This window comes from Oryctolagus cuniculus, chromosome 1 (assembly GCF_051225735.1).
Source record: "Oryctolagus cuniculus isolate XC-2025 breed Fujian yellow rabbit chromosome 1, ASM5122573v1, whole genome shotgun sequence".
NCBI classification, from domain to species: Eukaryota; Metazoa; Chordata; class Mammalia; order Lagomorpha; family Leporidae; genus Oryctolagus; species Oryctolagus cuniculus.
The window spans coordinates 116,391,634-116,463,722 of NC_142867.1; the positions used below are offsets into that span (position 1 = coordinate 116,391,634).

General features: G+C 40.2%; 2 protein-coding genes and 1 long non-coding RNA gene across 3 annotated transcripts; all 3 read left to right on the forward strand.

The window, feature by feature from the left end:
• The first annotated feature begins 7,046 nt into the window (after window positions 1-7,046).
• On the forward strand, window positions 7,047-8,658 carry OR4D5 (olfactory receptor family 4 subfamily D member 5). Its single transcript, XM_089304107.1, is given in 2 exon segments — window positions 7,047-7,613; window positions 7,616-8,658. Coding segments are annotated over 2 exon segments (966 nt in total). The 5' UTR covers window positions 7,047-7,177; the 3' UTR covers window positions 8,146-8,658.
• Window positions 8,659-34,620: 25,962 nt separating this feature from the next.
• LOC149128569 (uncharacterized) lies at window positions 34,621-41,134 on the forward strand. The gene is made up of 5 exons (XR_016213236.1): window positions 34,621-35,034; window positions 36,165-36,206; window positions 36,820-36,904; window positions 39,641-39,718; window positions 41,067-41,134. It is a non-coding gene; the product is annotated as an uncharacterized LOC149128569 (long non-coding RNA).
• Window positions 41,135-52,185: 11,051 nt separating this feature from the next.
• Window positions 52,186-58,566, forward strand: LOC100357199 (uncharacterized). Its single transcript, XM_051818820.3, has 5 exons — window positions 52,186-52,329; window positions 53,514-53,648; window positions 54,255-54,347; window positions 54,991-55,077; window positions 57,995-58,566. The coding sequence occupies exons 1-5, from the start codon at window positions 52,254-52,256 to the stop codon at window positions 58,249-58,251; spliced, it is 648 nt and encodes a 215-aa protein (XP_051674780.3). The 5' UTR covers window positions 52,186-52,253; the 3' UTR covers window positions 58,252-58,566.
• Window positions 58,567-72,089: the final 13,523 nt, after the last annotated feature.

Sequence of the window (72,089 nt, forward strand, 5' to 3'; positions counted from 1 at the left end):
AGTGCCTGAGTCCCTGACATCCACATGGGAGACCTGCATTGGGTTCCAGATTCTGACTTTCTGGGATTCTGTTTAGAAGTTCACATCTATATTCTGGTATTTTATTCAGAACTTCACAACTATATTCGTGTTGAGATTAATTAATATTTTTTTCTAATTGGGTATGTATTTGTCTCATTATAGTGGTAAAAATATATTAGCCTTATTGAAAAGAATAGGGGTGGTCACCACATTTTTACAAAAGCATGTATTTAAGAGGCAAGGAGGGGGAGTGAAGAGATACAGGGACACACACACACACACACCCATACACCCACCCACACACACACACATGTAACAGAGAGTCCTCATGGGTTGGTTCACTCCCCAAATAGGCACAGTGGGTAGCACTAGGCTGAACAGAAGTTGGGATCTGGGAATTCAATCCATGCTCCCACATAGGTGACAGGAATCTAACAATTGAGCCATCTTAGCCATCTCTCAGATCTGCATTAGCAGGAAGCTGGAGTCAAGGCCTGGAGCCAGGGATTGGAACTGGGCACTCCAGTGTGGGATGTGGGCATCTTAATTGTAGGCCAAATGCCTGCCCCATAGCTGCCATCATTATCTCTGTTAATTAGTGGTTAGTGAATTTTATTCTTCCTATAAGTAAATATTGAGTTACTGAAATATTGTGTGCTAGATATCTGTTAGGTTCTGGTAATACAGCAGTTCAGGACTCAAGTGTATCTTGATGGATTAGTGTATTTTCCCCATCGAGTATTTTACTGTTTAAGGGGCACTCTTTTACAAACTCTTGAATTTATATTGTTATTATTTGCACTGTCATGTTTTCCACATTCAAAACAGTAGCTGGCTTGTTTATATTTTCCTAAAACATCCATGTAACTAGATCTTAAAATTTATTTGTGTGTATTTCACACAATTTTCTAAAAAAAAAAAACAAACTCTTGTGATTTGTTCTTTTGATAGCTCCCAGTGCTGTGCCTCTGTATTTGCATTTCTTTTTCTATCTTGCTTAAGTTTGCCATATATTTGTATATAGGTTGTTAATTTAGGCAAAGAATGAGCTTTTTCTTATGTCCATTTTTTATTTTGGGATTGTGGGAGATGGGAGAGAGGTATGCTATTCTTGACTCTATATTTTTCCTTCATAGTGCCTTTTTTAAAAAAAGATTTATTTTATTTATTTGAAAGACAGAGTTACAGAGAGAGTTAGAGTCACAGAGAGAGGTCTTCCATCTGCTGGTTCACTCCCCAGTTGGCAACAATGGCCAGAGCTGCGCTGATACGAAGCCAGGAGGCAGGAGCTTCTTCCAGGTCTCCCATGTGGGTGCAAGGGCCTAAGGACTTGGGCCATCTATTACTACTTTCTCAGGCCAGCCGAGAGCTGGATAGGAAGAGGAGCATTGAACTGATGCCATTATGGGATGCTGGTGCTTCAGGCCAAGGTTTTAACCTGCTGCTCCATAGTACCTTCATAGTACCTTTAAAAAAAAGATTCTTTTATGTATTTAAAAGACAGATTTTCAGAGAGAGAGAGAGAGAGAGAGAGAGAGAGAGAGAGAGAGAGATTGATTTTCCATCTGCTGTTCACTCCCCAAATGGCTGCAGTGGCTGGACCAGGCTGAAGTCAGAAGTCAGGAGCTTCATCTGGGTCTCCAACTTGGGTGCAGGGGCCCAGATACTTGGACAGTCTTCTGCTTCTTTCACAGGCACATTAGCAAGGAGCAGGATTGGACGTAGAACATCAAGGCCTCATATGGGATGCCAGCATGGCAGGTGGTGGCTTAACCTATTGTGCCACAGTGCCAGCCCCTTCATAGTGTCTTTTGTTGGATTCTAATTTATCTATTTTCCTTCTTTTTATCTTCAAATACATGAAATTATAATTTTATTCTTACTAATTTGCCTAATGCCTGTAAAGTTTGATATATAGAATGCTCAACTGTATTTTCTAAATATATTTTAAGTTTAAATGTGACTTTTCCTTTTTTAAAAAAATATTGAGAGAAAGAAAGAGAGAGGGAGAGGGAGAGAGAGAGAGAAATATGAACCATTGGTTCACTACCTAAATGGTTGCAAAAGCCGGGTCTGGACCAGGCTGAAGCCAGGATCCTGAAACTCCATCCATGTCTCCTATATGAGTGACAGGGACCCAAGTAGTTGGGTCATCATTTGCTGCCTTCCCAGACACATTAGCGAAAAGCTTAATTGGAAGAGGAGCAAGTAGGATTTGACTGGTGTTCTTTTTTTCTTTTTAAGATTTTATTTGAAAATCAGAGTTATACAGAGAGAGGAGAGGCAGAAAGAGAGGTCTTCCATCTGCTGGTTCACTCCCCAGTTGGCAACAATGGCTGGAGCTGTGCTGATCCAAAGCCAGGAGCCAGGAGTTTCTTCCAGGTCTCCCACGTGGGTGCAGGGGCCCAAAGACTTGGACCATCTTCTACTGGTATCCCAGGCCAAAGCAGAGAGCTGGATTGGAAGTGGAGAAGGCAGGACTCGAACTGGTGCCCATACGGAGTGCTGGCTACAATGCCGGGCTCCCAAACCACTTTTGTGTGTGTGTGTGTGTGTGTGTGTATACTTCTGCATATGGGAAAATGTAATGTTTTTTCTTTTCTCTCCTATCCTAGATGTAAATTATATTAGTGATAAAACTCTTTTTTCTTTTCTAATAAATGCAATAGTTGTGTGTTTGTGGTGATGCTAGTGTTAATAAAGCTACTACAGTGTAGCCAATTGTATAAAAGCATAACATATAATTATGTACTGTACATAATGCTTGGCAATGGTAATAAGTGGCGTGTTACTGGTTTATGTATTTACTTTAGGTTTTATAATTATTTCAACCTCTACTCCTTGTATTTCTAAAAAAGCCTACTTTTTTTTTTAACTTTTATTTAATGAATATAAATTTCCAAGTACGGCTTATGGATTACAATGGCTTCCCCCCATAACGTCCCTCCCACCCGCAACCCTCCCCTTTCCCACTCCCTCTCCCCTTCCATTCACATCAAGATTCATTTTCGATTATCTTAATATACAGAAGATCAGTTTAGCATACATTAAGGATTTCAACAGTTTGCTCCCACACAGAAACATAAAGTGAAAAATAATAGATGATTTTTTAAATAATGATGAAATCAGATCAAACCTATTGTCATGTTTAATCCCAGTGAGAGTCAGGTTGGGAATTGATAATTTCTTCTTCTTCTTTTTTTTTTTTTTTTAACAGAAGATCAGTTTAGTATACATTAAGTAAAGCTTTCAACAGTTTGCACCCCCATAAGAACACAAAGTGAAATATACTGTTTGAGTACTCGTTATAGCATTAAGTCTCAATGTACAGCACATTAAGGACAGAGATCCTACATGAGGAGTAAGTGCACAGTGACTCCTGTTGTTGACTTTACAAATTGACACTCCTGTTTATGGCATCAGTAATCTCCCTATGCACCAGTCATGAGTTTCCAAGGCTATGGAAGCCCCTTGAGTTCTCCGACTCTTATCTTGTTTAGACAAGGTCATAGTCAAAGTGGAGGTTCTCTCCTCCCTTCAGAGAAAGGTACCTCCTTCTTTGAAGACCTGTTCTTTCCACTGGGATCTCACTCACAGAGATCTTTCATTTAGGGTCCCCCCCCCTTCCCCACTAGAGTGTCTTGGCTTTCCATGCCTGAAATACTCTCATGGGCTTTTCAGCCAGATCCACATGCCTTTAGGGCTGATTCTGAGGCCAGAGTGCTGTTTAGGACATCTGCCATTCTATGAGTCTGCTGAGTATCTGCTTCCCATGTTGGATCACTCTCCCCTTTATTTATTCTATCAGTTAGTATTAGCAGGTACTAGACTTGTTTATGTGCTCCCTTTGACTCTTAATCCTTTCATTATGATCAATTGTGAACTGAAATTGATCACTTGGACTAGTGAGATGGCATTGGTACATGCCACCTTGATGGGATTAAATTGGAGTCCCCTGGTATGTTTCTAACTCTACCATTTGGGGCAAGTCAGCTTGAGCATGTCCCAAATTGTACATCTCATCCCTCTCTTATTCCCACTCTTTTGTTTAACAGGGATCACATTTCAGTTAAATTTCAACACTTAAGAATAACTGTGTATTAATTACAGAATTAAACCAGTCATATTAAGTAGAACAGACAAAAAAAACTACTAAGAGGGATAATGTATTAAGTTGTTCATTAACAGTCAGGGCTATGCTGATCAAGTCACCATTTCTCCTACTTTTGAATACTATGCTGTGTCATACCTTGTGTTTTTGTGCCCACTGATGCAATTAGGAGGCCACATGGACTGACTGACCTCTACCATGTAGGTTTGAGTGTGTACGCTTTATGGTGTTCACTCCATGATGAAATTGCCTAATGACAAAGCTCAGAATGAAGTCTTGGCTTTACATGCTGGGAGATTTTACACTTTTTATTAGATTTCTTTCCAGGTTTTCAGCTGGAGGTTTGCTTGATTGGTCAAAGAAAAATCATTGCTTCTCAGTTTTCTTAACTTTTTCCTATCTTAAAGATAGGAGCATTGGCCTCTGGCTCTTCACATGTTGCCGCTGAAGCTGGATATACCAAATTATTTGCATATTTTTGAAATGTTTCATAAAAATCAAAACAAAATAGTGACAGGTACTGCGGCAGAAGCAGATTAAGAAATCGCTTGGCACACCAGCATCCTGTGTCAGAGTGATGGTTTGAGTCCTGACTCCTGTGCTTTCCATCCAACTTCCTGCTAAAGCTCCCGGGAAGGCAGTGTGTGGTTTAAGTCCTTGTGTCCACTCCACCCACAAAGGGAAGGAGTTCCTGGTTCCTGGCTTCAGCTTAGCTCAGCACTGGCCTGGCCCAGCCCTGGTTGTTTTATGCATTTAGGGTGTGAACCAGTGGATAGAAGATATTCTCTCTTTCTCTGTCTGCCTTTTAAATAAGTAAAGCTTTAAGAAAATAAAATTAAAATAAAATTAATACATAGAGCATGGGTTGAGTGTGACAATTTTTTAAAGATTTATTTATTTGAAAGGCAGAATTATAGCAAGAGAGGGAGGGAGGGAGGGAGGGAGAGAGAGAGAGAGAGAGAATCTTATATCCACTGGTCCACACCCTGGATGGCTGCAACAGCCACTGCTGTGCCAGGTAGAAACTGGGAGCCAGCAGCACCTTTTGAATGTCCCACATGGGTGCAGGGGCCCAAGGACTTAGACCATTTTCCACTACTTTCCCAGGCTCATTAGCGGGGAGCTGGGTCAGAAGTGGAGCAACTGTGATAAGAACCTTCACCTGGGGCCAGTGCTGTGGCACAGTGGGTTAAAGCCCTGGCCTGGGGTGCAGGCATCCCATATGAGCACTGGTTCTGGTCCCGGCTGCTCCTCTTCTGATCCAGCTCTCTGTTATGGCCTGGAAAGGCAGTGGAGGATGGGCCAAATCCTTGGGCCCCTGCACCCACGTGGGAGACCTGGAAGAAGCTTCTGGCTCCTGGCTTCGGATTGGTGCAGCTCTGGCCATTGTGGGCATCTGAGGAGTGAACCAGCAGATGGAAGACTCTCTCTGTCTCTACGTTTCTCTGTAACTCTGACTTTCAAATAAATGAAATAAATCTTAAAAAAAAGAAACAAAAAATAAAAACAAAAAACAATAAAAACAAAAACAAAAGAACCTGCATCCATATGGGTTGTTGGCATCTCAGGCCTTGGCTTGACCCACTTCCCCACAATGCTGCATAACCCCACCCTGCCCCGTCCCCACCCCTCACCTTGCAGCTTGACAGGTTTTGAGAACTTTGAATTGTTTGGTGTCTTCCAGATCATGAGGTTTGTGTGAGAGAAGCTTTGTGCTGTGCAGAATGATGAAACTAAAGACATGGGCAGGAAGTCCGGAGGGGAAGGCCCTCTGCAGAGTGTTACACACCTGGAGTTGCCCTAAGTCATTTATGCTCTTGTTCTCTTTAAATCCTTGGTGGTGAACATAGTACCCAGTAAGGGAGAAGGTACTTAGCAAATGCTTAATGAGTGAATAGAGACAAGAAAGGAACATATTATTAAAACATCTATTTAAAATTAAATTCAAGTGATAGTTAACATTTCTGTTAAGGAATGTGAAGGGATTTGTTCCGGAGTTCATTTTGTCAGATTTCCTAACATCTTTATAAAATACTGAAATGCATTTTAAAAACCTTTCTTTTCAGTATTTTGAAATGTTGAGGTTATTCTGCATTTAGATGATGAGTTTTTAAATTTCAATTGATCTTTATAGTCTCCTTTGTTGTTCTTCACCTGACTGAGCAGGTAGTCTGGGTATTGTTCCTGAAACTAACAAAGATACTCAAACTCTTCAGAGGTGGGTAAGTATTGTAGTTACCCTTCCCTCTATTTCTCCACAGACTGGTTTCTTTGAGTTTCCCAGAGCCACAAGACAGGAAGCTTTTTCTTTCATGTTTTCTTACTTAATTTAGTGGAAAGAGTTATTTTTTAATATCCTTGAAAAGGGTAAACCGTGTTTTCTATTTTTCTCTCTTTCCCATAATATCAACTTCCTTCACTTGAGCTTAGCCAAAAGGCTGAGAAGCATCCTTCTAGGACTGATAATATACATCCTAGGTAGAGCTCTCTCAGAAGGCCATGGTATTTATCCATGGATATTATGGGTATCTTTCAGATGTTTTTTATTTGGGGATATAAATGAGAACTATGTCAGGGGATCCCTCTGCATGCCTGGCATGTGGAGATCCATCAGGTTTTCTAAATCAAGGCCACATATACTATAAGACATTAAACTATAGAAGACTCTGAGGGTATTTTGGTTAATCTATCATAGATGAGAGAAGTGAGGCATAGAGAACTTCAGAGGGTTCTTAACAATGATACAACTAGTTAATGACGGAATTCATGTTCCTTTTCAGTCTAGAGATTTTTCCTTTATACCTTACTTCTCAGTTTTTGAGGGTTGATCACTGTTTATTTTTAAAAATCAAAAATAGCACCAGCACAGTCCTGAGCTTTATGCCCTTAAGTTTCATTACATCAACATATGATGTTCAGCTGCTTGGTGTCCTGTAGAACCGCTTATAACCCCCTGCTTGTGGTAACTGAAGTAGTGGAGAATGGGGGAGATTGTGTCAGGGCACTTTGCAGATCCTCGATGAATGTGTGTTTTTTCCTTACCAGATGCATTTCACTGGTCACAGCCAGCAGGTGAATCCAGCAAATCATTCGCAGGTCACAGCATTTGTCCTCCTGGGGCTCTCTCAGGTATGGGAGCTGCGGTGCTTCTTCTTCATTGTCTTCTGTGCTGTATATCTTGTGACTGTAACTGGAAATCTTCTTATTGTGGCCATCGTGACCTCTGACCCACGTCTGCACACAACCATGTATTTTCTCTTAGGTAATCTTTCTTTCCTGGACTTTTGCTACTCTTCCACCATGGTGCCCAGGATGCTGGTTGACTTGCTCTCGGGCAGCCCCAGCATTTCCTTTGATGCCTGCCTGACTCAGCTCTTTTTCTTCCACTTCATTGGTGGTATCAAGATCTTCCTGCTGACCGTCATGGCATATGACCGCTATGTTGCCATTTCCCTACCACTGCGCTACACATTCATTATGAATCAGTCTGTGGGCTCCTCATGGCAGCCTCCTGGGTGGGAGGCTTCATCCACTCCATTGTACAGGTTGTATTGACTATTCAGCTGCCATTCTGTGGGCCCGACAAGCTGGACAACTTTTATTGTGATGTGCCTCAGTTAATCAAATTGGCCTGCACAGATACTTTCATCTTAGAGCTTCTAATGGTGTCTAACAATGGCTTGGTGACCCTGATGTGTTTCCTGGTGTTGCTGGGATCCTACACAGCACTGCTGGTCATGCTCCGAAGCCACTCACGGGAGGATCGTAGCAAGGCGCTGTCAACCTGCGCCTCTCACATTGCCGTGGTCACCTTAATCTTTGTGCCCTGCATATACATCTATGCAAGGCCTTTTCGGACATTCTCCATGGACAAAGCAATCTCTGTGCTGTATACAATGGTTACCCCCATGCTGAATCCTGCCATCTACACCCTGAGAAACAAGGAAGTGATCATGGCCATGAAGAAGCTGTGGAGGAGGCAGAAGGACTTTCTCGGTCCCCTAGAGCATTGACCCCAAGCTGGAATGTGGGACGAGTGTCCAGAACTGCTCCCAAGTGCCTGCTGGAGAAAAAGTTTTGAGTGCGGCATAAAAGTAGTCTTTGGCTCACAGAGCACCTTCCCAGGTGAGTATTCTGTTGGCCAAGCTGAGAAAGTTCCAACTGCAGAATGCATAAAGGTGGTAAACTTAGGGTTTCTTTTCTGATATCACTTCTTGGACACAAAATACATTTGAAGAGCTCAACACATTTTTTAAATTTCCCAGAAAGAGGAGGGATCCAAATGTTACAATAAGTGTAGGATGCTGATTGAATGTTTGTCAGTGAAGAAAAACAAAATTACGTTGTGCTAATAACTTATTTTTGTCAGTTTCTTAATGATTACCACTGTTGCTATCGTTAGTGTCAGCACCACCTTCATTGCCATGATTATATAAGTAGCATTTGGTAAGAGTTTACTATGTTCCAGGCATTGTACCAATTATTTTATATTTACTATTTATTTTAATTGTATCATTATTTTTATAAGGCATATATCACCCTCATTTTGGAATGAGTCATTTGTAAGTTTCATACATTAAATTACCTACTAATGCAACCCAGGTGTATACAAGTTTGGAACTCAAGTTACAGATGATATAAAAACTTGCTCTTGCTTCTAGGGTTTAACGTGTCTTTGTGAGTTTATGTCAGTTTAGAGTGACGTCATGGATAGGGTTGGCATGCTCAGTTGGGCCAGACCGAGTGCTGAGTCAGGAAGTCTGCTTACTGGAGTAAGAGGGATGGAGTAGAAGATTCATGGAGAACTGAACAAAGAATGAGGAATTAGGAAAGGTGGGATAGAGAGTCCAGGGGGAGTGTTCTTGAGGGAACGGATGCTTGGAAGATTTGTATGTGGGATTTTTTTTTAAACTACATACTTGCTTAGAAACTCTAAAGATTTCATTATTATTATTATTTTAGAGATAGAATTAGACAGTGAGAGAGAGAGACAAAAAGGTCTTCCTTCCGTTGGTTCACCCCCCAAATGGCTGCTGTGGCTGGAGCTACGCCGATCCGAAGCCAGGAGCCAGGTGCCTCTTCCCTTGTCTTCCATGCTGATGTAGGCACCCAAGCACTTGGGCCATCCTCCACTGCCCTCCCGTGCCACAGCAGAGAGATGAACTGGAAGAGGAGCGGCCAGGACTAGAACCTGGTGCCCATATGGGATGCTGGTGCCACAGGCGGAGGATTAATCTAGTGAGCCACGGTGCTGGCTCCCAGAAAACTCTATTTTTTAAATTCAGCTATCTTTTATTCTGTTCAGAGCGAGTTTACCGCTTTGAAGGCCGCAACTGCCAGGGCTGGGCCAGGCCGAGGTTAGGAGCTAGGAACTTTATTTGTGTTTCCTCGTGGGTGGCAGGGACTCAAATACTTGGGCCATCCTCTACTGCATTCCCAGGCACATCAACAGAGAGATGAAGCAGCCCTCCTATATGGAATGCCAACAGAGCAGTATGTTTTGGTTTATACATCAAAAACAGCTTATATATGAATCAATAAATATGAAGTTTAATACCTAGTGATACTTTATATATATGCATATGTGTGTGTGACTGCGTGTTGAACACGTAAAACAAAATATAGCTGTGTGTGAACTAAAAAATAAATATGAAGTTTAATATATAATGATACTAGAGTTTGTGTTGTGGCATAGTGGGTAAAGCCATCCTATATGGACACTGGTTTGAGACCTGGCTGCTCCACTTCCAGTCCAGCTCCCTGCTAATGCAGCTAGGAAAGCATCAGAAAACTGCCCAAGTCCTTGGGCCCCTGCACCCATGTAGGAGACCTGGAAGAAGCTCCTGGCTCCTGGCTTCCAGTTGGCCCAGCTCCAGCCATTGTGGCCATTTGGGGAGTGAACCAGCAGATGGAAGACCACTCTTTGTGTCTATCCCTCTCTTACTCTCTCTGTAAGTCTACCTTTCAAATAAATAAATAATCCTCTAAAAAAATCTGATGATACTATACATATATGCATTTATGTATATAGATATAGATACATACAGTATTGAACATGTAGAAACCAAAAACATAACTGTGTGGGGTACAGAAAAAACAAGAATACCTAATCCAATCTCAATCATTGAGAAGAATTTTAATGTGCCTTTCTTGGAAATTTATAAGCTAAGCAGACAAAAGAGATACATGCATACCTGTAATTACAAAATTGTTTTTATCACTCATTATATGTTTTGTTTTTACCTCTGTGGGAGTAATAAATTAATTTTTAGAAATTAATAAATATTGAATATTTTAAAATGGAGACCAACTGTAGATAGTTTATAGAGAATTAGAAATGATAAATATAACAATCCAGGAATTCCCACAATTGAAAGATCTGACTTCTAATATTTTAAGTGTGCTAGCTTGTTAACAAAATATAATTGTTCCTCACACATTTTTTCTGTGAAAATATCCCCTTAATCAAGATGAATTTTGCAATAAATCTAATTTTTTGCATAATCTTGGTTTAAGACTCTTTTTTTAATGATTTATTTATTTGAAAGTCAGAGTTACAGAGAGAAAGAAAGAGAGGCAGAAGAGAAGTCTTCCATCTGCTGGTTCACTCCCCAATTTGCTGTAATGGCTGGAGCTGCGCCAATCCGAAGTCAGGAGCCAGGAGCCAGGGGCTTCCTCCAGGTCTTCCCACGTAGGTGCAGGTGCCCAAGGACTTGGGTCATCTTCTACTGCTTTCCCAGGCAATAGCAGAGAGCTGGATTGGAAGTGGAGCATTTGGGACTCGAACCAGTGCCCATAGGGATGCTGTCACTGCAGGCAGTAGCTTTACCCACTGTGCCACAGTGCCGGCCCCTGGTTTAAGAAGTCTTACAAGGATTTCCCCAGGTGTTGTGAATGTGGAGTTCAATACAAATATACAATTTAAAAATAAGATTTAGGTTTCTCATGAAGTGACCAGATAGTATGAATTGTTTAAATTTTTCATAACAGTCTACTGATCAAGTAGGCTGACATTACATGAAAATATTATTGAAGATTATGAAAAATATAAAATTGTGTTAAGCTAATTTGAAATTAATTTTGAAAAACCTTTTATAATGGTAGTGACTATGTTCAGAGGTATGTCTGCTTAAACATAACTTATATAGTGTTATTTGACTTTAGGACCCCAGAATAATACTGAATTAGATTAATTTATGGATTATTTCTATGTAAGATACAATACTAAAATTTTGGTGAGCCGTTTTTGCTTATTGTTTTCATATTATGAGATTCCATTTCTTTTAATTGTATTGCTGGACACGTTCATTTGGCACTTTAAGAAGGTACAAAAATGGTACATGGTTATTTTGGTAATGGTATTATGGTAACAGTATGTGGTCATTTTAAAGTGTGCCAATTCCTTACCTCTCAGTTTTGTTTGTGAGAGGGAAGTTAGATATTTGGTTAGATATGAATGTTAAAGCTCTCCTGAGAGCAGTGATTTCAGAAAGACTAAAGGTGAGTGCAAAGAATTGGGATGTGTTTTTTCACTGGAAAAAGGGAATAGTTTTTTCTTAAAGCCAAGAGTATGATTATCCAGAAAAATTTTTTTTAATCAAGATATAAGTGGATGTGCTATTTGTGTAACTGAGACCCTACCTGGGATATCATATTTGGAAACTACTCTTACTAAATCAGACATCAGAAGCCCACCATGAAGAGACAGTGTTGTATATCTTGTATGGAATGGATGTATTGAAAGCCTTCCTAGGAAACTGGACTGACTATGCTCCATGGCTTACAGTCTCTGCCTCACAGGTGGTAAGGAATATCACCTCCTTGAGGCCAAGCACTTTGACAGATATTGAGGAACTCGGGGATGGAGGAATTCATTCACATCTGTGGGTGCACAGAAAAATCTAGAGGAAAGAAACTTTTGTGCTTGGTTTCCTAGACTCAGATTAGAAGAGAAAATTTAGCAGCATTCCAAAATGTTCTACAGATAGATCAGTAGAAATACTATGGGGAGGGTGAAAATGGTTATAATCCTTTTGGGGACACATTTGGCAACTCCTAGGAAAGTTCCTATGGTCTGATCTTCAGGCTCAGTAATTCCACTTATATGAGTTTACCATGAAGACAACCTCCAACATGGGAAAATACGTATGTACAAATACATTCACTGAAGTGCTATTTCTTTTTTTTTTTTTTTTTTTTTGACAGAGTGGACAGTGAGAGAGAGAAAGGTCTTCCTTTTTGCCCTTGGTTCACCCTCCAATGGCCTCCGCAGCCAGCGCGCTGCAGCCGGCGCATCGCGCTGATCCGATGGCAGGAGCCAGGTACTTATCCTGGTCTCCCATGGGGTGCAGGGCCGAAGGACTTGGGCCATCCTCCACTGCACTCCCTGGCCACAGCAGAGAGCTGGCCTGGAAGAGGGGCAACCGGGACAGAATCCGGCGCCCCGACCGGGACTAGAACCCGGTGTGCTGGCGCCGCAAGGTGGAGGATTAGCCTAGTGAGCTGTGGCGCCGGCCCTGAAGTGCTATTTCTAACTGCACGATTTAAAACAATATAAATAAGGCAGTCCCCTCAAGACAAATATCATATGTTTTCCCTGATTTGTGGTAAGTAACACACAGAAGACAGAAAATGTAATATATATGAATGAAATTGACGATTTGAGACTTGGTTATTATTTATAGCCCTCATCTATATTCTTGAGGAACAGTGGTTTTTCTACTAACTACTTATTGGATTCTTTATTTATTGGAGGGTTAAGCCTGTGATTATAAAGTAAATTGAAAGCATGGCATTGTAAAAATTAAAAGAAAAATAAGAAAGAAAAGTAGAGGAAAAGTGGGATTAAGGTAGGAGGGAGGGTAGGGTGGGAAGTAACATTATACTCTTAAAACTGTATATATGAAATACATGAAATTTTCTCCCTTTATACAAATTTATTAAACAATTCCCAAATAGGGGAAATGTTAACCATGATGCATTCACACACAGGATTCCTCCTCAGTTTTATATCATAACCTGGAAATCTCTATATACCCTGAGTTCTTTCCAGCATGTATTCATAAGGGAAACCAAGAATGTAAAAGAGATTCCATAGCATAGTACCTTACATGTGAATGAGGATGAAAAATTAGAAAATACACATGTTGGCAAAATTCTCACAAAAGAAAACCAAAGAGGATAACATATAAACCAGTGGTATTGGTTACCTATAGGCAGTGGACGTGGAAGAGTGGAATGAATGAGAGAATGAGACAAGAGTAGAAGGAATGAGAGAGAAGAACTGCCTCTCTCAGTAGATTTCCGTGTAGGATTTTGGATGGTTCTGATTTTTAGAACCATGTTGATATGTCACAAGGTTAAAGAACACTCCCCAACTCACTTATAAAATGAACTATGCCAGGTGGAAGTGCAAGATGGAATACAAACAGAACACCCTGATTTATGAATTAGATGAGGAAGTGAAGAACTCACCTGAGTAACTTTGGGAGATGGCATTTGTTCCTGTACACTCTAAATATAAAAGCAGATTTATTGTACTACACATTTATTGTACTCTAGGGAGTAAACGTGCTTTTCATAGAAAATTATGGGTTAGAAATTTGAAAACTACTCTGAGCTTATGATAGGATTAAGCAAAAAGTAAAAACAATGATAGATTTCCTACTTTTAGAGAAATTAAAGAAAATGGCAGGTTAGAATAAACTCCATGGAATGGAGAAATATGAATGTGTTTTTTAAAATATTTATTCTATTTATAAGCAGAATTAGAGAGAGAGAGAGCCCTTCTATTCTCTGGTTCACTCCCCAAATGATTACGATGGCCAGGGCTGGGCTGGGCCGAAGTCAGGAGCCAGGACCTTCTTCTAGGTCTCACCCATGCCTGCAGGGGCCCAAGCATTTGGGCCATTCTTCGCTGCTTCCCTAGGCACATTAGCAGGGAGTTGGGTCAGAAGTGGAGCAGCAGGGACTCAAATTGGCGCCCATCCAGGATGCCAGTGCTGCAGACTGCATCTTAAAACCTGCTGCACTGCAGTGCTGGCCCTGAATCGTGGTTTTTAGAAGCTTTGGAAAAGTGGTCCTTTTGTTACATATGTATGTGTATATATATATATATATATATATGTATGTATGTATATGTTTGTATGTATGTATGTAATCATGCAGATGTGTGCTTGTGTATGTGATAGATACAGGAAGGGGTGCAATGTATGCATACATTTGCATTCCTCTGCAATTCCTGGCTGGGGCCACAAGTGGCAGCTTAACCTGCTGTACCTCAATGCCAGTCCCCTGCTATGTATTTTTTTTTTTTTTGACAGGCAGAGTGGACAGTGAGAGAGAGAGAGACAGAGAGAAAGGGCTTCCTTTTCCGTTGGTTCACCCACCAATGGCCACTGTGGCCAGTGCGCTGCAGCCAGTGCACCGCGCTGATCTGAAGCCAGGAGCCAGGTGCTTCTCCTGGTCTCCCACGCGGGTGCAGGGCCCAAGCACTTGGGCCATCCTCCACTGCACTCCCTGGCCACAGCAGAGAGCTGGCCTGGAAGAGGGGCAACCGGGACAGAATCCGGCGCCCCAACCGGGACTAGAACCCGGTGTGTCGGCACTGCAGGTGGAGGATTAGCCTATTGAGCCACGGCGCTGGCCCCCTGCTATGTATTTTAAACTATATGTTAAAACTTAATTGGCATTTGGGGGCGGAGCCAAGATGGCGGAATAGTGAGGGCGCGCACCGATAGTCCGGGAAAATTTAGTTTAATAAAAGGGGAGTTACGGTAGCCGCAGAAAATAGAACCAAACAAAAATTGCAGGGGAAACCCTTCTGAATGGAGCAGGCGTGAATCGGACGACCTACTGGGAGAACAAGGTCGCCCACCGCACGGAAGCAAAGTCACGGGACCCAGCCGCAGAAGCCCCAGGGTCTGCGCGACAGTGCTCCAAGGAGAGTGCACGCCACACAGAAAACAGTGGGGAGACTTGAGACGCTCAGGGCTCCGAGTCCACACATCGGCGCTGGAAGGGGAGGTGAGCTCAATAACCCGAGACATTGGTGGGGAAACGGGGGTCAGAATCTAGAGGGGGGCCGGAAAGTGCAGCAAACTCACTACCGGAAAGAAGGAAAAAAAAAAGCTTCGGGGGTTTCTCTTCCCCCTAACCTTGCAAAGGTTACAAGCCTGCAAGACTTGAAGAATTCCCAAGAGACAAAGAGCAGGCCTCCTCTTTGGATTTACATATCAGTGGGGGAGAGTTAAGGAACTGAGTCACTACAATTCAGTAGCCTAGGCAACCCAGTGGGAGTCCAGAGGAGCCAAAGACTGGAAGCTAAATACCATCAATTCTGCACAGCCCTGCCCTGCAGTGTTACTTACCCCCTGAATAAATAAAATAAGTAAATAAATAAAAAGAGAGAGATTTACCACGCATAACCTGAGGGTGTCACCTTTGCACACCCTTAACCTGGAAGAACCAGGCAGAGCTCTCAGGCCCCACCCATCTCAAGCCTCCAAGGCTCCTCCAACAGCAGGCAGTCCACTTAACACGGACACAGTATAAAAAAAAAAAAAAAAAAAAAGAAAAAAAAAAGCGCACAGTGACGCAAGAAGAATTAACTATGCCGAGTAACAAACACAGAAATAGAGGGAGCAAGATCAACGACGACACTATGATGCCTCCAAATAAGCAAAACACCCCAAGCCAAGAGTATGAAGATGATGAGATAGAAGAAATGCAAGATACGGATTTCAAAAAATTTATGATAAGAACATTTAGAAGTTTTCAAAAGCAAATCCTTGAACTACAGAAATCCTTAATGGACAAGATTGAAAATCTTTCTCGTGAAAATGAAATTTTAAGGAAGAGTCAAAATGAAACTCAGAAACTAGTAGAACAGGAAAGTGTAATAGTCAAGAGAAATCAAAATGAAATGAAGAGCTCAATAGATCAAATGACAAACACATTAGAAAGCCTTAAAAACAGAATGGGTGAAGCAGAAGAGAGAATATCGGACTTAGAAGATAGAGCACAGGAAAACATACAGTCAAACCAAAGAAAAGAAGAGGAAATTAGAAACCTGAAAAATATTGTTGGGAATCTACAGGATACTATTAAAAAAACCAACATTCGAGTTCTAGGAGTTCCTGAAGGCATGGAGAGAGAGAAAGGATTGGAAGGCCTTTTTAGTGAGATACTAGCAGAGAACTTTCCAGGTTTGGAGAAGGACAGAGATATCCTAGTACAGGAAGCTCATAGAACCCCCAATAAACATGACCAAAAGAGATCCTCACCACGACACGTGGTAATTAAACTTACCACAGTGAAACATAAAGAAAAGATCCTAAAATGTGCAAGAGAGAAACGTCAGATTACTCTCAGAGGATCTCCAATCAGACTCACAGCTGACTTCTCATCAGAAACCCTACAAGCTAGGAGGGAATGGCGAGACATAGCACAGGTGCTAAGAGAGAAAAATTGCCAGCCCAGAATATTATATCCTGCCAAGCTCTCATTTGTGAATGAAGGTGAAATAAAGACCTTTCATAGCAAACAGAAATTGAAAGACTTTGTGGCCACTCGTCCGGCCCTGCAAAAGATACTTAAAGATGTGCTACACTCAGAAACACAGAAACACGGCCATCAATATGAAAGAAGGGAAAGGAAGAACACCTACCAGTAAAAGAGCATGGGAAGCTCAAAGCATATACTAGAAAATATTTCCGGGAAAATGGCAGGGCAAAGTCACTACGTATCAATTGTCACATTGAACATTAATGGTCTGAATTCTTCAGTTAAAAGACACCGTTTAGCTGACTGGCTCACAGAACACAACCCAACTATTTGTTGCCTACAAGAAACACATCTCTCTAACAAAGAGGCATGCAGACTGAAAGTGAAAGGTTGGAAAAAGATATTCCATGCCAACAGAAACCAAAAAAAAGCAGGTGTAGCCATATTAATATCAGACAAAATAAACTTTAATACAAAAACTGTTAAGAGAGACAAAGAGGGACACTATATAATGATTAAGGGTTCAATTCAACAGGAAGATGTAACTATTATAAATGTATATGCACCTAATTACAGGGCACCGGTCTATTTAAAAGATATGTTAAGGGACTTAAAGGGAGATTTAGATTCCAATACAATAGTACTGGGGGACTTCAATACTCCACTCTCAGAAATAGACAGATCATCCGGACAGAAGATCAACAAGGAAACAGCAGATTTAATTGACACTATTGCCCAAATGGATCTAACAGATATCTACAGAACTTTCAACCCTACATCTACAGACTTCACATTCTTCTCAGCAGCGCATGGAACCTTCTCTAGGATTGATCACATACTAGGACATAAAGCAAATCTCAGCAAATTTAAAAGAATTAGAATCATACCATGCAGCTTCTCAGACCACAGCGGGATGAAGCTGGAAATTAGCAACTCAGGAAACCCCAGAAAGTATGCAAACACATGGAGACTGAACAACATGCTCCTGAATGAACACTGTGTCATTCAAGAAATCAAAAGAGAAATCAAAAACTTTCTGGAAGTAAATGAAGACAACAACACAACATATCAAAACTTATGGGATACAGCAAAAGCAGTATTGAGAGGCAAATTTATAGCAATAGGTGCCTATATCAAGAAATTGGAAAGGTACCAAATAAATGAGCTTTCAGCGCACCTCAAGGACCTAGAAAAACTGCAGCAAACCAAACCCAAATCTAGTAGGAGAAGAGAAATAATTAAAACCAGAGAAGAAATTAACAGGATTGAATCCAAAAAAACATTACAAAAAATCAGCCAAGCGAGAAGCTGGTTTTTTGAAAAAATAAACAAAATTGACACCCCATTGGCCCAACTAACTAAAAAAAGAAGAGAAAAGACCCAAATCAATAAAATCAGAGATGAAAAAGGAAACGTAACAACAGACACCACAGAAATAAAAAGAATCATCAGAAATTACTACAAGGACCTGTATGCCAGCAAACAGGAAAACCTATCAGAAATGGATAGATTCCTGGACACATGCAATCTACCAAAATTGAACCAGGAAGACATCGAAAACCTAAATAGACCCATAACTGAAACAGAAATTGAAACAGTAATAAAGGCCCTCCCAACAAAGAAAAGCCCAGGACCAGATGGATTCACTGCTGAATTCTACCAGACATTTAAAGAAGAACTAATCCCATTTCTTCTCAAACTATTCAGAACAATCGAAGAAGAGGGAATCCTCCCAAATTCTTTCTATGAAGCCAGCATCACCTTAATCCCTAAGCCAGAGAAAGATGCAGCACTGAAAGAAAATTACAGACCAATATCCCTGATGAACATAGATGCAAAAATCCTCAATAAAATTCTGGCCAACAGAATACAACAACACATCAGGAAAATCATCCACCCAGACCAAGTGGGATTCATCCCTGGTATGCAGGGATGGTTCAACATTCGCAAATCAATCAATGTGATTCACCACATTAACAGACTGCAGAAGAAAAACCATATGATTATCTCAATTGATGCAGAGAAAGCATTTGATAAAATTCAACACCCTTTCATGATGAAAACTCTAAGCAAATTGGGTATAGAAGGAACATTCCTCAATATAATCAAAGCAATTTATAAAAAACCCACAGCCAGCATCCTATTGAATGGGGAAAAGTTGGAAGCATTTCCACTGAAATCTGGCACCAGGCAGGGATGCCCACTCTCACCACTGCTATTTAACATAGTTCTGGAAGTTTTAGCCAGAGCCATCAGACAAGAAAAAGAAATCAAAGGAATACAAATCAAGAAGGAAGAAGTCAAACTATCCCTCTTTGCAGACGATATGATTCTGTACTTAGAGGATCCAAAGAACTCTACTAAGAGACTATTGGAACTCATAGAGGAGTTTGGCAAAGTGGCAGGATATAAAATCAATGCACAAAAATCAACAGCCTTTGTATACACAAGTAATGCCATGACTGAGAAAGAACTGCTAAGATCAATCCCATTCACAATAGCTACAAAAACATTCAAATACCTTGGAATAAACTTAACCAAGGACGTTAAAGATCTCTACGATGAAAATTACAAAACCTTAAAGAAAGAAATAGAAGAGGATACCAAAAAATGGAAAAATCTTCCATGCTCATGGATTGGAAGAATCAACATCATCAAAATGTCCATTCTCCCAAAAGCAATTTATAGATTCAATGCAATCCCAATCAAGATACCAAAGACATTCTTCGCAGATCTAGAAAAAATGATGCTGAAATTCATATGGAGGCACAAGAGACCTCGAATAGCTAAAGCAATCTTGTACAACAAAAACAAAGCCGGAGGCATCACAATACCAGACTTCAGGACATACTACAGGGCAGTTGTAATCAAAACAGCATGGTACTGGTACAGAAACAGATGGATAGACCAATGGAACAGAATTGAAACACCAGAAATCAACCCAAACATCTACAGCCAACTTATATTTGATCAAGGATCTAAAACTAATTCCTGGAGCAAGGACAGTCTATTCAATAAATGGTGCTGGGAAAACTGGATTTCCACGTGCAGAAGCATGAAGCAAGACCCCTACCTTACACCTTACACAAAAATCCACTCAACGTGGATTAAAGACCTAAATCTACGTCCTGACACCATGAAGTTATTAGAGAACATTGGAGAAACCCTTCAAGATATTGGCACAGGCAAAGAATTTCTGGAAAAGACCCGGGAGGCACAGACAGTCAAAGCCAAAATCAACTATTGGGATTGCATCAAATTGAGAAGTTTCTGTACTGCAAAAGAAACAGTCAGGAGAGTGAAGAGACAACCGACAGAATGGGAAAAAATATTTGCAAACTATGCAACAGATAAAGGGTTAATAACCAGAATCTACAAAGAGATCAAGAAACTCCACAAAAACAAAACCAACAACCCACTTAAGAGATGGGCCAAGGACTTCAATAGACATTTTTCAAAAGAGGAAATCCAAATGGCCAACAGGCACATGAAAAAATGTTCAAGGTCACTAGCAATCAGGGAAATGCAAATCAAAAGCACAATGAGGTTTCACCTCACCCCGGTTAGAATGGCTCACATACAGAAATCTACCAACAACAGATGCTGGCGAGGATGTGGGGAAAAAGGGACACTAACCCACTGTTGGTGGGAATGCAAACTGGTTAAGCCACTATGGAAATCAGTCTGGAGATTCCTCAGAAACCTGAATATAACCCTACCGTTCGACCCAGCCATCCCACTCCTTGGAATTTACCCAAAGGAGTTTAAATTGATAAAGAAAAAAGCGGTCTGCACCCTAATGTTTATTGCAGCACAATTCACAATAGCCAAGACCTGGAACCAACCTAAATGCCCTTCAATGGTAGACTGGATAAAGAAATTATGGGATATGTATTCTTTAGAATACTATACCGCAGTAAGAAACAACGAAATCCAGTCATTTGCAACAAAATGGAGGAATCTGGAACACATCATGCTGAGTGAAGTAAGCCAGTCCCAAAGGGACAAATACCATATGTTCTCCCTGATCGGTGACAACTGACTGAACACCAAAAAGGAAACCTCCTGAAGTGAAATGGACACTATGAGAAATGGTGACTTGATCAGCATAGCCCTGACTGCTAATGGACAACTTAATACATTATCCCTCATAGTATTTTTTTTTTGTCTGTTCTACTTAATATGACTGGTTTAATTCTGTAATTATCACACAGTTATTCTTAAGTGTTGAAAATTAACTGAAATGTGATCCCTGTTAAACATAAAAGTGGGAATAAGAGAGGGAAGAGATGTATAATTTGGGGCATGCTCGGGCTGACTTGCCCCAATTGGTAGAGTTGGAAACATACTAGGGGACTCCAATTCAATCCCATCAAGGTGGCATGTACCAATGCCATCTCACTATTCCAAGTGATCAATTTCAGTTCACAATTGATCATAATGAAAGGACTAAGAGTCAAAGGGAGCACATAAACAAGTCTAGTATCTGCTAACACTAACCGATAGAATAAATAAAGGGGAGAGTGATCCAACATGGGAAGTGAGATACTCAGCAGACTCATAGAATGGCAGATGTCCTAAATAGCACTCTGGCCTCAGAATCAGCCCTAAAGGCACTCGGATCTGGCTGAAAAGCCCATGAGAGTATTTCAGGCATGGAAAGCCAAGACACTCTGGCAAAAAGATCTCTGTGAGTGAGATCCCAGTGGAAAGAACAGGTCTTCAAAGAGGGAGGTGCCTTTCTCTGAAGGGAGGAGAGAACCTCCACTTTGACTATGACCTTGTCTAAACAAGATAAGAGTCGGAGAACTCAAGGGGCTTCCATAGCCTTGGAAACTCATGACTGGTGCATAGGGAGATTACTGATACCATAAACAGGAGTGTCAATTTGTAAAGTCAACAACAGGAGTCACTGTGCACTTACTCCTCATGTAGGATCTCTGTCCTTAATGTGCTGTACACTGAGGCTTAATGCTATAACGAGTACTCAAACAGTATATTTCACTTTGTGTTTCTATGGGGGTGCAAACTGTTGAAATCTTTACTTAATGTACACTAAACTGATCTTCTGTTAAAAAAAAAAAAAAAAAAGAAAAGAAACTATCAATTCCCAACTTGACTCTCACTGGGATTAAACATGACAATAGGTCTGATCTGATTTCATCATCATTTAAAAAAAAATCATCTATTATTTTTCACTTTATGTTTCTGTGTGGGAACAAACTGTTGAAATCCTTACTTAAGGTATACTAAGCTGATCTTCTGTATACTAAGATAATCGAAAATGAATCTTGATGTGAATGGAAGGGGAGAGGGAGTGGGAAAGGGGAGGGTGGTGGGTGGGAGGGACGGTATGGGGGGGAAAGCCATTGTAACCCATGAGACGTACTTTGGAAATTTATATTCATTAAATAAAAGATAAAAAAAAAACTTAATTGGCATTCATAATGTGTCAGTTTTTTGATAGTTTTCTGATTTTTTTTGTGTTAATAGTAAATTTTAAAATTACTGTACATGGAAGATCAGATTAGCTAGCTAATGTTCCATTGTAACTCCTACGTTTTCCACCAGATGTCACTAATGCTGTAATGTTCAAATTGAGCTGAATGTCTTCAGACTGCAAGACTAATATTCAGCTTTTATGGTTGGAAGTTCACATGGGGATTTCTGGGTTCAAACATATTACTGCATCAGATTAAAATCACTTAGCATCTTTGGTTTACTACATCTTTGATGTGAATTACTTCACTGAAATCCGTGCTCTTGTGAGAAGTTGAATTGTGGGCTCCATGGGCATATCAGTTGTACTGTTGTTTAAAGTTGAGATGGACTGTTGCTTCTGTCTTCAATCAAGGAAGCCCATCCATGACTCCCCCCAGCTTCCATTACAGAGAGAATTGGAGGAATTTCTTTTTGGCTTAACTTGCAAATAATAATGTATTGTTCAAGCTTATTAATATATGAAATATATTTCAAGTTATTGTGCTCAGTGACTATAATCAAAATTTATGTTGTAATAAATATAGAATAAAAGCTGTCCCCTCTATTTCAAATGTTATTTATATTTTCTAAAATCAGATCTTTAGAGATCTTTCCATTCTAAATGGGTTATGTCTTTGAAAGCCAACAGTATTCAGTTTGGCTACTTCATCTATTAGAGTTACAATTCTGTTTTAGTCTAGCAAAAAGCTTGTAGCCCAGCAACCAGACCATTTAAAAATGGGTTGGCAGAAAAAAGTCAGAGCTGACACTCTAATAACTTCAGTTGTTTTGTGTTAACTCATTCTCTATTATTCTCTGCTATCATCTGATATATTTTTATAAGAGAGAAATGCAATATAATTATTTATTTGTAGAGTCTACTTCAACTATGTTTATTTGCATCATTTTCTAGGCAAACATGTTTTCTTTTTTTAAAAGAGTTTTTATTTATTTGAGAGGTAGAGATATAGACAGAGAGAGGGAGAGACAAAGAGAAAGCTCTTCCATCCATTGGTTCACTCCCCAAATGGCGGCAATGGCTGAAGCTGGGCTGATCTGAAGCCAGGATCTGGGAGCTTCTTAGGGGTCCCCACTGTGGTTGCAGGGGCCCAAGCAGTTGGGCCATTTTCCATTGTTTTCCCAGGCCATAAGCGGAGAGCTGGATCAGAAGAGGGACAGCCAGGATATGAACTGGCACCCATATGGGATATGGTGCAGCAAGTGGAGGCTTAGCCTACTGTGCCATAGCACTGGTCCTGGCAAGTTTTCACAGTCAGACTTAGAGCAGACCAAAATTTTTAAAATTTAAGAGACTTTTATTTTATCAGTTAGAAAGATAGAGAGACAGGAAGACAGGGACAAATGGGTAACATGATCTCTCATTTATTGATTTATTCCCCAAATGTCTTTAGCAGCCAGGGCTGGGTTAAGCTGAAGTCAGGAGCTAGGAACTCAGTGTAGGTATCCCACATGGATGGCAGAAACCCAAGTATTTGAACCATCATCTGCCTCCCATGGTGCACATTAGCAGTAGGCTGGAATCAAGAAAGGAGCTGGGTCTCAAACCCCAGGACTCCCAAGTGGGATACTGGCATCCTGAGCCAAACAACTTCCCACAAAATCTTTATGGTCTTGGAACCTTATCTGTGCACCAAAAGGCCTCTAAATATAAAATGGACCACATCTACTTCATTTTGATGCAAAGGAAATATCTTGAACATCTTTGAAAACTGTCTAGACATGGACATATAATAGTGGATGTCTTGGGTCGTGGGTGTGAATTTACTTTCAGAAAGGGCAGACTCACTTTCCAAGTATAGAAATTAGTTGTTTTGAAGATGTGTTGATTCTGGTGGCCACAATATTTCTACAAAACAGCTTTTGGATTGTGTATTTGCAACGACTAATAGCCAGCATAGCTCTGTAAAACAGGCTGTGAGTATAGAGCTTCCAGATCTGAAAAGGGAGCTTCATGGGTTTGGATCATCTCCTGTGCCAGGCACCAGTGAGGTGCTCACACCTGTTCAGTGAGCTTTGGAGTGAATACAGGTTGGGTTGATGGGGAAGTGGGAGACTTGGGCCACATGCTATTTTGGAAAGATTCCTTTGCTGCTTGAGATAGAGTGAGAGAAAGAAGGCTGCAGTACCATTTTCTGATATCAGGATTGGAATACAAACTAGAATAGTGGAGCATTAAGTTTCCCTCCCTGCATTTGCCTGTTTGTTCTTCTCTCATCACGGAACAGTGTCCTTGTTTAAGGGGATTTGAGGTAGCCTCCAGACAAGCAGTTTAAGACATTTTTTTCTAATCATAGATACTTAGATAAACAGATAGGTGTCCATTTGTATTCGGAAATATGTATACCTAAAGTATTTTGGCACATTGCTGTAAGCAAAAGATTTCAAAAGTACACCATGAATATCTTAATACACCGGGATTTGATGGTGATAAGCTGATACAGAAAAATCATGGAGGAGGATTGAGAAGAAATGCCACCACCCACAGGACTGCACGAGTAATCAGAGGTGAGCCAGGGTGGGCTGTTCATCCCCGTGGGAAGTCTGCATGCTCCTAGGACTGTTGCCTTCTCTATGTCTAAGCCCTGCATCTTTCTGCTGTTAAGTCCCTCTTAGACTGCTGATGAGCATTCTAAACTGAGAATCCATTCCCTATTCTAGTACTCATTGGTAATCATGGAGTGCACAGCTGGTGAGTCTCTATATCCTGAACCCATATTGCCTATTAGCAATTATGCTCCCACAAATCCGTGTGAGTTTCCGTGTGTGTGTGTTGTTTCTGGTGGCATTGTTGTTGCTTCTGGGAAACTCGTCATGTATGTCACTGTTTTGTCAGTGAGCACTGGAGACATTATTCTTTCTTGTGTTTTCATGTCCTCATGTCTAGTGTCGAATGCTTTCAGCACCTCAGTGCAAGTTGGGGTACGTCTAGAGAAAACTTCTGAAGTTTCTCAGGTATGTTCTCTTCAGGAGTGAAGTGAAATTCACTCTTCTCTCTGAAAACAGAAGGAATAGAATACCGACTGCTATCCTTCTCCCTCAGCACTGTAACTTAATAGATGATTTTCTGTTTATTTGGTTCTAGTAATTTCATCACCCTGCCACAGACTTGTCATTCTTGCCTAGAGAGATCAAATAGGTCTCAACTGGCAAGTAGTTGATGCTAATTAATAATTAAAAAAACTATAAGGACACAGGAATGATCAATGAATCAATGTTAACTCTTGTCAAGTAATAACAGAATAATTCCATTGCTCTGTAAAACATTAATGAGATTCTAAATGCCATGGATTAGTCAAAAGTTAGTTCAAAAGGTTGGTCCATTAAAAAGAGAGATCTTGAGAACCAGGTAGAAAGACCCCAGATAGCCCACACATGAGGATGATTGTTCTTTATTACTCTTTTACTTCTTTTTAGAATCTGATCATGAATCTAGGAAGAATGGCTGCCACCAGAGGAGGGGTGGGAGTGAGGGTAGAGCCGAGAGCAGCAGGTGCAGCAAACTTTGCATTTTTTTGTTCTCATTTTAACTTTTATTGGATAAAGTGAATATACAGACACATACAAAACATCAAACAACAAAAAATAAATTCTCCACCTGGCTTTTTTCCCACACTTCCCACTTCTAATCTAGCTCCCTATTTTAAAGCCTCTTCTGTTATGTTGGTGGTTATTGTATTTTTTTAATCATTTGCTAATACTCCCACTTCTTGGCTTTCAATGCAGTTAGTGCCTTAGTGAGTTTTGTGATCCGCACAGACCACTACACACTGTGTAATTTATAAACACTGGAAATTGATTTGGCTCATGGTTCTGGGGACTGGGAAGTCCAAGATTAAGAGACCACATCTGATAAGGCCTTTTGCTGTGTCATAACATGACAACTAATAGAAGGGCAAAAGAGCTCAAGGGAACATGTGAGAGACAGCAAGACAGGCCTGTTACACTCTTTAGAAAAGACTTATTAATTTATTTTAAAGGCAGAGGGACAGAGAAAGATCTTTCATCTCCTGGTTCACTGCCAAAATGGCCACAACAGCAAAGTGTGGGCCACACTAAATCCTGGAGCCAAGAACTCCATTCTGATTCTCCATGTGGTTGGCAGGGGACCAAGTACTTTGGCCATGATCTGATGACTTCTCAGGTGCATTAGCAGGGAGTTGAAGTGGAAGGAACTCAAACCACTACTCCAAATATGGAATGTCAGCATCACAAGTAGTAGGTGAAGCACTGTGCCACAGTACTGGCCCTCCTAACTCACTTTCCTTTCATACCAATTCCTTGGATACTGAACCCACTCCTGAGTAAAGGACTTTAATCCATTCATGAGGCAGAAGCTTCATGATGAAAATACTTCCCAATGGACCTTACTTCCCAAAACTGCTGCACTGGGGGTTGAGTTTCTAGCACAAGACTTTGGGAAACAAATTCAGAAAACTGTAGCAGAAGGAATCTACTGAAAGAAGAGATAGTTTGGCCACATTTCCACATTTCCATGTCTATCTACACCTATGACTTCCAAGTCATATTGTTTGGGTCTTCTGGTGGTTATCTTTTCAATTTTAAAGAATATGTTGAAATTGTATATTTTGTTGTCTGTTTTAGTAAACACATTTGTGTGACATTACCTGCCATATCTCTCTACTACTTTAACATTTATGTTGTATTATTTTTAGATACATACTTCTATTGCTTTTACTCTCAGAATTATTATTGTCTTTCATGTTTTATTTGTATGCTGGCTGGGCAAACTGAAATAGCATTTACATTATTCCAATTATTAAATTGCCCCATACTCATGGACCACTTAGAATGGGTTTACCTGTTGAGGGAAAACATGTAATCTTAGGACATTAAAAACGGAAGGCCGGCGCCGTGGCTCACTAGGCTAATCCTCCGTCTTGCAGTGCTGGCACACCGGGTTCTAGTCCCGGTCGGGGCTAGCTCTCTGCTGTGGCCAGGGAGTGCAGTGGAGGATGGCCCAGGTGCTTGGGCCCCGCACCCCATGGGAGACCAGGATAAGTACCTGGCTCCTGCCATTGGATCAGCGCGGTGTGCCGGCCGCAGCACGCCGGCCGCAGCGGCCATTAGAGGGTGTGGCGGCCATTGGAGGGTAAACCAATGGCAAAGGAAGACCTTTCTCTCTCTCTCACTGTCCACTCTGCCTGTCAAAAAAAACAAAAAAACAAAACAAAACAAAAAACTGAAATACATTTGTCAAGTGTTAGATCAAATGGGATTCCTTAAGCTTAGCCTTCAAACCCTCAAGAAATTACTCATTTGGCTGATGGTGTGTTTAATTTCTAGGATCATAAACATAAAACATTAAATGTTTCTGAATGTTCGTTATTCATAGTCACTCATTCTTTCCCTTCTTGATTCTGGAAGTGTTAACTATTTTTAAATATCAGTTTTTTTTCTTTTCTTTTAGGTATCTATTTTTTTCAGGAGTTAACTGTTACAACTGTTTTCCTTGAACTTTGTCCCTTTGCCTCTTGTGTTATCCTGTTTTGCAGCTGAGTTTTTTTTTTTCCCTTCATCTCTATGAATCATGGCAAAGAGTTCGTAATATTAGTACTACAGTTTCCTTCTGTGGTCTTAGAACTCTCCCTTTAATGAAAAGATGACAGTACCTATTTAAGGTGCATTTAGATTTTTTAAAAAGATTTATGTATTTATTTGAAAGGCAGATTTACAAACACACACACATATACACACTCAGAGCGGGGGGGAGAGAGAAGAGGTGTGTGGGGGGGGCGAGAGAGAGAGAGAGAGAGAGAGAGAGAGAGAGAATGAGAATCCTTACTTCATTCTTCAAATGGCTGCAACACCTGGGGCTTGGCCAGGCTGAAGCCAGGAGCTTGGAACTCCTTATGAGTCTCCCACATGGATGCAAGAACCCAAGGACTTGGGCCATCACCTGCTGCTTTCCCAGGTGCATTAGCAGGGAGGTGGATTGGAAGCAGAGCAGCTGGGGCTCAAATTGGCTCTCATATTGGATGATGGTGTTGCAGATGGTAGCTTAGCTCACTGCACCACAACACCATCCCCAACATAGATATTTTGTACATCCCATATCTTAACAGTTGTTTTAAATTTTTCAAATATTGTCTCAAAATTTTATTTATTTCTTAGTGTTATGGCACATTCTTATCTGGTACTCAGGGTTCCACTCATATCACTGAATGCAGTCTTTGTCCTCAGCTGGGTTCCTGAAAGGCTCAGTATGACTTCCAGTTACGTTCCACAGAGGGCAGAAAAGGGCACAGAGACAAGTGCTTTCTGTCAGGATGTGGGGATGCATCACGTGGTGGAGCAAATATGAGAGCATCAGAGCAGCAGATTGAGAAGGGAAAACTCACAGTAGCAGTGACTCAGGATGAAGATCAGGTTGAGCTCAGAGTGGAAAGCTCAGAGTGACAGGAAGGGGGAGAGACAGACGGAGAGAGAACTCTTCCTTCTGCTGGTTCACTGCCCAGTGGCTGCAGTGACTGAAACTGGGCCAGGCTGAAGCCAGGAGTCAGGAACTCCAACCATGTCACCCATGTGGGTGGCAGGGGCCCAAGTACTTGCACCACCTTTGTTGCTTTCCCAGACACATCAGTAGGGAGCTGGATTGGAGGAAGAGCAACTAGAAGTGAAACTGGCACTCCCAAATGGGATGATGGGGTTGCATGCAGGGCCTTAACATATTGGACCCCACTGCCACCCCAAGAAAGGGCTGTTAAAACTGGCCACCGTGGACAGCCTGGCCATTGTCATGAAGGTGGGTCTAAATGCTTAAATTAACAGGTGTCTCCTGCCAGCTCTGATAGCTGATGCCAACTTGCTGTCTGAGAGTTGGCAACAAGCTGCCCACAGAGGTTAAAATGTTCAGAACCAGCCGTGAAAGAGAAGAGAGTGAGTGAGTTTGAATGAGCACCCTCTCTAGATACAGAGAGTGATGAAGCCTCAGATACATGCCAGGTACATGAGTCTGCAACCTCCCTGGACAGGATGTGATGTCACATAGAGGAGTGTTTTTCCCTCCTCCACAGGGGAAAGCATTGCTTGATCATGGAAACACTGTGTAACTCAGGAACCCAACAATCCTGACTACAAAAGGTTGAATATGTGGCTCTCAGTTATTTAACTCCACTAAGCATCAGTCTCTACATCTGTGGAATGGAAACAAAGATTCTTAGCTACAATGTGAAGTGGAGGAAGTGAGATTGTGTCCGTAGGCTACCTGGCCAGGAGCTTGGCACCTTGTCATTGTTCCATGTATTTGATTTTACCACCTGTTCCTTCTCCCTTCTCTGGGCATGGAAACATACCCACGATACCATTTGCTAGTTTGCAAGGTGAAGGCTTCCTGCCTCCAGGAAGCATACCTGATGTTTACAGGATTACTGTGTTAGGTACAATCCTCAGTTCTCTGTAGTATGATCTCATGTAATTGTCCTGACACCCTCTGAGGAGCTCTGCCCATCATGTCTGCAAATACAGGCACTGAGACTTTAACAGATAACTGCTTTGCTCAGTGTCCCATAGGTAGTAAATAATGCAAGCAGATTCAAAACCACGTAGTTTGACCCCAAATCTCCTGCGATCATCTCTACAAAGACTTCTTTTTTTTTTTTTTTTTTTTTTTTGACAGGCAGAGTGGATAGTTAGTGAGAGAGAGAGAGAGACAGAGAGAAAGGTCTTCCTTTTGCCGTTGGTTCACCCTCCAATGGCCGCCGCGGCCGGCGCACCGCGCTGATCCGATGGCAGCCAGGTGCTTTTCCTGGTCTCCCCATGGGGTGCAGGGCCCAAGCACCTGGGCCATCCTCCACTGCACTCCCTGGCCACAGCAGAGGGCTGGCCTGGAAGAGGGGCAACCGGGACAGAATCCGGCGCCCCGACCGGGACTAGAACCCGGTGTGCCGGCGCCGCAAGGCGGAGGATTAGCCTAGTGAGCCACGGCGCCGGCCTAAGACTTCTTTTCTATATTGCCATTTCAACACTCATTTAAAGTTTTAAGGAAAAAACAGAATGAAGAAAATAGCTTTGTGTTGTGATGTGATGTGGTTAAATATTGGTATTACTGGCATAACATCACCTTGATATGCTATTTGGCATTTAGTGTAGAAACATCAGTGTTCAATGCAATAACTGAAGTAAGACTGCTGTGGTGTGAATTGTGTGTCTCCAAATTCCCATGTTGAATCTCACCTCTTTCTCCCTGCCTTGTAAAGAAACAGCAAGGAGATACCAGCCAGGAAAGGTGGCAAAATCAGTGGCACATCTGATCTTGGCCTTTCAGCCTCCCAACTTTAAGATAAATAAATGTCATATTTTTACACATTACCCAGCCTCAGATGCTTCTAAAGAAACAAACAAATCAAGACAAAAATAATAAAAATACCTATTTTGGGGCTGGCATTGTGGCACAGGGATTAAGTTGCTGTTTGTGATGCCAACACATATCAGAGTGTGAGCTGGGGTCCCTGCTGCTCTCATTCTGATTCAGTTTTCTATTAATGCACCTGAAAAGACAGAAAATTATGGTCAGAGTACTTGGACCATGACTATTCATGTTGGGGACCAGGATAGAGCTCCTGGCACAGCCTTAGGTGTGGAGTGAACCAGAGGATGAAAAATCTCTCTCTGGCTGTCCCTCTGCTTTTCAAGTATATAAATAAATAAAGAAAAACTTATTTTAGTATTGTATATAATGTTACTATATACAGTATTATATAATTTTATAGTAATATTCAATTGTACTGTATTTTTTGGGAGAACTGAATGAAAGTTTGCTGGTATCTCTGTGTTATTTGTTACAACTTTGTGTGAATCAACAATTGAAGAATCGAAATATGGGGCCAAAATCAAGGAAACCAGTATGTCAGCCTGTGAGAATCCTGGTTAGGACATGAGCCTCAGAGTGGTGACATCATAATGGTGGGCTGTCCTGACTACTGCAGAATCTGGTCTTTGTGGATTAGTCCACAGTGCTCTAGCGATTGCTGCAGACAGGACTGCGTTCTAGTGCTTAAAATTGAAGAAAAAAAAGATGTTTTCATCAACCAAAAAACGTTTAAAACGTTTTGGACGTCATTCAAAAGTTCACTGCGCCAGGTAGGCCCTCCTTTTACTGTTGCTGATCATCCTGACAGACTGGGGGTCCCAGGAACTGTTCTCTGCTGGTGCCTGAAACAGGAACTTATAGCCTTAGCACTGATTTAATGAAAAGCTGATCATGCTTCTCAGATTACTGCCCTTGAGCTCAAGAGAGCAGATTTGTATGCTTAGGGGAGACATTGGCTCCATGGGAAATAATTTTCTGTAGGTCTCTGAAAGGGCTGCCTTATTTATGAAAGAGCTTCATTTGTTTTCACTCTAGTTTTCTTTCACTCTGATTTCCTTTCTCCCTCCCTCTTCCTCTCCCTTCCTTCCCTTCCTCTCTTTCTCCTTCTCTCTCTCTCTCTCTCTCTTTCTTTCAACTGATATCTAAGCATGCTCTGATGTTTAGAAACTTTTGGATGTTTCTATTATCATTTGGTATTATTTAGCACTTTCTCCTCCAAATGTGAATATTGATTTATGTAAGATGGGATTCAATTTAATAGACCCATCATTATACAAATTTTCATGTTAACATGAAAGTCAGTTATAATTACCTTTTCCCAAATCTTCATGTCATTCGTTTTACCTATGGTGGGTAAATTAAATAGGTTTTAAAAAAAAGTGTTTTCTCCTTTTTAAGCTCTTGGTAAGTAAAAACTCATATCTAAGTGGCCCTTAAGGCATGTAGATAGTGACTGAGGTAGAATAAGTGTTTATTAGGTAACAATTTATCTATCTCTCTCTCTCTCTATATATAAATTGCTTTAAAATATTAAGAAAATATTTTATTTTCAAGTAAAAATGTGACAGGAACTTTTGCCAATGTACATACCTGTTGCTGTCAATCAGAATGAAACAGCAGCAAATGATTATGGAGAACTTTACAGAATTTTGCTTTTGATATTTAACTTTTATCTTTCAATCTAACACTATAAACTGATATTGTTTTTCCACATCACACATTTTCTTATTGTATGTGCTCCAGTGATACTTGGCTAGGTAGAGACATTGGTGCTTTAATTTTGTTAATGTCTCTCAGTACCTTCTGAGCCTTCAGTGGCAGAAACCTGAATGTCCATGGTTCTTCTCAAGGAGTCTTCAAGATCTTTTTTCTCAGCTTCCTCAAACTTCTTCTAGTTTCCATTTCTTGCTGACTTCAAATCTACATTCAGATAGTTTTGTGCTTATTACAAGAAAGCACAGTCCCACAGAACAAAAATTTTTTTTTTTCCTAAGTGCAGCTACAACTATTATCAGAGACTTAGTGACTTAAGATTGCACAGGGATGTCTTGTTCCAAGCCTGTAGGTCAGAGGACTATTTGGTCTTCTCTGGGTCCTCTGATTAGGGTCTGCTAGGGCCTGGTCATGGTGGTGGCAGGCTGCCCTTCTTCCTGGCGACTTTGAGCCAGCATCTGCTTCTGAGCTCATCCAGATCTTTGGCTGAATTCTGTTCCTTGAGGATGCAGTACTGAGGTTTCCCTTTCCCCACTGGCTGTCAGCTCATGGTTGATGTTGGCTTTTGGGAGCTGGCTGTGTCCTGTCTCACGTTCACATGTGGCTCCTACCTGTGTGATTCACTCAGCCTCTCTCTTACCCTTCAGCTCTTTGGCTCCCCCTTTTGTGCATCTCCCTGACTCAATCCATGTGACATTTCTTCAATTTCGGGGCTCCCGTGAGTAGTTTTGGCTCACAAGGTTAATCTCCCTATAATATTGTTCACATTCTTACATCTGCACAGCCTCTTTTGCCAAGTGGTGCATTCATTGGTTGTAGGGGTCAGAGTATGTGCATCTTTAGGGTGGCCACCCTGCCTAGCACAGGCCTCCAAACAACCCTCCTCCCTTCAATTCTCCAAACTCATTTGTTCAGGGTCACCCATGACCTCCATGTTACTACATCCAGTGGTCAGTCCTCAGAAAGTGTCTGCCCAGCATTAGACGTGGTGGCTTGCTCCCTTTTTGTTACACTCTCAGCCTAGGGCCCTTCTTCCCCCTTCCCCATGGCCTCTGATCCTAGCTGCTGCTGCCTTGTTTCCCCCACCTCTAAGGGCCTGCCCTTGGGCACTGCCCTTGATTGTGGTTTCCATCCAGCTCCCGAAGTGTCCTCTTCTCTTCGATAGCTTTGAAAACTACAACCTCACTTGGCTTATAGCTGTAGAGCTGTTTGGGGACTTGAGTCTATAATTTTTAGCACAGGGCAACCACTAAAATTTGGCATAAACTGTCATATATTTGATCATGACTGTCTGTTCTGGGTGTTTGGTGTACCTAAGGGACAGCTCACCTCCTGCGGTTGACAACCGAATTGAAAAGAACACATTGTTGGAAGGTGTCGATCATGAAATCCTGATCCATGGCCCTGTGACCTTAAGAGCTGGGTTGAAGAAAAAGAAGCATTTGGCAATTTTATATCATTCGGTTTTACTAATATCTAACTCAAGGTATGCATATACTATATACTGTCCTGATTTTCTTAAAATATATTACCACTAACAAATTGTGTTTTCATGAACTCTTACTATAAGCAAATAGAGTGATTTTACTTTTGCTTTTGCAAATATTTTGATTCTTCATTTAACCAACAAATAACATGGAGGTCCTGGTTTGTGTTGTGCCACTGTAGAAAATACAATCAAGAATGGGGCAGTTTTTAAAAAACAATTTTATTTACTTTGTACATCTATTGTGGATATCAGAAAGGATAAGCAGTCAAAGGTATTTGAATTTGGCTTATATACCTCAGACCTTTGAGACAGAGAAAACATAGATTATTTGATAAGGTGCTTTTGAGTGCTGAGTGCTGCCACCTTACCTAAGATCATATCACATATTTTAGAAAACTGATTGCAGCCATTACCATCGTAAATGTTTGGGTACATTCACAGTCACTATTAGTATGACAAGCTTCTTTGTTAAGCAATAATATACTTTGTAAAGAAATAACTCCGTTATATGAACAAACTTATTTCTTCTTTGTAACACCTCACTCTCACAATGGAACATTGTGTTATGCCTTGATTCAATTAATTTGGTCAAATCAGTCACCCCGAATCAGTGCAGCATTGTTCCTCTTATCCCGAGAGAGAAACTGGGTGACTTAGTTTCCCTTAGACTTCAGCCCACCTTCAGGTTCTGGGGAAACTTGCTGACATTTTAGGGTGATGTAGTAACCAAGTTCAGCAAGTACTTGATCAAGTGACATGTATGCACTTTGTACAGTAAGTGAATTTTAGTTTGTATGCAATAATGAAGAGGATTTAATTGTTTCTTCACAAAGGCCATTTTCAATCTTTGGCCTCTGAAGTACTTTTTGAAGTACATGATATGTAGATAATAAGAGTGACTCTCTCAAAAAGTAGTATCTTTAATATACAGAGTGTGCTCCATGCCCCATAGTCAGCATTCAGAGAAAGAGCAGTCCATTGGTAGCTATTGGCTACCTGCAGTTCTGTGTGTTCAGGTCTTCCTGGGCCAGCCTTTTCTGAGGACACTCTTGGTGAAGGCCTCTCTGTGCTCTGCACTGAGGGAAACAGATGTGAAGGAGAGGTGGTTGTCCTGAAACAGGGAGAACCTGGGTTTCCTCAGGAGCTCAGCTGTTGAGAATTTTGTCAAGTAGCCAACTAACAGAGACTTTGCTTGATTATCTTTCCTAGCTATGAGAAGTCTCTCAACATAAACTACAGAATACCAGTGAACCACCTATGGATAGCTGAATGTGGACGTGATACACAGAGAAAAGGCAAACCCTGTTTAGTCGAGAGATCGTTCCGTCTGGGATGGCCACTGTTGAATTTTGTGGCCACTTTCCCGTAAGTACTACAACTCTATCTTGTTTTACTTAGACATGGAAGGACACAGTTGACCACCTCTTGTCCAGGATAGATAGAAAAAAGTCATTAAATTTTTGTCCAAACTTCTTTTTGAAAAGGAAAGCATCTTAATCTGCTCATGTAATATGGCACTGCTTCACATTTTGACCTCTAGTCATAGCACTTGGCTGCATTGTGCTTTCTCCCAAGAGGTTTTTGTATGCAAATACCACTGAAAGGATAGTCAAATAGTGGGAATTAGTGTAGTAACTTCATTTTTTTTTTCCAGCAATGACTTTTCAAAGGGGCTCTGGGAGCTACTTGGGGAGTAGGTGTTTGGTGTTTAGAAAGAAAATTGGAGGGAGTGAGGCTTGAAATACAATCCACTGTCCGACATCACTCCCCTCAAGATGCAGGTATTATCTTCCCCAGTAGAGTTTCAGATGAATTTATAGACTTCTCATATATTCGTCATTGATAGTTGCTCACCAGTTCCTTTGCACATACTAAACTTTAGCACAACAAGTGTATGGCATTCAACACAGAAAAATTATTAGTGTTTGACCCTTTATAGTGGGCATCTGTGAAGTTAATAGCTAAAAAGTAGTTGTTTACACAGAGTAGGGCTATTTTGTGTTCTTATGACCATTTAGGTTCACAAAGGGGATTCAGTTCCACCAAAACTTCAGTTTGAAGAAAGTTATTATTTAGAGATAAAGGATCAATAGGAAGGAGATGGTGGAGGATAAAGAAATAGGAGAGTGAGCAAGTGAGATTCAAGAACTCTCTGAGGTTTAATTAACCACTTTTTCAGTTGTGGAGACTGAGGCTTACAACAGTTCACATACTTTCCCATGGTCACAGAGCTTGCATCCCATAGTCTACTGTTTAAATTTAAATTTAATGCTTAAATTCCAAATCAGTGTCTTTCACTGTGAAACCTGTTTCCATCCTTGTGACGTTGCTGTACAAGAGCAGAGTTCATCGAGAACCTGAGTATGAGAGAACTACCTACACCTGCATTCCCACCAGCCGCCACTGCCTTCTGGATGGTAATCTGCAATGACCGTCCCAGCATGGTAGAATCTATGTTTTGTGACATCTAATTTTTCCCATTTGTCTAATTGCAGATCTTCAGCGATAAAAGAAAAATGGTATTCATTACTTGAAAGGTATTTGGCCAGAATACATGCTTTGAATCTTTAGTTTGTGATAGAAGTGTGTAAATTTCTGCAAGCCATGGCCCCAAATTATTTCACTATTAAAAATAGATACTTTGTTAAACTGTCCTCAAATAATTTCTGATTTGGACTTCTGCATATGCTTTCAATAATATTCCCTCATTTACATGCATGCTTTATTGTTGAGGAAGTTAAATGCCCCTCTCATCTTTTCCTTTTTGCCAGCCTGTGGCTTGGAGCTAACGTTATTCTCATTATGTATTACATTCCTGTGAGTGCAGCTTACTCTACTGAGTGAGGCTCAAAGTAATTGCCCCCTCCTACTCTTCAACTCTAGAAGGTTACAGGGCCTTCAATCCAGGCAGGAGTACTTTGAGTAGTGGATCACAGTGCCACCTGTGAGTCTCTGGACCATGTCTTATTTTCCAGAATTATTTTTGTTTATAGTTCCTATCCATACTTTGATCTTGCTGAATTATCCTGTAATATATATATATATATATGTATAAAACATCAAATATACAGAAATTTTTGCAATATGGATTGATCTGAAATGAGCTGATAGCTAATTCATCTATTTTTGGTTATTACTGAATTTTATTAGGCAAATAAATTTAGCCAAAGAAGAGAACTACATGCATAGCATCCTTACTGAAATCAACATTGAGGCTATGAACAGAAGTACTTCTGTAAGTGTGTTTATTCAATTGAAGCTTCAAGTTCCTGACTTAGAGTAAAAGGGAGGTAGACAGGAATAGAGGCAGGGATTGTGAGAAACAAAGAAGTGTGCGTGTGTGTGTGTGTGTGTGTAGGTGATTAGCAATGGAAGGGGGAGAGAGAGGAGGGAGGGAGAGCAAGTGAGCGAGCATTTGGAAAGGACCATATGGGAAAATATATTTTCACATATAGTTCTATGTCTTTGTATACATAAAAAGTAATTTACTGGTAATATGAAGCAATAATAACCAGTAGTAACCCATAGTATCTGAATGGGCATGCTCAGAAATGATACCTGTTAAATGTACATAAACTGTAGTGTTTTGCTTTATTAAAGTATTTTCCACAAGGTGGTTTTTCTTTTGGAATTAAAACATTTCGTTCAATTATTGCTACTTTCAGAGTGTTGCTTCTTATTTTCATTTTTTAATGATATCTATTTTAAAATGCTTTTGTTTATTTTGGATGACTTGTCAACATACAGAAACGTACAAAAGAGTGCTAACTATATCACATGATTTTTATCCCAAGGTTCCTATTTGGTACCATTTTGCCCCACTTGCATTATTATTTATTTTTTCTGGTTTCTCTAGGCATTTGCATCTGAATATCTATTTCCAAAGGCCAGTTACATTCATTAAAGCCCTTCAGTACTGAATGCCTGTGTATTTCCAGGCAGTACAGTGGTTATACAGTCTCCACCTGTAAACTGAACACTGATATAATATTTTAATCTACCATTCATGCTCCCATTTTATCAGTTGACTCCTATAATGCTCCATTTCCTGATAGGGTGAACTCCAGGGTCAAGTATTGCATTGAGCTGTTGTTCCACATAGAGTGGATTTTGGAAAGGTGTTCCTTTCTGTAAAATGTCAGGACTGAATTGACTTGGAGGGATCACACTTTTAGGAGATCAGCATGTTTCTACCTCATTTTCCCATGCTGTTGGGAAGAATAGCTTCAATTGAGTAAAATTTGATTTATGAACTGTTGTGCACTAGATATCCCAGATATCTCATTTCTTTGTTCTTTATAGTAATTTTAGAACACACAAAATATTTTAGGAGGAAATAAAGCTAGTATAGAAAAGTGATTTTAGGCATGGAAAGCCAAGATACTCTGGAAAAAAAAAAGACTTAAATGAAAGATCTCTGCGAGTGAGATCCCAGTGGAAAGAAAGGGGCCATCAAAGAAGGAGGTACCTTTCTCTGAAGGGAGGAGAGAACTTCCACTTTGACTATGACCCTGTCTGAATAAGATCGAAGTTGGCGAACTCAAAAGGCTTCCATAGCCTTGGCAACTCATGACTAGAGCCTAGGGAGATTACTGATGCCATAAACAAGAGTGTCAAATTGTTAACTCAACAACAGGAGTCACTGTGTACTTGCTTCTCATGTGGGATCTGTCCTTAATGTGTTGTCCAATGTGAAGTAATGCTATAACTAGTACTGAAATAATATTTTACACTTTGTGTTTCTGTGTGGGTGCAAACTGATGAAATCTTTACTTAATATATACTGAATCGATCTTCTGTATATAAAGAGAATTGAAAATGAATCTTGATGCGAATGGAATGGGAGAGGGAGCAGGAGATGGGATGGGTGCGAGTGGGAGGGAAATTATGGGGGGGAAGCCATTGTAATCAATAAACTGTACTTTGGAAATTTATATTTATAAATAAAAAAATCTAATTGAAGAAAAAGAACAACAACAACAAAAAAGAAACTTAGGAGCATGGTATCCAATGAATGAAATTGTTTTAGTAAATTACAATCATACTTTTTTCTGATTTCCTTAACAAATGCCCTTTTATTAAGAGAACATCAGGGGATGAAACATAATAAAGACAATTTTTCCTGTAAAAAAAGAATTTAAAGGAAAGAAATAAGTTAGAAATGTATTTCTATCCAGTTTGTTTTAATATACTTAAGGCCTGTGGGAGTCCAATTTTGCTATTTATTTATTCTCTTTAAGCATTGCTTATCAGAGGACCCAGACCTCTTTATGGATTTGTCTGATTTCTCCAACTACATCCATGATACATGCTCTTGTTTCTATATTATCTTATTTAAAAACAATGTCTTGTATAGTATCTAGTGAACTCTAGATTTGATTTCACAAACACTATTCATGTGATTTTTCTGTAAATCATCTCCGGTTTCCATAGAGGAGTCTATGAATATGAGGGCAATAGAGAGCTGTTTTAGATCCCTTCTTGACTGGCAGAGCTGGGAATGAAACTTCAATTTCTAGAATGTTCAGTTGTAAGCCCTGGATTTATTGTCTCCGTAAGTTTGGTGATTAACTCAGATAAAATGCTCCTTCCATTCTGGTTGGTCAAACAAGAGTGGCTGTGATAGCCAGTTCTTAAGGGACTAGAAATGAATGTGTGAGAAGTTATGGTACTAAAATAAATGCCCTCTCAGCATTTGCAGCATTTCTTTTCCTCACCTAAGCTGTTTTGAGTGTCATAGCTTTTTTATTTAAAAAGAATTATATGCTTTACTGAAATTCTTTCTGTTGGCTTCCTGTTATATAAAGGAATGAAAATAAATTCTAACTAAGGACTAGTACTCTACTTTTTACTTTGTGAGCTTTAAAAACAAACTTTGTGTTTAACTTATGGATAACAATTGATAATAATTTTGTCATGTGCTCCAAAATTCTTCCATTTCAGCAATGTTTTTCTCCTTTTCCTTTTACAGTCTATAATTGTGACAGTAACCAATTTAGACACAGCGAATGATGTCATCAACCTATCACTGCCAGTACTAGGATTAACTGTAAGTAACTAACAGCCACTTTTAAATAGCAACCTTGATTTTTTGTGACTGATATATTTTCAAAAAGACATGTATAGAGAGAGACAGACAGACAGAAATACAATGGCAGAGATGTATATAGAGAAAAACAGAGAGAAAGAAGCTTGTATAGAGAGGTCCAACTCATTGGTTTAGTGCCTGAATGCACACTATGCACTGGGGTGTTCTGGAGCTGAAGCCTGGAGCCAGGAATGCAATCCAGTCTTGGAACAGAGTCAGTTGTTAGGGGGGTGGGTCACAGGACATTGATTTAAAAAACATAGTTCATTTTCTTTAGTATGCAGTGTTTTCCTTTGTTGAAGCAACTGGTATCATCAGACAAGAAAGAATTCCATTTTGACAAAGAGTTTGTCTATGTCCAAGTCAAGGTATTTCAACAGAAGCTTTTTAACTCCTACCTTAAAAGAAAAGACTTTCCTGAGATCTCACTTCCTATTGGCAGAACAATTTTGAGAATATTATGCTGTGTCTGTGTGTGTGTGTGTACGTGTGTGAGATAGCCTTCTTGTCTGGGATACTCTGTAATGTCAAGGTCTTGTGTTCTCATCAGGAATCAAGAGCAATCATACTAGCATTCCACACTAACTCCATCTGAATCATGTTTTTGCTTCAGTCTCCTTTGGAAGACACAAAAGTTATTTAAGAGATACACAGTGTAGGTGTGCTTGTTTCAACTAGCATTTCCAGAGCTGCTAGGGGGATTGTTTCCTGGAGCTGGCCTATTCCTCAGATTAGAGTCCTTGTCCCTTTTGTCTCCAGAATGAGGCTTGTCTGAATGGAAGCCAGTGGGCTGACATTCTGCTCTTTCAAGGTATCTTATGATATCCTCCAAGTGTTATTTGGTTTAAGCATAGTCATGGCAGGTGTGTGACTCCATAGGCAAAAGGGTTGTATGGACAAGGACACGTGAGGGTAAATGCAATATTCTCTAAAGAAACTGGAGATAGCAGAAGGTAGAATTCTCAGGATCGGACTTTCCTTTTAAAAAGGCATAAATGTGATTTCTCATTTCACGGAGCACACAGAAAGCACCCAGCCAACTACACTGTGGTTCCACAGATACATGGCCTATCAACAGCGATACAGCAAAAATGTGGGGTAGATTCTTGGAGGTTCTAAGAGGGACAGGAGGTACTTAAACAAACCAGTCTTGCTAACTCAAAAACTGTGGTCACCCCATTGGATGGAATAGCATTTACACTGGTCCGGTCCTTTTCTTGTTTGGAAATGTGGAAACACTAAGGAAATAAGTCCTGCAGGTATGTACTGATGAAGATTTGTTGTGATGCTTCATTCTTTTTTCTCCAAGGGCTCTGAAAAAGACTACCAACTCTTGGTCAGCTCTGCAAATGAAGAGGCTCCACAGCCTCTTATTGGTAAGATTTGTTTAATGCCAAATCTATGCCCAGAATGTGTATCAGTGTAATAAGAAAATCAAAATAATCACATTTCTGATAGAAAAGCCTATAAGGTTGAGTTTTGTAGCATTTGATCTAGAGGTCATTGATAAAAGGATTATACCTCTCCTAAGATAGTTTTGGAGCAATTTAGCTACAGAAAAAACAATTCAAGGATGAGCAAACTTGTTCATGTCCTTAATAGAAACAGAGTGGTTAGAAGGAGAGGAGGGAGAACGTTTGTCACAGACCTTGCAGTAAAATGTTGAAGATGATTCCTAGGAAGATCACACAGCATTTCCTCTTACCTGCTTACGGTTCAACAATCTTGGAAGCACTTTCATGTGTAACTTAGGATGTCTTCACGTAATCTGTAAAATTTAAATATGAAATTTCTTTTTTGGAAAGATATACTGCAGTCTCAGAATACAGGAATCGCTGAGTGCATCTGAGGAAACCTCCACCTGCACAATGCGCGTTTGTTTATTTATTTTTGGTGTTTTCGCTGAACATTGACATCTTTGCAAAAGTCAATAAAATAATGTAATAAATAATGTAATGCAATAAAATAATGTAAAAAAGGTAAAAACTGGCAATATATTTTAACAAAAGGCTTTAATTTACATAAAACATGTTCTACACATAGGCATAGAAAAGGTTCATACATCATGACTGGCTCTGAAGATTTTAAGAGCATATCATTCATGGTGGCCCCTTGGCTGCCATCCTGAATGTGTCCTTTAACAGGCTCTCAACACTCAAGTGTTGATTAACTCCTGCGCATCCTGACATTTTGGTTTTATTGTGCTAAAGTCATGGAAGTTTCTTTTCCTGTAAGACAGAAGTTACTATAATTCTTGTTCACTATCTGTGCCTGATGAAAAGGAAAAAAAAATAAATTAAAAAATAAAATTCAGTGATAGATTGTAAATGGAAAAAAGGGAACATTTATTTTTTGTAAAAAGAAAAACAAAACCCATCTTAGGTCCGGCACTGTGGTGTAGAAGGTTAAGCCACTGTCTGCAATGCTGGCATTGCATATGGGTGCTGATTCGTGTCCTGATTGTTCCACTTTTCATCTGGCTCCCCACAAGTGGACCTAGGAAAGAAGCAGAGGATGGCCCAAGACTTGGGCCTCTTCACCCACATGGGAGACTCAGATGAAGCTCTTGGCTCTTGACTTCGACCTAGCCCCGCCCCGACCATTGCAGCCATTTGGGGAATGAACCAGCAGATGGAAGATCTCTCTCTCCACCTCCCCTCTCTAACTCTGCCTTTATAGTAAATTAATAAAATATCAAAATATACATCTTAAGGCACAGGATATTTAAATTATTTTAACTTTTATTTAGTAGATATAAATTTTCAAAGTACAGTTTATGGATTACAATGGCCCCCCCCATAACTTCCCTCCCACCCATAGCCCTCCCATCTCCCGCTCCCTCTCCCATTCCATTCACATCAAGATTCGTTTTTGATTATCTTTATATACAGAAGATAAAGTTAGTATATATTAAGTGAAGATTTCATCAGTTTGCCCCCACACAGAACACAAAGTGCCAAATACTGTTTGAGCACTAGTCAGGATATTTAAATTTTAAAAATTTATTTTCTGAGAGGCAGAGAGAGAGAGTCAGGAGAGACTGAGTAAGTGCTAAACTGCGCCTGAGGCAGGAGCCAGAAGCCAGGAACCAGAAACTCAATCCAGTTCTCCCATATGAGTGGCAGGAATCCAGCTTTTCAAGCCATCATGTCTGCCTCCCAAGGTCTGCATTAGCAGAAGGCTGAAATTAAGAACTATGGACAGGGATCAGACCCAGGCAGTTCAATGCGGGACACAGGAATCACCACAGGCATCTTCACTTTTGTGATAAATATCGACCCCCTATTATAGGATCTCTGAGAATTTCTCAGGTCACCAGCAATTTCAAGGATGTAAGAGTAAAATAAATGACTGGGCTTGCACTCTGGAAATAGTACTTTGCACAATGCCTCTAGGTTTCCAACACCCTGTTGCCTTCCCTTGGCTAGTTAGCTGGGAGGGCCCCTGAGAAGGAATGGTCACAGAAAACCATGGTTCCACTGCTCTTGAGCAGTCCTGACTATAGAGCTGACAACATAAAATGAAGTCTCTCTTGATTGCCAGCACAGGAGTGAGATTATTGATCACAGCAACTCATGACATGTATGGTCCAATAATTCACAGAATGTTAACCACTGATGTTTCTTCATGCATTTGCACTTAGATGTTTATGTGACAAGGGAGGTTAAGGATTGAAAATGATGAAGGTAATCATAGTGGGGTCAAGTAACTTGCAGGAGACATAAAAATCTAGTTGGTGTCAAGGCAGAAAATCAGGAGGCCTTATATATTTTCTGATGGAAACAGCAGACGTCACCAACATGGAATGCAGAGAGGGATGTATGCATTCCAAACTAGGCAACAGGTTTCCACTTTTGTTCTCTTTACTTTTGAAAAGTTCCTTGCTGGGACACCTGCTTTACGTGGTGTCTCTTCAGAGAGTTTGCATGATATTCACTCACAAGACAGCCCTCTTCTTTCCCAAAGCCCCAGGAGAACTTCAGCAGGCCCTAGTGTGGTACCCATGCTGATGACAAGGCATGTTTGATCATCCCCATCAGCCTGATCTGTATTGAAATTTTTCTCTGCATAGGACACGAAAATATATACACAATTCAAACAACCTACCTTCGAGCTGCGAACCCGTCACCTGCATCTGAGAATGCTGTCGTTCTTCCCAGCCTCCACGAATCTACCTTAGAAGAGTTGTGCTCACATGTATGTGGCTATTTCATTCTGAAACCCAGGTGCCAGGCCACAGGCCAGCGCAAGAGTGGTGAGTCCTTTCTTTTTCAGCAACTTCCTTCTTTCAGGTCACATCCCAGGTAAGAAATTCATGACCCAAAACTCCTCTCCATGGGGGAGGGGGAGCAGTAGAAACAGAAACCCTATGCCCATGCAAATTCAGGCTTACAGAATCCATTCAAAGACCAAACTCTGGTCTAGAAGTTTGTCTTCATTTCTCTGTGTTAGGTCTTTAGTCTTCTCTGGATGCCCTGGATATTTTCTGTACATAGTTGTGCCCATACCCACCTATGTCACATTACAGTGCAGCTTCTGAGAAGTCATGACTTTCCCATCCCCGGGCTTCTCTCTGAATCTCGGCTGAGAGCAGCAGGTGATCAATTTACTGCATGACTTAGACACACTCAAAGTGGAAGATCTCTAGGAGAGCAAAGATTTGTGCAGTTGAACTGGGATCTGTCCTGCCTTGGGCAGAAGTGGCTGAGGGGTTGTAGCCTGAACTGAATCTTTTTAAAATATTTATTTGAAAAGCAGAGTTAGAGAGAGAGAGAGAGAGAGAGAGATCGATTGATCTTCCATCCCATGATTCACTCCCCAAATGGCCCCAACAGCCAGGGCTCGGCCAGGCCAAAGTCAGAAGCGAGGAGCTTCTTCACCTGTGTCTCCCACATGGGTGTAGGGGCCCAAGGACCTGGACCATATTCTGCTGCTTTCCCTGGTGCATTAGCAGGGCGCTAGAAGGGAAGTCAAGCAGCCAGGACTTGAAACAGTGGCCATATGGGATGCAGTATCTCAGGCTGCAGCTTAACCAGTTATGTTTCAATGGTGGCCCCTTGAATGGACTCTGAATGAGCCCACAGCAAGCTGACTTTACACATCTGCTTCAGACACAGATCTAGATTAGACCCGACTGAATCTTTGTGGTTAGGGGTTTCTGAGCTTCCTGCTTTCCATTTTCCTGCTACCATTCCAGTGTTCTTTTTATAGATGTGTCTCTGCTGAGAAACTTGTTAGGAAAATGAGAAATATGGTGGCAGTAACTGATTTTCTTTTTTTTTTTTAAAGATTTATTTATTTATTTGAAAGTCAGACTTATACACAGAGAGAAAAGGCAGAGAGAGAGAGAGGGAGAGGAGTCTTCCATCCACTGGTTCACTCCCTAGATGGCCACAACAGCCAGAGCTGTGCTGATCTGAAGCCAGGAGCCAGGAGCTTCTTCCAGGTCTCCCACATGGCACAGGGGCCCAAGGACTTGGACCGTCTTCCACTGAACCTGAGTCTCTTCAAAACTCTGTATTTCATTGGCAGTTGATTTTAAAGGGGGAGAGAGAGAGAGAGAAATAGAGAGAGAAATAGAGAGAGAGAGAGAGAATATCACAGTGAGATAGAAATTTCATGTCCTTCAATTCACTCCCCAAATGGCCAGAAAGGGTCATGGCTGGGTCAGGGCCAACACTGGGATCTGTAAATTTAATCAGATCTCCCTTGAGAGAAACCCAATTTCTTGAGTCCTCAGTGCTGCCTCCTTCCCAGAGTCTGCATTTGAAAAAATCTGGAATCAAGAGGAAGAGTTGGAAATCAAACTTAGGTATTCTGATATGGGACTCGGGTATTTAACCACTAGTCTAAATATCTGCTTCCTATCTACAAGTTTACAGGAAATGGGAAAGAAGAATTCATTAATACCACATGAATGCGATTGGCCAATTTCAGAATGTAGGAGTTTCTACACAATAAATAACGCAACTTCTCTCTTTTCTCTAACTATGGTCGAAAATATCTGTCAGATAGAAAAGGTGGAAACTAGAATCTAGTTCACTCATCTACTCTAATAATCTCCTTTCCTCTCCAGGTAGGCGCATGACCCGACTGCTCAGGCCGAACAAGAGCAAAAAGCGGGGTGATCTGACCAAGGGGGACTCTTCAGCAGCTCCTTTGTCAGTCCGATTCTGTCCAGCCTCCCTCTTGGTGCTGTCTAGGAAGAAAAAACTGACGAGCCCACTTTCGGTAGGTCTCGCTTCAATCTTCTACAAACCTCCCAAGGACAGGAATGTTGAGGGTTAGGTGTCTTCCTGTTATTCTATTTCCAAATGAGGAAATCTTGTGTCAGCCCCTTCCTTTGGCTGAAATGCTTTATTACTATTACTTCAAGGAAGAAAAATCAGATTTAGATTTCACAGTCAGACACAAAAGCAAAAAAATGATATTCTTATTGGTTCCACTGATTTCAGCTAAGATCCACATAGAACTGATCAGAAAAACCACAAAGGGCTATGTGTGACTGAACCACTGTGTCCACCTCACCCTCAGATTCTCCTTTAACCTCTTCCTTGAACTCTGCATGAGTTTTCAGTGTCCTTTCATTGCTTCCTCCTCATCCAAATGACTCAATCTTGCAACTCAGCATATCTCACAGATATGCTATTTGTAGCTCAAATGCTTCCATACATCCTTTGGCATATATTCATGCTTCTATCATGTGAGAATGTGGCCCATTTTATTTCCAATTAATATACTTCATAATCACCATATTTGTTAATTGTCCAGTGTTCCCATGTACTCTACTAGATGTAGGGAGTGTTATGCTAGGTGGGAAGGAGTTTATCATGTTAGTTTCATGTTAAATATTGTCCAGACCTTGTAGAATTTGCAACAAGTTTAAGGAGTTGCTAGGACCATCATCCAGACATCAACAGTGGATAAAAAGAAAGTTAAGGTTGTGTGCAATGCCCAAAGTTAGAGTGAAAATGAGTGGGCTAGTAGATTAAACATTCTAGAATACCTGACCCTGAAAATCCTTTACCTTCTCCCGTGGGCATAAAGGTGGAGCAATAGGAAATGAAAATCTGGTGAGTAGAGAATGCAATCCGAGATAGATTCAGGGAAGAGATGGATTTTCAGCCTGGATTTAAATGAGTACAAGGGACTACAGGAAGTAGGAATGGGTCACAGTCACTGAAGCATAGTAAACCAATGATAAATAAGTGTGACAGCTAAGTTTCCCTATGTGGGCAAGATCAAGGATATTTGGAAGTACTGAGAAAAGCATAGTAAATTAATAAAGAGTGGTTCATTAGAAGTTTGAATCAGAGAAGTTTGATTTAAAAGTTCAGTGCACTGAAGAAGAAAATATGATTAAAGCATGTTGAAATTCTTCAGATGGAAGTGTTAAAAATATATTCAGAGATCCCAAAAACAATTTCCTTCATTCCTGTCAGCTCTCTCAGTGTCCCCTCACACACTCTTGCTGTTTTTTTCTAAAATGGAAAGAAAGAAAGAAAATAAAGAAAGTAGGGGTGAAAGGTGGGGAGAGAGTGTGAGTGAGTGGATATAGAGGAAGGGGAGAGAGGGAAGCATCATTATATTCTTAGAATTGTATCTGTGAACTACATTGAATCTCTTATCTTTGTATTAATATAACAGTATTGTGAAAATAAATGGAAATAAGCCTTTGTTCAAGGCTTCTGGATCTGTAATGCCCTATCTCTTGTTCTTTTTATTTGCCATAGGATTTACTTTACCTTATTGACAAAGGATCACAGGCAGAGGGAATATTCAGGAAACCAGGAAGCATAGCATCTTACACAGCCCTGAAGCAAAAAATAAGTTCTGGAGGTACAGTTGACTGGAGCAATGAATCTCCTCTTGTGGCAGCCGCTGTATTACAGGTAGGGAGAGTTCTAGCGTCATGTATGCACAACATGGAGGTATGTGGATGGTTTCATTCATCACAACTACTCCAAGGCTTAATAGATTTAATAGATGGAATACTCAAGAGACAGGAAATTGTAGCAGGCAGCTACTCCCTTCATTGTGTAAACATTGGATGTCAGATAAATTTTCCTTTTTCTTCAAACTGACGTCTGAACACTCCATTCTTAGAAGTTTTTGATGGTCAGCAAACATTTGCCATACAATGAATCAACAAATGCACATAGATGCAAAGAAAATCTTCAGTCATTTCCCCTGTCTTTTATGCCTTTTTAAGAATGTGGTGGACAAAGGACTCTGCCATTGTGCTTGACTTCACTTTGATCACCTTTGGTATACTTTGTTTTTTGGATTGGGCTTAGCCCAATAGTCACAGTTGTATTTGAACAGTAATCTGAGTATAACACCAGGCACATCTCAGAAATCTGAATTTAAAAGTTGATGCAGCAGTCAAAATTGGATTAGAATTCTGAAAATATAATCAATGTAAAATATAAGTAGGTTTCAAAAGATGCAAAAAATTCTAAATATCTAGGAACACTTGCAAAAGAGAAAATAATAACAGAAAGAATTGAACCCTTCCAGATACTTGAATTTTGTTAACAGCTATAGAAAAATATGCTAACACGATAATGTCTACAAATGGGCCTTCAAAACCTATGAGAATCTGTATCACATTTGGTCTTTCTTTATCCTCCATGTGTGGCCAAATGAGAAATAGCAATAGGCCACTGATGACTTATAGGTGACAAATACTACACTCAGATCATAGCAATATACTAGGGAACATACATGAGATTCATGTCACTTTCCAGCAAGACGTAGAGAAATTGCACTGAAGGCTTTAAAATCCTTGGGAAATACCATGGGAAATACCTGGAGAGGTGGTCCAGACTAGACACGAATATTTGATCAGGACCAAATTGAATTTGTCATTGAGCTGTCTATAAGCAGAAGGTAAAGAACAAAATGCAATTTTTAGAACAAGCCCTATCAATTGACTGTAGCATAGAAAAACCCGAGATAAGACACAAGTTCCAAGTGCATGACAGTCCAGTACACAACAGACAAAGGTACTCCTGAATCCTCCTAGACTCCCACATCCAGCCACAGCTGGAAGCTTTCTCTCTCCACACAGATAAGGATTACTCCCTGGAAAACACAGTGGATGACTCTAAGTACCAGAAAAGGGTACTGCACACCAATGACATAGTCAAGGTAGAAGAGGCCTGAGATTTTGTCCATTTTCTTCACTGTTTTATTTGCTGTAGTACAAACTATGTGTGGCAAAAGAACAGCTCAATAAATTTTAGAGTTAGTGAACTGTTGCTGGATTACAATTGCAGTAGTAGTTGGAATGCATCTTCAATATTCATTGCTATTGAGAGTCTTGAGGCTTCTAGTGAGACCAGTGGAAGGAAAGCTGGCAGGCAATATGACAGCCTGCCCTGACTGTTGTCCAAAAAATGTGACTGTTCACTAAAGTTTAGGAGAAGGACTGACTTTACAGTGGTAAGACTTGTTCATCAGCCACATGATGTGACCAGTATTCTGAGTTAGCAGTTAAGAAGCCTTCCTTTGCATGCATCTAGCCCAAATACTCTAAGCTCTCGACTGGTGCTTTGTTTAAGTTGTATGATTCCCTTGTATAGAGGGCATATATGTTCCAACACAACGATTCATTCTGAAGTCTACCTACCTATTGGGAATTTGGAAATGCATATTCCACAATCCTCTGCTTTCATGTTGAGAACACTAAATGTTAAGGTGTGAAAGAAATCTAGGGTGAGGTTGTTAGGGAGTTTTCCCCCAAGAACAACACATAACTGCCATCGGAAGCTTGAATCCTCACTTAACATTGTAAATGAGTGCATGTGTTTGTATATTTAGTTCATTTGATTAAGAACCTTTGTTGTTAAGGTTTATTTAAAAGCACTGGGTCTGATATAAACATGTAAAACAGGTATTTTTCTATGCTTTTGGGGAAGTGATAGGGTTGAGGGTGATGCAGAACCAGACTCTGTAGGTTTGAATGAGTTTGCTAGAATATACAAACAAGATGAATCACACAGGAAGAGACTTTTTCTTCACTCCCAGAACTTCCTAGCTGCTGCTTTTTTGCTTCTAGCTTTTGTCAGAAGAAAGTTGAGCACCCATTTCTACATGAGCCCTTCAGAGAATTGGAGGTCATAGTTTGGATGTCTAAGAAGAGAGTTGGGATTAAACTGAATATTTCAATTAAATACTTTCTTTGTAATTAACCTCATATATATTTGGCATCAAATTAACATGACTTATCTTTTAAACTCTAAGGATTTTCTTCGAAGCCTGCCAGGAACTATATTTTCAGCCAAGCTGTATGACCAGTGGCTTGATGTATTTGAGGAAGAGGACAAGAATAAAGTACCTGCAATTCAGAGGTGTTGATACAATAATTACTGTACTTTAACTCTGCTTCACAACCACAGTCTACACAGCATGCAAAAACAATACTAGTTCTGCTTTAGAGTTCTATCTGCTAAACAAAAGAACAATGTGAAAGGGTCTCACTGGTCACACAGGTGAAAGCCAGAATGAAAAAAGATATAGGCTTTGCCTCTGTCATTTAGTTCTTAATTCTCTCCTAATGTTATTGATATGGAGTCCTTCACCATTGTACACATTCTGAATTTGTGACATTGATATGGGAGGAATACCGCTGGTCCAAGAGATAAGACCAATTTATCAGTGGTCTGACCTAAACATAATCCAAGAGCTAGCCGAGCAGAGAGGTCTATATACGGTGTACAATGCAACATTTTTGTATGTGTTTGTATCTAGACTGAGTCAGTTAAATTATAGCACTGGGCTCTTGTCATGAGGCAGCATTCTTGTGCTACTATCTTTAAAATGAACGTAGTGCTTTCAATTTGCTCGCTGTTTAATTTCAACAGTAAACTTTCAGTGCCACACATATGGCATGCAACACTGTTTTTTAAAATTTACTTATGCTTACTTATGTATTCAGAAAGTTTGCTGCAGTTAAAGCACATTGCTATGGTTTCACCAAAACTGCAGGCAGTGATTTTTAGATATGTTGGTTCATTTTCTGTATTTTCATTGTGTTGTGTTAAAGGCATTCAAAGTGCCCTATTTCCTTTGTATATATATGCAAGTTGCTGAAGAAAATGCATTTTCTGTGTTTAGGCTCTTAGCCCAGCTGCCAAAAGCCAATTTTATTATCCTGAAGTGCCTGTTTGTGTCCCTAAACAAAATTGTTCAACAGTCTACATTCAAAATTATCGCTACCTCAGACTTATCATTGTGTCTTGCCCCAAGAATTCTTCCCCTGTGGCATTCAACGTCCAGAAGCTCAGAGGTAGCAGATGAATTAAGGAAGAAGGTAATTAGATGTCTCATTTTTATGCCCTCGAGGAGCAGGGTCCCCTTGGAACCTGAAATTCAGGATATGAATTCTGAAAGACCATTTTTTAAAATGAACATTTTAGTGACACTGCTCCAAGTTCATTTATCCTATCCTGGGAGCTACGGGAGGGCGGCATGTTAGGTAGGAAAAAGGTAGCAGTGAGTCACTTCTCCTTTCCCTTTCAGGAGACAGAACAGTGATTTGACTTACCCATGGAGAGAGTAGGAACTCATGCACTATGATAGAAAGGAACCTGGAGTTGGTTGGACAAATCAAGGTGCAACAATTCTAATTCTCATTGTTGAAGGTTGTGTACATTTGAGCCAGGTTTCTACACCAGGGTTTTCTCAGCTGAGCAATGGCAGTGGGGGTAGCATCCATCTCTCCTGGCTGTCAGTGACGCTGCCTTGTTTGCTTGCACAAAATGAGCACACCTAGCTCCACACACCTTGACCTTACTCTGCCAGCTGTGGCTCATCCAGAGAAATGCTTGTCTATATCTTCTCTGCTACTGGCACTGGATGCAGAGCATCCTAAGAGAGCCACAACATTCCAAATGCAGACACAGTTCCTTCCCGAGCTCCCTCTCAATGTAAGGCTGAGGGGAGACAGAGCAAGGCTACAGGAAGCCTAGTCAAGCAGAAGTTCTGTTTGTAGCTGACTCCTTTCTTGTCAAAGGATTCACTGAGAATTTCTGCCTCCCAAGTTTAAGGTATATCATTGGGCCAGTGCATTTCACAAGTCTTTGTATACTGAATACTTTACAGATTTTACCATGCAACCATACATCTTCACCCCTAACTTCCTTTATGGATGACATTGAAATTATCTTTATGGTGAAGTCATTGATTTGAAAATGTTAGCAATTCAGCAAATCCCTAGTTACCCAATATTCTAGAGAGTATAATGGTTATTTCTGAGAGAAAACTAGTTTATATAATTTTATGTTAACTCTGAATTTTTCTCATAATTCTGAATTTCATGTTTCTTATAATGTTAAAATTCACATATGACATGATTTATGGCTATGTAAAATTAAAAAGAATACCTTATTTTCACCCTTTTGTGTCACAGGTTTCACTGACATACTTTCTAATACAAAACTGTCCTGAGATATTTAAAGATGCCACCAATTCAGTCTTGTGGAAGAGATCCATGATTTTCTACAACAATACTGGGGACAATGCTGTGAATTGCAATAATGTCTCGGGGGACAGTGACAACATTGTGGGTGAGAGCTCTCTGGGATCTCCATGAGAACATGGCAGATCCTCCATCTGGGGTCACTGGCTTTGCTGAGAAACAGATAACAAGGCCACCAGGTGTGAGAGAAGATGCTTAGACAGTGTCAGTTCTAGAGCTCAGGGGCCAGTACCAAGAACAATGTTGTACTGCCCAGACTCTACTGCCTCTGCCTTTTCAAGGCTTCCACAGTTCAGGAGCAGTTTCATAATGTCTTGAGACCAAAGAAAAGTTGAGAAGAGGTCCCTAATGTACAGAATTGCTTGTTCAAATCATAACTGCTTGAGAGACATCATGCTATGATCCATTTTGTGGATTCATTTTCTAACCTAATTTAAATGGGGCCTTTTCATATGAGAGTACCTCACAAGTTCTATGGAAACATGGAATTAAAATATCAGGCTTATGGCACAAAACATAGTCAAATCAATGTATAATTTTTCATAATATATATTTTTGACATCACGTGAAAATATTTTTGATCAACATGAAGTCCTACTTTAAAATTCTTTCATCCATAAACTTTTTGAAGTGCTCTCAGACATATCATTAATATGTCCAGGTTGAAACTCATTGAAGAGGCTCACAGTATTGCCTGCTTTATATCGGCTCCTTTGACACTCTGGGGTACCTGAAGCATCCCATGTTTCCAGTGCTCTTTGAAAGGGTGTGAAATGAAGCAGCATCACTGAGGAGCAGAGCACTTGCTCTGATGTCTTACAATTGTTCTGGAAGCTAGAACCCTGTGCCATCATTGAGTAGTGGCCCTGTCTTTGGCAGTTATTCTGTCACTCAGGCTCATACCAGTAAAATATGGAAGGAATATCGGAATTTTATGATTGCTTTAAGGGTTAAAGATGATTGCAAAGCAAATTAGTTTAAAAAAATCACAAAATATGACTAGTAGAAATCCCCATGAGCCTAGAAATTTGTACCATTCAATCCTAGGTAGATGTAGCTAAGAGACATCCAGCAATTTGATAAGGGTGAGTTTAGTAGGACTTGGGGGCATGTATCATGAGTCCCTTCCTATGTTTTCCAATCAGTGGTTTTATCATATTCATCCTATTGCTTAGAGGAAATATTTTGGAAAGCTCATTTGATCAGGAATTGACCTGACTCCATTATATGAGAATATTGATAACCAAGGCAATCTGTTTTTTTCTTCCACAGATACTAAGGAGGTGCAATCTCTTGATTGCCAACCCATGGATGTGACGCTGATTAAAACAAGTGAAGAGCTGAAGGGTGACTCTGAGGCCACCTTTGATGTGGGCCCACCTAGCCTTGTGTCAGAATTTTTACTAGGTTAGAATCTCCGTAATTACTTAACTACTTTTATTTTTCCTGAACTCTCCTTAACAATACACTAATAACTTCTTTTAAAAAAACTTTGCAAGATGATTCTTACTTTGGATGAAATCTTCCATTTCTGTAAAGAAAGAATTGAACCTCATGATAAAGGATTGGACATGAGGCACCTTAAGCTAAGACAACCTTTTTGCTTCATGGTTTTTGATTATTGGTTCTCAGCTGAACACTGTATGAACAATTTCCAAGTTACCAGCTCACCATATTGGATCTTTTTTTTTCCTTCTCTTTTATCTAAGAGGACATTTCCTGCAGAAATGTACTCAGAGATAAAAATAAAAAATATAAATTAGAATTGAAAACAGGAGTTTATTTGGCCAAAAATTTTAAATCCATACATCATTTTCTCATTAAATATATTTTAATAAACTTTGCTATGAAGCCTCAAAACATTCATGGAATATGTATTATGACTAATAGATAAATGGATTCAAAACTTATCATATCAATATCAGAAGTTGACATGAGTCTGTAATCTGAGAATATTTATACAAATTTTTAAACAACAAAAATTTAGATAACCTTTTGGTTTCTTTTCCACAGATAACCTGGTACCGCTCCTGGTGCCTACTCCTGTTTCAAGCATAGATACTGATTACACAGATCACGTAGAGGAAGACCTCAGATCCATAACTGGTATGGACCCATCCAGCTCTCTGTCTTCTATTTTGTAAATCACTGATGATTAGAATTTGCACTGTTATTATGACTCTTGTTATTCCTTGCTTCCTTTAATATTACACTAAGAACTTTTCCAAAAATATCTGCAAGATTTTTCTCACTGCTTCTCACAGCTTGTGTCCAGAAAGAACTGAATTTCCTGGTACAGAACTGGACACAAAACATTGTAATTTAAGACAACTTTGTAGCTTCATGTTTTTCGATGATTTGCTCTCAGCTGGACACTGGATGAGCATTTATGATGTTGCCAGCTCATCCCATCTGATCTCCCCTTCTCCTTTATGCAAGTGGACTTCACATATTTCGTTCAAAGATGGTATTTAAAGTTAAATATAAAGTTAAATTTAAAGTTAAATTTAAAGATGGAATCTATATATTTATTTTGGTCAAAATAATTTTTAAATCCATGCATAGTTTTTTCATAATGTATATTTTCATAAACTTTTTTCATGAAGCTTAAAAACTTAAGAAAATACTTATCATGAGGAAGCAGTGCATGTATTTAATAATTTTTTGTTCCAATACCAGAAGTTGAGTTTGGTATCTGAGCGTATTCATACTAAGACAACGGTTTTTTTTGTTTTTTTTTAATTAACAGAGGAATTGCAGACACCTCTGGAGTCCTACTCAGGCATAGAGACTGATGAGGAGACACAAGTTGGGGAAGTTGACAAGGCTCCACCTGGTACGAGTCTACCCAGCTCTCTGCTGTCCATTTTCTGAGTTATGAAGATAAGAATCCTATTACTACTTCTTTTGTTTTCGCTATACTTTCATTAACATTACCTCAATAACTACTTTCTCAAAAATGTTAAGGCCCACCTTGCTCTCTGTCCTCTATTTTCTGATCTCCATAGATTTGAATCTCCATCACTACCTTGGATTTTGCTTTTGCTTCATTTCCTTTATCAGTGTGTTAAGGACTATTTCCTAAAAGTGTCTGCAGGCTTTCTCTGAGTTTAAATTAAGGCCACACATTCCATCCAATAATAATCAAATTTCTGGTAAAAGGATATCCATGAGGTACTTTCTACTAAGAGAAGGCACTTTTGATCGTGTTTTTAGATCATTTATCTTTAGCTCATCACTCACTTTTCAGGCATTAATTGTGAAACTAGGCCCTTCTGAGAAGTCAACGGTGTTTTTTTTTTAAAGATTTATTTATTTGAAAGTCAGAGTTACACAGAGAGAAGGAGAGGCAGAGAGAGAAAGGTCTTCCATCCATTGGTTCACTCCCCAAATGGCTGTAATGGCCAGAGCTGTGCCGATCCAAAGCCAAGATCCAGGATCCAGCATCCAGGATCCAGGAGCTTCCTCCGGGTCTCCCACGTGGGTGCAGGGGCCCAAGGACTTGGGCCATCCTCCACTGCTTTCCCAGGCCATAGCAGAGAGCTGGATTGGAAGTGGAGCAGCTGGGACTCGAACCAGCACCCATATGGGATGCTGGCACTGCAGGTGGTGACCCTGCTACGCCCCAGCACTGGCCCCAAGTCAATGGTGTTTTCTAAAGTCTCTGCTGCTACTAGTCAGTTCTGTTCCATCAGGGCAAGTGCAAATTTTTGTAGATGGTATGTTGTTGCAGGCTTCATCATTAACATCCTGTTGTCACTCCTTAAAATTTGCAAACTGCTGATTTTTTTTCAGGACATTGTCCTCATCACTTTTTTATAAAGCATCAGTGAGTCCACCAGCATTCAACCCATGCTTCCATATAAACCTTGTCTTAGTTATTACATCAATATTTGCTGAATAAAGATGCCATAACCTTGCAGGTGTCTGAAACTATCCTGTTGAGACATGTTGTAACAAGTTGGTATGAATACATTATTGTGCAAAGTTAATGAAATGTGCTTCATATGACATCTATGCATGCATTTAAAAGTGTTTGAATAAAAATAAAGTTTAAATTGCATTTCCACAAACATTTAGAACTTCCTCAGACATATTTGATAAAATACCTATTCCATCTTTCCATTTCTACCATATTTAGAAATATTCATATAACTAGTTGTTTACCATAATGTATATGCTTCTTATGGATGCAATAAGAATGATTCCATAACACACATCACTTGTATAACCATTCATTTGCTTGATGATGCATGTTAGTACTTTAGTGAAGATTCAGCTGAACGGTTCTTTTGTATGAATCTCGGTTATCCATGGGCTTACAATCAATCTGAAGCTTGACCATGGGACAATTGTGTGTCCTTAAGTGTAGGTACATCAGGTTGCATTAAACTGGACAAGCTATGTACTAATGTAAAATGCGAACAAAACTTTGCACATGTTACATACAGAAATAGGCCCTTGGATTTAATAATGCATTGACTTTCTTCTTCTTTCTCTTTTTTGAAAAATGGCACAGAAATGAATTCTAGGTAGATCTGACATTTTTCTTGCCTGCATCTTTCCTAGAGACTACTAAACTGGATGCAGTATTAGGATTGAGTCAAATGATATCCAGGCTGCTTTGGGTCAAATGAGTAAGAACTGAAATTACTTGGATCAGGGCTTATATGAACCAAAACTTCTGCTAAGTAGTCTATAATTCAGACTGGTACCATGAAGTGGCAACAGAACCAGGAGCCTCTTGATCTTTCTTACCACCAGGAGAGTTGCCCTCATGTGTATGCAAAGGTGATACACTCAATACCCTTGAAGTGGCCAGTAGATCTGTATTTAAGTCTGATTATGGAACACAGCCATCTATCAGGCTACACCTTGGCTCCTCAGTTGAATTTTACAGTGTTTGCTGTAAGGGGATTACTTGAGAAAATGTTAAGATACCTTATTGAGAAGGCATGCACACTTCAGCAATAAATCCTTTGAACTCAGCTGTTTGTTACTGATCACCTTTTCTTTGAAAAGCGACTCTGGATCAGCATTCATTTTGCAGGGACTGCTGATAAGTTAGAAATCATTTTGGTTCACTTGGTCAGATGTCACAAGGCACAAGACCATAGAGGATCATTGCACACAACCAAGGACACCGACTGCAAATGTGGGTTATCCGTTAAGCTGCCTGAAGTTGCCATCCCTACAGATGAGTGGGCCAGAGAATGACTAAGGAGTAGGCTCAGGCACTTGTGTGCGGAAGGGTGGATTCCTATGATGGGAGATAGTTGGCAATTGCTAGGCATTCCAAATGCCAGGGAAGATAAATGAATTGGGGGAGAATTACTATGAGATAAGATGAGCATCAATGTCCAATTGGTTTGAACACCAAATGCCTTCTACTTTTTCAGGTGAGATCTTACCCATGAATTTACTATAAACTTAGCATCAGGAAACTTGCACCTTTATATATTAAAAACCTCATGGTACAATGCAACAAGCTGTGGCTAGCACCATCTAACAAGTATTCTCACTGCAAAAGTTGAACATGGGGCTGTTCTAGATTTCCTTACCAGTTTCTAGGAGGTGGGGAAGGAGAGTACATGGGTTCTGGGAGCCAATTTCAGAATGTAGACCTTCCTACACAACAAAGGATACAATTTCTCCCTTTCTAATTACTCAACATATGTGCCATAACCTGGAAATACTGTAAATGAGTATCTATGACTTCAACTCTGCAACTAATCATCTCACTTCTTCTTCAGATCCCCACCAGGAGCGTACTCAAAGTCAACATTCTTTAAGAAAGTGGCTGAATCAGTGGGGCTTTTATGGAAGCAGGAACAGCTCGCTTGAAGAACCTACCCTGCCCACACCTGAGCCACCTCAGCTATTTGGGTCTCTGATCCAAGATGTTTGCAAGAATGACAACTTGCCCAGACCTCTCTTGGTAGGTCTCATTTTGGTTTTCAATAACCCATCTTTGTTGAGAGAACTTGGAGGGGTCAAGTCTCCTCATTGAAATCTGTCCCCCAGTGGAGAAAATATGAGATAGCCACCATATTTGGCTGATAAGCTTTGTTCATGCTACTGCAATACAGACAATCTCATTTAGGTATTGCAGAGTGAAAAAAGCAAGTCTATGTTTCGGAAAAAAGACCCCATACTCTTGGACAGAAAAATTAAAATGGGCTCTGTGTTTGAGTCTCTGTGAGTCCACCTCCCCTTCACATTCTTCTTGGATTCTTAAGAACCGGAATTATCTGCTAATCAGAAGTTTCCTGTCATTTCCTCTTCCAGGCAATTTAATCTTACCACTCAAAATGTCTCACATGTATTACATTTGTCTCTTCAGGGCTTCAACATAAAAATTCATCCCCTGGCATGTGTGAATCCTTCGTTCTAAAGGAATTTGTAAATTGAAAGCTACAGGTTGAGGCCTATAAAAGTTGGGGTACTATGTTGTGAGTGGTACATTTATTGAGGGTTCAGCCAAGCTCATCTCTTAATGTAAGGATTTGTAGGCTAGATGTGAAGAAATTCATCATGTCAGCTACATGGCAGATGCTGCACTAGACTTTGCACCTTCCATAGGTGTATGTAGAGGAAATTTGTATTGACATCCCCATGTCACCAAAGGAATAAAAGTCTTAATGAAGTTCTTTATTGTGACCAAGCTCACTGAGCAAACAAATGGCATACTTGATTGAAAATGCTGCAGAATAACTGAATCTGAAACTTACTGTTCTTCTGCATTAGACATGTAAATAGGGCAGTAGGAAATTAAAAAAAAACTTGGTAAAAGGGAATGCAATCAGAAGGTTTCAGAGAAGATGGTTTTCAGCTTCATTTTAAAGGAGAAGACAACTCTAAGAGGCAGAAATGGAGTATACAGTCACTCTAAAGGGAGTATAACATGGAAACGGATATAGAAACAAAATGTCCACCCTTGGGGACAATCATTGGGAAAGTTGGATTTAGAGGTGTAAATTCACGGGAAAGGATAACACTGTTAAATCAAGCATTAACATGTTTTGTTGTTTGAACATAGAATGACTGGTGGATACAAAATGTATTCAGAGACACCAAAATGAAATCTTCATAGTTATTTTCATTCCATTCTCTGTAGAGCTGTAACTTTTCATACTTTTGGTACCTTTCATACCAGAGACATACATGTGTTCTGGGTTTGTGGAAATGGGATGTCATGTAATTTTATACCCTTTATTTCACACACAGGATATGCTTTTCATAATTGAGCACAAAAGTCTGTGCACACCGGGCATGTTTAGAAAACAGGGCAATCGGAAATCATGTAGAGCACTGCAGAGGAAATTGAATTTGGGACGCCAGGTGAATTGGAAGAGGCAGTCTGTTTTGGTGGTTGCAACCACCTTCATGGTAGGAAAAGTTTTAGCATCACCTATTTATAATATGGGTGCCGTATGGTGGGTTTCACTCATTATGGTTGCCTAAGAACAATAATAGGCCTAAAGATTTAAGATTCTGAAACCAATGTCACAAAGTACATGTTGACGGCAACTACTTCATTCGTTGTTGAAAGCCCCATGGAGTGCATATGCTTTCTTTGATCATCACAGATGACCCTGTCCTTGTTCATTCTCAACAATCCATATAGAACTAATATTATTATAATGCTGTTCCCAAAATCATGTCAAAACTTACCCTTCCCAACACAGAATGAGGATCCAAACAAACCTTCTGGATTTGATGATTTTCACACCATATTATCAAGCTCTCTTTTTAAAAAAATTCTCTTAAGCTTCGAAAGCTGTTACAGTATTTGCCTTACACTGAATCAACAAAGGCTAAAAAAAAAGGGGGCCATCAAAACCTCCATTTATTTAATGATAATTTTTTCCCCCTGTCCCCTACGCCTGCACTTTAAAAGTGGTATAGGAACATTTTCACCACTTTTGCCTTCTTTCAGTTTCATGAACTCTGGTATGCTTGGTTAGTAACTATTTAATTTAACACACTATCCATGGTACTAAAAGTAGAGTAACTTTCAACACAAGCCTTGCTTTGAAAATGACTCTGAATTCAGGTGTAGTACCCAAGTTAGTTCAGAATTCTGAATATTTAGTTAATCTCTATGGAAAATAAATGCATTTTGAAAAGATGAGGCTAAATCACAAGTGCATGCTGTATTTCTATAAGAGAAAATAAAAGAGCAGAGAAAAAAATGAATCAATCCATCCTGCTGCTTTTTAAGAGCTATGTACAAAATATGTCACTGTAGTGATGATTAGAAATAAATTTTCCAAATTACATTAATATAAGACAGTTTTCCATCTTTCGTAGTCAAATAGGCCATAGGATAAATAGCAACAGTGTCATAATGCCTTGTAGCTATGCTAATGGTACAAAACAACAAGTTGAGTTTTATCCTCTGTAAGGTACATACATGAACTGGATTTAATTTTCCTGCAAGACTTAGAGTTATCCTCTGAAGACATTGTAATCTGGACCTTCTATGATTACCAAGTATGATAACTAGAGAATTGTTTTAGACAAGAAATAGATATGTAACCAGGGCCACGTTGATTTTGTCATTCATGTGTCTAGAAGCAGAGACCCAATAGCAAATATCTTTGGCATAATCTTCTTGGGTTGTGTTGTGACTTTAATAACCAGTTCCCAGGGCCAGCACTCTGACATACCCAGTTAAGCCACCTCCTGCGGTGCCACAATCCCATGTAGGCACTGGTTTGAGTCCTAGCTGCTCTATTTTCCATCCATCTGCCTGCTACTATTGTTCCTCGGAAAGCAGCAGAGGTGGCCCAAATACTTGAGCCTCTAAAAAACCCACGTGGGACACCCAGAGCAAACTTCTGGCTTCTGGTTTCAGATTGGCCCAACTCCCACCATTGCTGTCATTTGGAGAGTGAACTACAGATGGAAGACCTTTCTCTGTCTTTCTCTCTCTCTCTGTAATTCTACCTTTCAAATAAATAATAAATAAATAAATTTTTTAAAAAATCCAGCTTTTCATCTGGTTTAAGATATCAGAAAGAAGGCACATGATGCACGTGTGTGTTCCTGTGGTTTGCATCACCAAAAGTGCCTTGAGTTTGGCAAGCTCCCAGAGCCAGCCACAGCTGGAGGATTTCCTCTCTCCACAGGCTGATCCAACTCCACAAAAATACCTGCTTAATACATATTATTGATATGGGTGCTATTGCAGACCAATGACATAGTGAAGTTTTACTGGAATGGGACTGTGTCTTCTGACTTCATTGCTTCATCTCAAGTACTACTGACTGTGTCTGGGACAAATAATAGCTCAATGAATATTAAAATGTATGAACCTTCATTGGATTATAATGATGATAGTTGCCTGGATGCATTTCTTAAACCAACCACTCATGCTTAGATAAAGAAACTGAAATTTCATAAAGTTTCATGGGCTCAATTTCACGATATTAACATTGTGCATCAGTGCCATAAATGAGCAAACTTTCCTTGGATCCACTAGGAAGCTTATCTATAGTCTGGGTAACCAAAGACCTGGATTAGTGATATATCTAAATTATGCTTAAAATCCTTCTTGTGGGGATTGTACATGTTTCAACCAATGGATGTAAAGAATAACTTGTAGGTAAAAACTAGGCATATGGTAATATATGCAAGGCCTTTCTGCTTATAACTATAAAGAGGGGCCGATGCTGTGGATAGTAGGTTAAACCTCTGCCTGCAGCACAGGCATCTCTTATGGGTGCCAGTTCAAGTTCCGCTTACTCCACTTCTGTTCCAGCTCCAAGCTAAAGGCCTGGGAAGGCAGTGGAAGATGGCCCAAGTGCTTGGGCCCTGCACCCACAAGGGAGACCAGGAGGAAGGTCCTGGCTCCTGGCTTTGGATCGGCCCAGCTCTGGCCATGGTGGCCATCTTGGGAGTGAACCAGCAGATGGAAGACCTTTTTCTCTGTCTCTTCCTCTCTGTGTATAATTCTACCTCTCAAATAAATAAATTTTTAAAATAAAAAGACCTATAGAGAGATTAATTTCCATAAAGACGTGAAGAATGAGACTGTGATGTGAGTTTTCTCCCTTTGAGAACACACAACTCAAGTCAGAAACTTTCATCTTCACTTTCCAAGTGTATATGAGTATATGCATGGGTGTAGATTGTGGGGAGCAACTCGGACTAGACTGTTACTGGAATTAAGACTTATTCTATGCATCTGCTCTCCCACAATATGGCGCTGAGAAGGGAGTAACAGCTTCTACGCAGCTGCCTCCAGTTCGACCAGTAACCTGCAGGAGCTGATCCTGCTCCTGATTGGAGGAGAGCAGCGTACTCGGCGTGTGGGTAGCAGAGTTGGGATTGGTGGAAGAGGACTATAAAGGAGGAGAGAGACAACATGCACCAGGAACATCTATCTGAAGGAACACCTGTGCAGCCCCCGAGAGAGCCGGCCAGCGGTGTGCCGCTCCCCTGCGGAAGTGGGGAAAGTGGCAGGGGGAACCGCCCATCCACGGAGGTGGAAGGGACGGTAGCCAACCCGGGAAGAACCAGCAGCAAACCCGGGGAGGGCCGAGCAGACAAAAGAACAGCGCAGGGTCCTGTGTTGTTCCTCCGTGAAGAGGGGGAGTGACATAATGGTGCCGTGACTCGGATAGGAAAGCCCTAGGCAGGGTTTAGTGTCGTTCCTCCACGAAGACGGGGAGCGACAGTAGATATTTATGCCATCTGATTCCAAACCTTTACTGCTGGAAATTAAAACTAGTGGGCATGAAATAAACAGGCTAAATGTGTATGTTTATTTCTTATCAAGAAAATAGTAGAAGTAATATTGCTCAACAACAGATCTTACTTGTTTGTAAGATGTTCCTAAGGAAGGAAGTGTCAGATGATGGCAGTAGACTTTGTCTCCATTCCCACCACTGTCTAGACACCCTGCATGTATTCTCTGCTTTTGGATACAGAAAATCCACATGCATGCTTCTGTAGAGCAAGTTAAGTGGAGGGTTGGAGATAGTCTTGGAGCTGTCAGTTTGGTGTCTGTGAAGAACATTGGAACTAAACTCAAAGCATCAAAAGTTTTCTTTCCAGGTTAGCCAATGGCTGTTCCCATGAGAATAATATGATTTATTTCTTTTTTTTACCTATATAAGAATTTTCTTTCAAGCATTCCCGGCAGTCTTCTTACGGACCGTCTTTATGATAGCTGGCTTCATGTTTTGGATGAAGGAAACAAGAAAACTCAAATAGCAGCATTTCAAAGGTGATAATGCAGTAATTACTCTGGGGCTTTCTAAAAAAACCTCCATATTTTCTTAAAAAATCAGCTTCTATTTTGCCATTTTATTGGAAATCATTGGCTCGAGACAGAAGCTAGAGTAATAATCAAGTAATAGTCTTTGTGTAACATTATCAAAAAGTCAGCTAGCTAGAAAATTCTAAAAGTGGTTCAGGAATTTAATTGAATGACACATTTGTGTGTGCATTAATACCTGGCATGAGTCTTTTAGACAATTGATAATTCTTGTACTCTTAAACACCTTGTGCTACTACTTTAAATAGCAAAGGAGCTATTTTTATTTAATTTCTGTTTAAATTTATCAAGAAGCTTTCAGTTGGCTACATTCTAGAGTGCAATGACTGTTTTAAATATGCTTCTATTAAATTCAGTTCTAATGGTATTTGCTGCACTTAGCATATAATGTAGTAGATTCAGAGAAACATTGCAGAAAATATTTTGAAGACATTTTGCTACATTCCCCAGTATTTTAACTTGGTTGTGCCAATGGCATTAAAGGCATTTTGCTCCATTTCATCAGTAAGTACAATGTTTTAAATTAAAGTTCTTGCTTTAAGAACGCATTTTTCTGTGTTTAGGCTTTTCACACTACTTCCAACACCCAACGCTACTATCTTACAGTCCATGTTTGGCTCCTTATTCAAAATAGCCATGAATTCAACATCTTTTAATGAAACAACTTCTGACCTGTCCATGCATGTAGCTCTAAGCCTGCTTTGGCCACGTATTTCCGACATTTCAGAACGAAAAACAGAATGGCGAAGAAAGGTAATTGCATGTCTAGTTTTTACCCGTAGGGAGCACTGTCTCTACTTCGTGTCTAAAATTCAGTATATTAATTTTGATGGATCATTTTGAAGTGCACACTTCAGGTACTCCTCTGGAATATATTCATCCTTCTTGCATTCACTAATGGATTGGGAGAGCACTGAGTCACTTTTTTCCATCCAAGAATCAGGACAACAGATTCAAGATAAGCTTTAGAAAGAAAAAATTCATGTGGTATAATAGAAATGAACCTGGGCTTTGATGTTGTAGGAAACAAGGTTCTATGTCACCACTGAGTGTGACATTGAACACTGTTTCCCAGCTGAGGTTTTTTTATTTATGTACTGGTTATAATTACAGTGACACAAGAACTGGGTGACACTGCCTGAATGTTCTGGGCAGTATGGGTGCACCCATTGACCTTGCTCTGCTAATTGTGACTCATGCAGAGATATGAGTCTGATTTCTGCTCTGCTGGAAGAACATAAAAATGAGCCTACACTAAGCATCGAAGAAACTGAAAAATAGATCTCTGTAAAAATTAAGCATAGGAATGTGAGAGGGAGGTGGAGGATGGGAAGAAGCATGGATGGGAGGCAGGCAGGGGAGGAAGTGTCACTATGTTCCAAAATCTGTGTATATGAAATACATGAAACTTCCCTAACTTAAATAAAATTTAAAAAGAATGAGCCTAAGATTCCAGAACATCACAGTGGAGTGACAACATGACAAAGTCAGGCTCATCCAGAAAGTGAGGCAGAAGGCTGAGGTGAGGTGGGGCAGTGCACAAGGAGAGACTGCAGTCAGACAAGCAGACATTTTTTCTCTACCTGCCTCCTTTCTTGCCAATAGAAGCTGCTGAGAATCTCTGCTTCCCAAGTACAGACTACTTTGAAAATGAGATTCCCAAGTTTGTGTCTATTGGGTGCTATATGAATATTAAAATGTGACTATACTTTTTCACCTCAAACCTCCTAATTGAAAGTGTCATATCTCTAAAAATGTAGTCATTGATGTAAGCTGCTCACAAAAAAGGTGCAAACTGAAAGTGTTAATCCGTGGATTCAAAGAATTTAGATATCTGTTGCACAAATACTCTGAAACCTGATAATGTTTCATAGAGAAAAATGGGTTCATATGTTTTAATATCGATGCTGAATTTTTGGAGTTTCACATTTTTGTTAGATCCACAATTCATATATGAAATATGGTTTATAGTGATGCAAAATATAAAAATACATTTTATTTTGGTCTTTGTGTTACAGGTTGCCCTTGTTCAATTTCTAATTGAAAATTACGTGAGGATTTTTAGGAGTGACATCTTCACCTGCGTTGGAGAAATCACAATAGATCCAAAAAGCTACCCTGCAACTGCAGGTACCCTGGATCATTTAATTGCCTTTGGTTAGACCACTATGTACCTACCTAGACTCTGTTGAGTAGTATATTACGTAGCCCAGTCAAAGAGGTGCAAGTAGTATTGTTCATGTACAAACTGAGCCAACTGAAACTCTAAAAATTTTGATTATCTGTTCCTCTAAGTGGCATAATGAGGAGCCCCTCCTGATTTCTGACCACCAGGAGTGCTGCCCTCATGTGTGTGCAATGGTGATGCACACAATGCCCATCAAGTGCCCAGTGTATGTGTCTTTAAGTCAGATTTTGGAAACACAGTCATCTATCAGGCTACACATGACTTTTACAGTGTTTTAAATTAAGAATGCATTGAGTTGACTCAGTTTATGATTTGGTATAAGGAGGTTAACTGAGAAAACATTTAGATACCTTATTGAGAAGGTATGCACCTGAGCAGTAAATCCTTGGAATTCAGCTGTTTGTTACTGATCACCATTTCTTTGAGAAGCAAACCTTGATCAGCATTCATGCAGGGGCTGCTGATCAGTAAGAAAGCATTTTGGTTCACTTGGCCAGATGTCACAAGGAACAAGGACATTGAGGATTATTCCACACAACCAATGACACCAACTGGTGAAAGAGGAATAAGGTCACCCACTGACTTGCCTGAAGTTCTCAGCCCTCAGGAGCAAGGGGCCAGAGCATGGCTGAGGAGTAGGCTCAGAAAACTTGTGCAAAGAAAGAGATTCCTGTGATTGGAGATAGTTGGCAGTGGTTAGGCATTCCAAATGCCAAATAAGAAATCCCAGGGGCTGGTGCCATGGCTCACTTGGTTAATCCTCCTCCTGCGGCACCAGCATCCCATATGGGCACTGGGTTCTAGTCCTGGTTGCTTCTCTAGTCCCGGTTGCTCCTCTTCCAGTCCAGCTCTCTGATGTGGCCCGGGAGGGCAGTGGAGGATGGCCCAAGCACCTACACTTGTGTGGGAGACCAGGAAGAAGCATCTGGCTCCTGGCTTTGGATTGGCGCAGCGCTGGCTGTAGCGACCATTTGAGGAGTGAACCAACGGAAGGAAGACCTTTCTCTCTCTCTCTCTCTGACTGTCTATAACTTTACCAGTCAAATAAAAAAAAAAATCCCAAAATGAGAGGAGCCTGACTATGAACAGAGATGATTATCAGCTTCTGATTTATTTGGAATACCAAATGCCTTATAGCTTGTCAAATGAGACTTGATAATGAACATGCAGTTTAAACTTAGCATCAGGAAACTTGCACCTCTACAGGCTAAAAACCTCACTGTATAATGCAACAAGCTGTGGCTAGCCTTGTCTGGCAAATATTCCCACTAAAGAATTGAACATGAGACTGTTCAAACTCTAGATTTCATTAGCAGTTCTATGATATGGGGAAGTAGAACATATTCTCACCACTTGGGTGCTGGGTGCCATTTCAGGGTTTAGACATTTCTATACAACAAGAGATGCAGTTTTTTTCTAGCCACTTCAATACGTGTGCTATAGCCTGGGAACACTGTAAATGAGCATCTCTGACTTCAGCTTTGCATCTAAACCTCTCATTTCTCCCTCAGATTGTCACATGAAGAGAACTCAAACGATACATTCAATAAGAAAGTGGCTGAATCAGTGGGGCCTTTGTAGAAACAAGGATTTACAGCCCAAAGAGCCTATCCCGAGCTCACCTCGGCCAGTTCAGCTATTTGAGTCTCTCATTCAAGATGTTTGTAAAGATGACAAACTGCCCAGATCTCTACTGGTAGGTCTCATTTTCGTTTTCAATAACCCACCTTTGGAAGGGTCAAGTCTCCTCATCTGTCTGTCACCCAAGTGGAGGAATCATTAGATAGCCACCAGCATTGGCTGAGAAGCTTTATTCATGCTACTTCAATGAAGGAAAATCTTATGGAGGCATTTCAAGTGATATGGAAAATTCAACAGGAAAGAAGATACTGTTGTCTATGTCACTGGCTTCAGCAAAGCACCCCATACACATGCACAGGAAATTCCCAATGGGCTCTGTGTGTCTGAGTCTCTGTGAGTCCACCTCACCTTCACATTCTCCACTTGTCTCCTTCAGAACCTGAACTATCCACTGATCTCAAGTTTCTTATCATTTTCTCTTCTATACAATTCAATCTTACCACTCAACATACCTCACATGTATTCCATTTATCTCTCCAAGGCTTCAACATAAAAATTCATCCACTGGCATGTTTTACTCTTTCCACTCTAACAGAACTTTTGAAATGAAAGCTGCAGATTGGGGACTATTTGACTGAAAATTGGTGAACTATAATGTCAGTGGTAAATTTATTGAGGGTCCAATATCTCACCAAGTTCACCTTTTAAGTAAGGGAATCTTAGACTAGAAGTGAAGAAACTCATAATTTCAGGTACACGGTAGATATGGCACTGGACTTTGCATCTTTCATGGTGAATACTGGCAAATCTGTGAGTATCATCACCCCCAGTAAAGGAAAGTCTTAGTAAAGTTCTTTTTTGTACCCAAGGTCACTGAGGTAGGCACTTGCTGGTGGTGTACTTGGCTGAAGATGCCCTAGAGAGAAAAAAAGACTGGGAAGGGAACACGAGGCCCAAATAGTGGGACTCCTGCCACCCATGTGGGAGACTGGGATGGAGTTCCTGGTTTCTGGCTTCAGTCTGACCCAGCCCTGGAGTTGTTTTGGCCATTTGGTGAGTGAATCAGCAAATGGTAGATCTTTCTCTGTTTCTCCATCACTGTTGTCACTCTGCCTTTCAAATACATACCTAAATAATTAAACAAACAAAACAACAACAACAAAAAGAAAATGCCCTAAGATACTTGACTCTGAGAATTATTTTTCTGTATTTGTTATGAAGATAGAGCAATAGGAAATAAAAGACTAGTGACACAGGAATGCAATCCTAAGGTTTCTGAGAGGAGACAGGTTTTAAAGCGACGTGGCAGACCAGGAGATAGAAATGGGGTATATAGTCACTCGGAGGGGAATAAAGGAATGGAAAGTAAATTGAGCAATATGATGTCCACAGTTATGGACAATTATTGTGGCAATTATTGGTTTTTGGGGAGAATGAGTACATAACGTTTGCTTATAAAAGAGTAATTCCACAGAGGCCTAGAAGCAGAGAAATTGAATTTAAAAGTAAAAATTCACTGCAAAGGATGGCATTGTTAAATCAAGCACTTAAGATGTTTTGTTGTATGAACATGGAATGACTCTGGGTACAAAGTGCATTCAGAGACACCAAAATGAGATCTCTAAATTTGATCTCTATTCTTGTTCTCCAGACTTGTAACCTTGTATGAAATAGCTTTCTGTCACAACAGGGGCATGCTTGTGCTTGGGACTTGTGGATATGAAATATCATATGATTTTATGCCTTTTATTTTATCCAAAGGATATGATTCTTTTAATTGAACAGAAAGGTCCACTTACAAAGGACATTTTCAAAAAACGTGGCAATGAGAAATCATGTAGAACCCTAAGGTACAAACTAAACTATGAACGCCAGGTGAACTGGGAGAGTGAGTCTGCTATTGATGTTGCGACTACATTAAAGGTAGGAAAAGTGCTAGCATCATCCATGTATGGTATGGAAGCTGTGGGATGGCTTTCCTTAATGATGATGATCCAAGAATAATAATAGACCTGTGGCATTAAGATTCTGGAAAACATACTATAAAGTTCTTATTAAAAGCAGCTACTCTCTCAGTTTAAAATCCCATGGTTTGCACATGCTTTCTTGATAATCATAGATGACCGTGTCTTTCCTCAGCCTCAAGAACCAATACAAAAATACCATCATTTTTCTTGCTACTCAAAAAAACACTGTCAGACCTACCCTTCTATATACAAAATCCTACCCAAACAAGTATCCTGCATTGGGTAACTTTCACACTGTCTTTGTAACAAAGGATAATTTTTCACACAAGACTTCTGAGCTTTTGAAAGCTGTTAGAGAACTGTGCTGTAGCAGCACATACTCTGCTTCACAGTGAATCAACAAATACTCAAAAGAGACCATCAGAACCTCCAGTCCCTCATCACCCTTTCCCCTGTCTCTTATGTCTGCACTTTAAAAATGGTATACAAAGGATTTTTACTCTTTCTGCATTCCTTCACTTTTACTACTCTGATATGCTTTGTTCGTAGTTACTATGTTTGACACGCTACCCTCAGTAGAGAGTGTAGAGTAACCTTGCTCCCAACATAAGCCTTTACCTCAAAATCTCACTATCAATGCAGGTGTAATAGCCATAATTATTTCAGAAGACTGGACATTCAGTTCAACTCCATGAAAAATAAATACAGTTTTTAAATGATACAACTAAATCACAAGGATTTCAATATATTTCTATATGTGAGAAATAGTAGAACAGAGAAGAAATTGAATTGATACATTTTACTACTTCTTAGAAGCTGTGTAAAAAAGTATGGTAGTGTGGTTGTGACTTCAAACAAGTTCTGAAAATTCCACTGCAATTATTCAGTTGATGTTTCCTTCCCCCTCCTCATATTTGGCCATAGGACACATAGCAAAAATATAGTAATGGCTCATTTTGACATGACTGTGCTTAGACAATAATATGAATAACATGTTGAGTTTTACCCCCCTCCCCGTAAGGTATACACATTAAATAAATTTAATTTCCAGCAAGACTCAGTGATTCTCCCTGAAGACTTTGCAATCTGATTCTTTTTTTTTTTTTAAACTTTTATTTAATGCATATAAATTTCCAAAGTACGACTTATGGATTACAATGGCTTTCCCCCCATACCGTCCCTCCCACCCACAACCCTCCCCTTTCCCACTCCCTCTCCCCTTCCATTCACATCAAGATTCATTTTCGATTATCTTAATATACAGAAGATCAGCTTAGTATACATTAAGTATGGATTTCAACAGTTTGCTCCCACACAGAAACATAAAGTGAAAAATAATAGATGATTTTTTAAAATGATGATGAAATCAGAGCAGACCTATTGTCATGTTTAATCCCAGTGAGAGTCAAGTTGGGAATTGATAATTTCTTTTTTTTTTTTTTTTTTTTTTTTTACAGAGGATCCGTTTAGTATGCATTAAGTAAGGATTTCAACAGTTTGCACCCCCATAGAAACACAAAGTGAAATATATTGTTTGAGTACTCGTTATAGCATTAAATCTCAATGTACAGCACATTAAGGATAGAGATCCTACATGAGGAGTAAGTGCACAGTGACTCCTGTTGTTGACTTTACCAATTGACACTCCTGTCTATGGCATCAGTAATCTCCCTATGCTCCAGTCATGAGTTTCCAAGGCTATGGAAGCCCTCTGAGTTCTCCGATTCTTATCTTGTTTAGACAAGCTCATAGTCAAAGTGGAGGTTCTCTCCTCCCTTCAGAGAAAGGTACCTCCTTCTTTGATGGCCTGTTCTTTCCACTGGGATCTCACTCGCAGAGATCTTTTTGCCAGAGTGTCTTGGCTTTCCATGCCTGAAATACTCTCATGGGCTTTTCAGCCAGATCCGAGTGCCTTTAGGGCTGATTCTGAGGCCAGAGTGCTATTTAGGACATCTGCCATTCTATGAGTCTGCTGAGTATCTCACTTCCCATGTTGGATCACTCTCCCCTTTATTTACTCCATCAGTTAGCGTTAGCAGGTACTAGACTTGTCTATGTGCTCCCTTTGACTCCCAGTCCCTTCACCATGACCAACTGTGAACTGAAACTGATCACCTGGAACAGTGAGAAGGCATTGGTACATGCCACCTCGATGGGATTGAATTGGAATCCCCTGGTATGCTTCCAACTCCACCACTTGGGGCAAGTCAGCCTGAGCATGTCCCAAATTATACATCTCTTCCCTCTCCCATTCCCACCACCATGTTCAACAGGGATCACATTTCAGTTAATTTTCAACACTTAAGAATAACTGTGCATCAATTACAGATCTAAACCAGTCATATTAAGTAGAACAGATAAAAAAAACTACTAAGAGGGATAATGTATTTAGTTGTTCATTAACAGTCAGGGCTATGCTGATCAAGCCACCATTTCCCATAGTGTCCACCTCACTCCAACAGGTTTCCCTCTTGGTGTTCAGTCAGTCGTCACCGATCAGGGAGAACATATGGTATTTGTCCCTTTGGGACTGGCTTATTTCACTCAGCATGATGTGTTCCAGATTCCTCCATTTTGTTGCAAATGACTGGATTTCGTTGTTTCTTACTGCGGTATAGTATTCTAAAGAGTACATATCCCATAATTTCTTTATCCAGTCTATCGTTGATGGGCATTTAGGTTGGTTCCAGGTCTTCGCTATTGTGAATTGAGCTGCAATAAACATTAGGGTGCAGACCTCTTTTTTATTTGCCAATTTAAATTCCTTTGGGTAAATTCCAAGGAGTGGGATGGCTGGGTCGAACGGTAGGGTTATCTTCAGGTTT

Bases quoted from the DNA above. Each gene is read 5' to 3' on its own strand.
- LOC100357199 (XM_051818820.3), top strand. From the start codon at position 52,254: ATGATTTTCTACAACAATACTGGGGACAATGCTGTGAATTGCAATAAT. The intron at 52,330-53,513 runs GTGAGAGCTCTC...TTTCTTCCACAG, and splicing joins GGACAGTGACAACATTGTGG to ATACTAAGGAGGTGCAATCT. The intron at 54,348-54,990 runs GTATGGACCCAT...TTTAATTAACAG, and splicing joins AGACCTCAGATCCATAACTG to AGGAATTGCAGACACCTCTG.